General features: G+C 37.0%; 3 protein-coding genes across 4 annotated transcripts in view; 2 read left to right on the plus strand and 1 right to left on the minus strand.

The window, feature by feature from the left end:
* Window positions 1-644: 644 nt before the first annotated feature.
* On the plus strand, window positions 645-59,396 carry LOC134647991 (uncharacterized). 2 transcript variants are annotated; one of them, XM_063502423.1, is made up of 8 exons: window positions 650-1,339; window positions 1,622-1,679; window positions 35,156-35,206; window positions 45,127-45,230; window positions 50,157-50,315; window positions 51,463-51,645; window positions 58,084-58,186; window positions 58,586-59,396. In XM_063502423.1, the coding sequence occupies exons 1-7, from the start codon at window positions 1,274-1,276 to the stop codon at window positions 58,174-58,176; spliced, it is 714 nt and encodes a 237-aa protein (XP_063358493.1). In that variant the 5' UTR covers window positions 650-1,273; the 3' UTR covers window positions 58,177-58,186; window positions 58,586-59,396. The 2 variants fall into 2 exon arrangements, with proteins under 2 accessions (XP_063358500.1, XP_063358493.1); XM_063502430.1 differs by lacking the exon at window positions 35,156-35,206 and having other exon boundaries at window positions 645-1,339.
* A 5,046-nt stretch (window positions 59,397-64,442) lies between these two features.
* LOC134648281 (protein lethal(2)denticleless) lies at window positions 64,443-70,446 on the minus strand. The gene is made up of 4 exons (XM_063502775.1): window positions 70,317-70,446; window positions 70,036-70,241; window positions 66,742-66,853; window positions 64,443-66,183 (listed from the first exon to the last, which is right to left on the minus strand). Exons 1-4 carry the CDS (start codon window positions 70,357-70,359, stop codon window positions 64,505-64,507), a joined length of 2,040 nt encoding a protein of 679 aa, XP_063358845.1. The 5' UTR covers window positions 70,360-70,446; the 3' UTR covers window positions 64,443-64,504.
* A 1,438-nt stretch (window positions 70,447-71,884) lies between these two features.
* LOC134648005 (uncharacterized) overlaps window positions 71,885-72,089 on the plus strand; it is a 2,336-nt gene continuing 2,131 nt past the window's right edge. The window contains exon 1 of the mRNA XM_063502442.1: window positions 71,885-72,089. This exon is cut by the window's right edge and continues 98 nt beyond it. The gene's annotated coding sequence lies outside the window, so the exon portion shown is untranslated.

A 72,089-nucleotide genomic window follows, 5' to 3' on the forward strand; every position in this document is an offset into this window, starting at 1 on the left:
AGTAACAGTGACAGCTCGCTTAGATTCCATCTTTAAGTATATTATATCTATGGCTGAAAGTGAGATCAATCATTGGTTATAAATCTTCTGCAAATTTTGAAAATGACAGAGGTCCCTGTACATAATATAGGTGAACCAGGATCTATTGAGGGTGCGCCATGTTGCGGAATTTCACTGGAACTAATTTTTTCATACTACACTGAATTGTCACCCTATACATGAGAATAACAGCGCCCTCTTGACAATTATCATATATTACTGGTCAGGCTATACATACACATTTTACTAACATTGCAGGTTAAATAAAAGCTTGTATGGCACTGTAATAGACTAATAGTAGTGGTTTTTTTTTTTCGCAACTATAGCGCAAGCACACCAGGGTGCCTAGCCAAGATGCCATTCGTTCGCTCCGTACTCCGTAGCGAACGAAACGGTAATCTCTATCACTCTTTCATATTAGTGCCACAGAGAGACCAGCTTGCCATTAGATGTTGATTTTTTCAATTCTTTGATAGGTAAGCAAGTACCTACATAATTAATAGTGATCACAATCACGAAAAGGGCACAAAAGTCTCTAGGTGTCTGGCATATCCATATCAGTTAAACATGCGCAACTTTTTATCAGCAAATTATTATCAGAAGCGGTTATATAACCGACCGGTACTCCTTCTCCCTCACACGCGCGTATTGCGAGCGAGATGCGTTCGGGCTCGAGTGAGACGCAGCATGTTGCATTAAATTTCGATCCTATTCTGTAATATGTTTTGTCCAATCGCGTCGGATCTTCGCGTGTTCCGGTTCTTTGTCATCAATGGGTCGCCGGGCGAGTCCATTTCGAGTGCCTCTTATAGTTCTTTTACGAGATATCCTAGTCAAATGTGGAAAGAGGAAAAGCTCCGGCGGCCTCCGTATGTAATAAACCGACCGCTCGATAACGCTTTCGCGTCGGAAGCGAAGTATTTAGCGCGATAGTCTTTAGGCCCTTTCGGTATTAATGAGTCGTGCCCACTTCAGCTGACTGCGTCGTACGCGAAGCTACTCTACCTACTCCAGTAGTAGTTCGGCGTTCGAGCCAGGCGGTCGGGTTGCGCGCGTACCCGAGCAAAGCGGATATGTCGTTGATGGTTAAAATGTTTATAGAACGTTTCCCATAGGCGTGACGGTATTTCGTTGGCTACAAAGACGTGAAGTCGTGAAGTGCTCTGCAGAGGCAGCGACGCGCCAAGCCGGCGAGCGACTGTAGCGAGTGCGGGACAAGGCCCGAGGCTCAATAATGCTCAAATTTCTGACCCACAAGTTGCGAACGCATTCGTTGAATGAGGAGAACGTTTCAGAGAAGGTGGGTGTCGCCGCGATGGCTCTGCCGGCTCGCGTGAAGGTCACGCCGCCACCAGAAAATGGCCGCCCGACCGAGAACAAAGAAGCGGAACGTTCGCCGGCTCCCGGCCCGCTTTACTCGCACACAATTCTCTTAAAATCGTCGTGTAGACGTAGTCTGGTTATTCTTCAGCGGTTTTAGATGCTGTATAGCGTTAGAAAGCGGGCAGGAAGTGCGGTTTGTGGGCTTCGAAGGCGGCGTTCGGATTGATCGTGTTGTTGAGCCGTCGTGTTGTTGTTACAGGTCGAGGAGCGGGACTCCGGCACCGAATCGGACGACGAGGCCGACCGCGGCGACACCGGTGAGTTTCGCCGGCCGGCTACCGGTCTGATCTGTACTTTACCTACCTCAGATCACACGTTTAAGGTTCAAATCTAAGTCAAAACACGAAGAATTCCTCAATCCTATTAGAATCTTATGAGAAGTTAATATTTTTTTCTCAATCGTACCTATCAACTCCCACGCTAATTGGTTTTCTTATCAGTATGGTGACCTTGGGGTGCGACCTTGAGATTGATAACGGAGGTGTGTCGTGACGTGGCAGAGATGCGGGAACACACCTCGCGGAAGTGAGATCAGAACTTTACTAACCTAGGCCATGCCATGGTCTAGTTAGGTAGGTAATTCCTTTCAATCCGCACTTTGAAAAAAAAAATCTAGCGCCGTTAAAGATTAATATGTAATATCTTTCCTAGATTTGAGGATCTTGATTAAATTAAATCTTGGTAGCTACATACTCCATGGTACCTGACGTGGTTTGCAGCTCGGTAATTACTGAATTCATTCTATTAAACCTAGATCATAATTAAAGAACGACTTTGAATTACATGTCTAATTCAGGACCCGGGAATTATTACTTTTACCTTGACAATGATAAATTAGGTAGGTATCGGATGCGAGACTGAAAGCCAGTGTTGTAAGTACCTAACTCGGATAGAGAAGCGATGCCAATTCATTCACCTTTAGTTTTAAATCTGGCATTCATTTGTTTTGTTAAACAGATCTATAGACAGATGCCTACTTAATTTTATTAGAGGGACCATTGGCGGCGATAAACGGGAAGAGATATAATAAAAGACTTGATACCTAAATAGCTACGCACTGAGTATGTAAAAACGTAAGTAGGTACTGGGTACCTACATGAGAGTACAGCATTTATAAGATTTAAACAGGTACTTGCTGCTTGTAGATTTTTTTCAGCCCTTTTCGGTAAAATCACGGTTAGTTTTTGTACGACCTCTACAGTCCACGTTTCGCAGACGTATTAGGGCGTTTTCTAAAATAAATATTGAAAACCCGATTCTCCCAGATCCTGGTGTTTTTGGGTTCTTTCAACTCAGAATCAATAGCATATTCAATTCAACCCTGGTGATAAAAAAAGTTGTCCCAAAATTTTGTATAAAAATTGTACATTCCACTACGTCACGTTACATACAAGTGAAATTTTTTCTCATACTAAAAACGTGACGTAATGGAATGGACATTTTGGGACATCTTTTTTAGGGTTCCGTAGCCAAATGGCAAAAAACGGAACCCTTATAGATTCGTCATGTCTGTCTGTCCGTCTGTCCGTCCGTATGTCACAGCCACTTTTCTCCGAAACTATAAGAACTATACTGTTGAAACTTGGTAAGTAGATGTATTCTGTGAACCGCATTAAGATTTTCACACAAAAATAGAAAAAAAAACAATAAATTTTTGGGGTTCCCCATACTTCGAACTGAAACTCAAAATTTTTTTTTTCATTAAACCCATACGTGTGGGGTATCTATGGATAGGTCTTCAAAAATGATATTGAGGTTTCTAATATCATTTTTTTCTAAACTGAATAGTTTGCGCGAGAGACACTTCCAATGTGGTAAAATGTGTGTCCCCCCCCCTGTAACTTCTAAAATAAGAGAATGATAAAACTAAAAAAAATATATGATGTACATTACCATGTAAACTTCCACCGAAAATTGGTTTGAACGAGATCTAGTAAGTAGTTTTTTTTTATACGTCATAAATCCCCTAAATACGGAACCCTTCATGGGCGAGTCCGACTCGTACTTGGCCGCTTTTTTTTAATAGACAGTGATTTAAGAGGAAGGTTTATGGATAATTTGTTAACCCGTGCGAAGCCGGGGCGGGTCGCTAGTAGTTTATAAATATCTACATACATACGATTATTAACGGTTTGTTAGATTTGACAGACGTTTATGAATAACTCCATTAAGCGTCGCCGTCGCCATCGAGCGTCGGTGTCGAATGCCAGCATGCTTCTAGCGATTAAATATGAAATTCTAAGTGTATATCGTACGATAACTAGGCTTCTTTGTAAAAATATAATAACTGAAGCATACGAGGGGCGTTCAAAATATTCTCGGTATTGATATCTTACGACCTCTTCTAAAATTTCTTTCGTTACTGGCCGCTAAGGTTTATTCATTGACATTAAAAAAAAGTATAATTCGAACCGAGATAGTCTTTTGTTTTTCTGCAATTGCTGAACAAACATGAACATCCTGTGCGAATTGACAATGTTAACTAAATTAGAACATCGATGCGTGATAAAATTCTTGACAAAACAGGGTAAAAATCAAAAAACCATAAAAGAGGAAATGGATTGTGTTTACCGTGAGTCTGCTCCTTCTTTATCTACCATTCAAAAGTGGTCAAGCGAGTTTAAACGCGGAAGGGAGAGTATTGAAGATGACCCTAGACCTGGCCGGCCTGTAGTAGCTACTTCACAAGAAAATATTGATAAAGTGGAAAAACTTATATTGGAAGATGGTCGAGTGAAGGTAAAATCTATAGCACAAGTAACCAATCTCTCTATTGGTACCGTACATGATATTATACATGACCATCTTAATATGTCAAAAGTAAGTGCAAGATGGGTTCCGCGAATGCTGACTCGGCTTCAAAAAGACATGCGTGTAGCTTGTTGTTCCGATTTTATTGACCTGTGCGGTGAAAATCCTGATGAGGTGCTGCAAAGAATAGTTACTGGAGATGAAACCTGGGTTCATCATTATGACCCAGAGAGTAAACAAGAGTCCATGCAGTGGCACATTAAGGGTTCAGCTCATCCCAAGAAGTTGAAGGTCATCCCTTCAGCTGGCAAGGTCATGGCCACGATATTTTGGGATTGTGAAGGAGTATTACTAATCGATTATAAAGAAAAAGGTGTAAATATCACAGGACAGTACTACGCTAACATTCTACGTCAATTAAAGGATGTAATTAAAGAAAAGAGGCGAGGAAAGTTAACCAAAGGTATTCTGCTTCTGTATGACAACGCCCCCGTCCATACTGCTCATATTGCCAAGGCAGCTATTGTTGAACGTGGGTTTAAAACTGTTACTCACCCACCGTATAGTCCGGACTTAGCCCCCAGCGACTTCTTTTTGCTCCCCAATCTTAAAAAGGATCTGCGTGGAAATAAATTTTCTGACGATGAAGCATTGAAGGCGGCAGTGGAGGAGCATTTTTACACGAAAGATAAAAAATATTTTTACGAGGGATTAAAAAAAATAATTGATCGATCTTTTAAGTGTATGAACATAGGGGGGGAGTATATTGAAAAATAAAAATATCAAACTTTTCGTACTTGTTTGTTTTCATTCTCATACCGAGAATATTTTGAATACCCCTCGTATTGCAACATTTGTAAGTCATTTGTTGAATTGTTACTCATAGAAAAAGCTTACTAATACTCAATTGACGAATTCATAGAGTCTATGTGAAATGATCATTGATTTGTAACATTATAGGTATATTAATTTATTAATAAAATGTACCTATTTTACCAATAAAGATCTGTACTGTATCTCTATCTCAATGATATCTTGCAACGAAAATCGTATAAAAAATACACGAAGAGTTTCTCAGGTCTAAATTCGATTAATGCTCCCAGCAATTTTGAAATACAATGACAAGGACCTCAAATAAATTATAAAGTTATATATTCACAAATTATTATGTCTCTTTCCATTTTATGGTTTCTACATAAGTCGCATTGTATGGTTTCTTTCGGTCATATTTTAAATGTTTTATACTTACGTGTTCTATACTATTTTTTTATTTTTTTATTTTAATTTTACGGAGTATATCTTCTATCTCTATATAAATAGTTAATTATGTTATACAATTCAACATGTTGTCATCATACAGACTCTACTGAACTTTTCCGTTACTATGCTGTCTTCGATTTATCAAAATACTAGCGACCCGCCCCGGCTTCGCACGGGTTAACAAATTATACATAAACCTTCCTCTTGAATCACTATCTATTAAAACCGCATCAAAATCCGTTGCGTAGTTTTAAAGATCTAAGTATATATAGGGACAAACAGAAAGCGGGAAGCGTCTTTGTTTTATACTATGTAGTGATTTTGAATATAATCGAACGAGCGAGCGAAGCGAAGTGAAGTTCTTACATTCAACTTGGAACACACGGCTGGCTAGGGGCACGTCCCGGCATTTCGATGTTTTTAAGCTGAACTATCAGAGGATAGTTTGATACACAATAACTTAAGTAAATTTGTTCTAATTTTAATGAAGTTGGGTGAACGTAAAGTTGAGGGCATTATATTTTAGTCATTAAATTTTGAGCAGGCTCGATCAAGAGGTTATTGAGCTAGAAGAGCTTAAAATGCTAAAAAGCTATTTGTGAGGGGTCTTGCTATTCTGGTCAATTTAATTAAGAAAGTATGGTCGAGCTTGGTATGAAATGAAAGTGCTCGGTTTACACATTTATAATATTGTTTTTTAATTTAAGATTTTAAAATAATTAGCAAGATAAAAACGAAATAAAATAAACATAATATTATAGTGTGTCAAAGGTCTGTTTGATTTCAAACATAGACAGAGAGAATCATACTATCTTTGTCTAACACTAGTACTAGCACCCAAAAGAAAAGGATGGGTATAGTTTTTTTTGTTCCTATTTACTGACAAGATTTGGTTGACCCAGTATAGTATTTGACATTTGACAAGAAAGATTACGGCTTACCACAGATACAGTTTATTTTAATTTCTATGTCAGTTTAGGGCTCCACAGATCTTGCAATAAATCACACGCGGTTTTGGATCCTTTGACGACTGCATTCAATTCAATTCAATTGATCTTTTTGGCGAACCGCGAGTTCTCGGTTCGGGGCGAACTACTAGTATTTTAAAATTAATAGGCAAAGTATTTTGTGATTTCTTAAACCTTCTTAAACTCGGTGAATAAGTCTCAAATTTCTTATCAGAATTTTATCGATTCGTTACGTACTGTACTGACAACCCTGATAGCAGCTGTTCCATTATTTATTTAAATCAACCGATACTAATAATATGCACGTGACAATGTAAACAACGTTATCAAAACGAATATGGAAGATTAGTTGTACGTATAAGTACTTAACAATATCGCATATACATATTTTAAAATCACGTCACTACAACAACCCATAGAAAAATAGATAGATATAGGCAACCACGTGGAATTAGCAGTGGTAGGGTATCTTTAACAAGTCATTGGTACAAAATATTGTGATCTCTATCCCGAAGTCAACGAAAGAACTTATTTCTCAGTGACGATCTCGTCAACGTGGCTAGTGGCTACGCTACAGGTAGTGTAGTGGGTAACTAAGCTGGCCATACACACTAGGGTATGCCTGCACAGTTTTACCTGTACAGTTAAACTGCACAGGTAAACCCTAGCTGGGTGGAGGTGGCTGCACAAACTCTCAGTTGTGTAGCCATGGCACCGTCGTCAGCTGTGCTTGATGTTGACGCAGCACTATATTAACGTTATTGTTTTTAATTATAAAGCGCAAGAAAGACATAAAATAACGAATAATAAAAGTTGTTCAATATGAGTAATATGACCTATATTATCCACACCTCAGAGTATATGGTCAGACATATGGTACCAAATCACCATGTATTATACTTCAAGTCTAAAAAAATTATACAAGAATAAAAAAAGCGGCCAAGTGCGAGTCGGACTCGCCCATGAAGGGTTCCGTATTTAGGCGATTTATGACGTATAAAAAAAACTACTTACTAGATCTCGTTCAAACCAATTTTCGGTGGAAGTTTACATGGTAATGTACATCATATATTTTTTTTAGTTTTATCATTCTCTTATTTTAGAAGTTACAGGGGGGGGACACACATTTTACCACTTTGGAAGTGTCTCTCGCGCAAACTATTCAGTTTAGAAAAAAATGATATTAGAAACCTCAATATCATTTTTGAAGACCTATCCATAGATACCCCACACGTATGGGTTTGATGAAAAAAAAATTTTTGAGTTTCAGTTCGAAGTATGGGAAACCCCAACAATTTATTGTTTTTTTTCTATTTTTGTGTGAAAATCTTAATGCGGTTCACAGAATACCAAGTTTCAACAGTATAGTTCTTATAGTTTCGGAGAAAAGTGGCTGTGACATACGGACGGACAGACAGACGGACAGACAGACAGACAGACAGACATGACGAATCTATAAGGGTTCCGTTTTTTGCCATTTGGCTACGGAACCCTAAAAACATGTTTTATCATCAGGGGAATTAGGCAGGGCTCTGATTTATAAAGTTAATTTAACTCAACTAGCGTTTCATTCCGCTTACGAGACCGCGATCAACTGAGGCCTGCGCAGGCGAACGCCACACACGCTCAGTTTTAACTGTACAGTTTAAGAGCACACAGGTAAAAAATATCTATTTTCATATTCGCGCAGGTCAACTGTGCAGTCGTAGAAAACTGCACAATCGAATGCCACACACGCTCCTTTTTACCTGCGCAGTTGAACTGTACAGGTAAAACTGCGCAGGCGTACCCTAGTGTGTATGGCCAGCTTAATCATAATCTGGGCAAGGTAAATCCTCTCCAATCCAATCCATACATCGCTTTTGTTTGCGTACTTTTATGAAAATCCTCCATATCAAGTTATGAGTTTTTGTACTTATCCAAACATTGTTAATGTAAAGAAAACAATAGCTTTCAACTTATACTAAAACTAATACGGCAGGTATACCTAACTATTATCTACAACTAGAGAATTACTCGCACCTTTCATTTCTCGCGAGTGTGTGCCTTGTCTTAGTTACATATATATTTGAAACCAAGTGTTGTTGTCACTAAACCAAACCAATAAAATGTCTACCAAATATGTGTGCTACAATCCAACCCATTTTTGTAGTGAAAATTTCTTTAGCGGCGCTGTGCACTTTTAGTGATGGGGAAAAAATGTTAAACTCGTAACAGGTGTCTCGTAAAACGGTCACGTGACCTGATCGTCGTGATTTCAATGTCATTGAGTTTTTCTTTATTGATTTAAATGCCCTCTAGTGAGTTTCGATCTAACTGGTATTAATTTAACTCGAGTACTATCAGTGATGTGCTTAGGGGTTTCAAGTAGTGCGACGAAATAACGCTAGATGGCGTTAACCTCATATAATTGAGTAAAGAGAGACATAGTGCTGCAGACAGTTTGCAATAGTGATTGAGTTTTCACTTCTGCCGGCACTCCCTGAGTGCAACCCGTTTTTTTTTATCTAATCATCCATCGCTATGTTATTATTAGACCGATAAGCTTCGAAATATTTAAGTTGAATGAACGCATAATGAACGTCGATAAAAGACAGACCGAGATACCTGTGCATCAGTTCCGAGGCGTTCCGACATGCGGAAATGTTACAACACAAATGTATGTTAAGGTAACCGACCCCAACTGTTCCAATCTGACAATGCACGTGATGGTTTTTGACAGCTCTTACCACTACCAACAAAAATCTTGAAACCTTAAATTAATAATTAAAGATCAAGAATACCTTGTTGTATTGGTTCACAAAAATAATTGAACTTATTCATGGCAGTCAAGCTTCCGCCACACAAAAGTTATATCGGTCTATCAAGTATCGGAGAAGTAAACATAATGCCGTTAAAAATGGTAATATAATAAAATTGATTCGCCATCTAATTTCCTTTATCAATGTAATGGCGGTGTTGCACAAGAGATAAGGAATGTTAAATGACTGATTTATTTAACCTTAAATATTAGCGTATTACAAAATAATCCATTAAAAAACTATCAACCATCGGTCGAATTACATTATGATTTATTGTTAAATAGTAGTTTATGCAACAGTGATATAATAAATTCTCGGGTCTTTTTTTACAAAACTCGACTACGTCTCGTTTTGTAACTTGGACCCTTGAATTTTAAGAACCAATTATGAGCTGTTGCATACATTACTTTTTCTATGACAGCTGCAGCAAAAAAAAAAAAAAAAAAAAGTTATTATTAAAAAAAAGAGTTATTATTTAAAAAAAAATTGAGTTATTATTTAAAAAAAAAAGAGTTATTATTGTAAATGAAAACATACCTCTTTCAATCAAGATGATCGGAACTTGTATCTTTAAAAAAAATAAAGCAGTTGTATTATACTCATAAGATATCTTATGAGCCTATAGACAAAGCATTCAAATGACATTGCTTTAGATATCACTGTCAGTCATTTAATTGACACATTTAAGTGCTGGAGTAGAAAAACTATTTAATTGTGCTCTAAAATAATATCTAATATTACAAGGTACCTAGGTAGGTATGTACTTATGTACAATGTATGGATAGATAGAGGTAGAATACGTAAGTGGAAAATAGGCCCGATGAAATGAAACTTTGGTGCTTTCGCATTGATATATGTAGGTATAATAGGATAAGACTGTACACAATGTTGTATTAACCTCACTGCGTAAGAGAAACCTTTAACACACCACTGGGTCTTTACTCGTACTCCCACTATACCTATATCAAGTCCGAAGGTTGCTATTTATGTACTATTGCTATGTCCGCTGGCCGCTAGCACAGGGTAAGCAATAGTTATTTGTACAACAAGTGATCAAAGTTTGATATTTCTTCGAGTGCTTATTTTGAGTCCCGTGCAAGCGAAAGATTCTATAATAGATTCACGAGCGTAGCGAGTGAATCTAATTTAGAATCTTGAGCGTAGTAAGGGACTCAAAAGCGCACGAGATGTAAATAACTTTGATCTCGTGTAGTACACAACATTTTTCACCTCAGCGCAGTAAGAACATACCTATTAGACAACTTGAAAAATGTAATCCTTCTTCATCACTTAATACCTGCACTCATGTTTTCTTAAGATATACAAACAATTAAGTTTAATTACCGCAATGGAACACAAAAATAAAACGTAATAATAAATTCCAGTAAAATAATATAGAAATAACAAACATTAACTGACACTTCAATCGCCAACTTTGACAACAAAAAAAATCTTTGTAAGATACGGTCCGAATTGCGGATACGTACTATTTGTCAACTATGGTAGAAATTCTTAAAAGTAAGATAATTAATTTTGCGTGATGATCTGTGTATTTTTTGAGTTCGTTATTTTAATTGTACAATAAAATACCTAAAATATAGTATTTTATCAGTTTTTATGAAATCTTAAACTTTATTTTTATTTATTAATTATTAAGAATTCATACTCGTACGTGGTTTGGAACGATGCGGTCTGAAGTTTTTCGGGGGTCTATTATAAACCGTGAATATACTGTTGAATGTCGTTTTAACTTTTTTTTGTCTGTTTCTTTTTGCTAACAGTGTGAAAGGGACAGAGATAATAGAATCCAAGTATTTCGAACTTTTATTAGACCCCGCATGTTGAAATGACATTTGACTATAAAGGTCACTTGAATGTCATTTTGTCTCACTCAGTGAGCAAAATCGCATTTTGCTCACTGTTTTTAAGAATCAAAGTACCCTTGTTCGAGCTGCTGAGGTGAAAAATATAAAGCAGTATAATTTTAGTATAAAATAGCTAGTGTAAGTATAGCCGAGGGAAGTCACGAGCAAAATTTTAAACTGATGTACATGTGACCAGCATGTGTGGTAGATTCCGTCGCAAATTTAGAACGACGCGCAAATCATATTTGTTTTCTTCTAATTTCCTGGCTGAACGCCCCCTCTTAAAGAAGGCAAAATGTAGAAATATATATTCCGGCTTTGACATAATAATGTGTAGAATACTGATGTCTCGGCACGCCACCACTGGAGCGCTGGCACTAGTAGACCAACACGCGAGTAGGTACAGCACACGTACTCCACATTTTATCGTCGTCACGCAGTCTGCCACGATTCATATCACTACGCCACACCATTATCATGCCTATTTACAATCACGAAAGCGTCAGTTTCGAGTGGTTTCCACTTATCTGCAGAGAATCGTAACGAAATTTTTCCACGGCTGAAGAGAGGACGGTGCGATTGGGCAGGATTGATAGTCTCTAACATTAATTGCTTTGACATTGTGTATTCGCTGATTAAAGAGCTCATTTAGATAGTATTTATTTGCCATATGGATATAAGTATCAAGTAGGTTGGTAAATGAAATAGTAAATACTACCTAGTTGTCGTTGCTAGAAATTGTATTACAAAGAAATTAGAGCGAGTAAAAAGTTTTTACATACTTACCAAACTTCTACTCGCTCTATTTTCTTTGTACAATAATTTTCAGCAAAGAAAACTAGTATCAGACATAGGTATAAATACATATGTTCTTTTATTTTAATGCCAAATTTCATGTCATGTAATTTAAGCACGTCGTTTTAAAATGAGGGTATACTTCGATTGCATGGGATCGGCTTTTTTGGCGGCTGTCGTAAGTTACAAAATTGTAGCTATAAGCCAAATCGATGTTTTGGAACAACCATTACTCTAAAGACTTTGTTTAATAGCTACTTAGCTCTATTATTCTCTTATCGTTGTTGACTGTCACACTCATTGCAGCCCGATTGCCACTATCTCTGCGACCCGTATTTATATTCATGTTATTTTCAAAGTTAAGATTTGTTTACATTTGTCTATATCATGAACATCTATTCCTTAAAAGTGACAATAAAAAATGGTTTGTAGTTTTGTACACGATACGCAAATTGTAAAATTATTTTAGTATTACTACCGTTGGCAAGTTGGTATAGAAAGCTTTAATGCTTGATTCCACAAAAAGGGAAGAAAACTATAGTTCGTTTTTTTTAGCATTAGAAAGAAGGTAAGCGATCTTAACATGTCTTTTAATTGAAAAACGCTTTTTAAAAATCAGTAACTACTTATGAAAGCATAAGAATATAAATGATCTGTTTGTGGAGACGGGTCTGTTTAAGCTAACACGAATATATTTAGTAACTTTATTTTTTAATTTAATTGCAGTGAGACGCCTCATTCGGTTCTCGTATGTTTTTTTTTTCTCGTAATGTGTTAATCATACAGGATTGTGACTCTTGGAGACCCTATACATCTCTAAGGATAATTTGATAAACTATGTTATTTTTTAGTTCTGACACTTAGAGACATTTACACCTCTAAATAAGTTTAGATTTTTTTTCCATGTATCTGTTTTGTTTTTATTTTAATATTATTATTATAGTTTTTTTTATGTAATTCGACATTAAGAGACCTTATACATCTCTAAGAAATTGTATTACGTTAGCATGGTATAATAATATACTCCGCCTGGTACTCTATTCCGAGATTCGCGAATGACCTAACTGGCACTTGCCTACGTCATCATGCTGTTTACAGGTTCTCAAACTTTAAAATGTGGGAGAATTTTAACCAACAGTGAAAATTATTTTAACGGCATTAATTTTAAGTTATTCATGTAGAAACATAGTAAAATAAAACAAATCTATACTGCACTTTTCACTCCTACTCTTACAGTTCCGAATAGAGCAGCCAACCATTTTCGTAACAAAACATTAATTACGAAGCTTACGACGTGAAAAGTTTGGAAAACACTGCGACTGCTGACACTGAGCGAGAAGGGAATAACAATTAACACGCGTTCGACAAGGACGGTCGGTCAGGGACAAAATGGCGGATTGTCAAATGTGAAAGCGCTATCCTGTGTTGCCAGTAGTGTAAACAGAATTACCCGAACGTCTGAAATTTCTTTCGTGAATCGGAAGATATTGCTAATGAATAATTAAAAATGACGTGTTATTGTAAAATTTAAGATAAAATACATATAAATGAAAATTATTAAATTATAAAGAAATAAATTAACTTATTAACCATAGATATAATGTACCCATGTAACATGTTATGTTGAAATAAAGTGGCAATGTTATTGTGACGTAGGCAAGTGACACTCTGGGAAGAGAAGACCATGTTTTATTAGACCATGTACGTTAGTTTGATTTGGTAGTTGTAGTTGTATTTAATAATTGTTGATGTATAATTATTATTATTTTGCTTGTATGTAAATTCAATGTTGACGTGTAAAAGTGCCCTTGTGGCCTATTTGCTGAATAAATGTTGAAGTTGAAGTTGATCGTATTATATTCATAATTTTTACATATTTGCCATTACATATTTATTTTTAAAACGTGTTTTTCAACAAAAAGACACGTCAAGATTGTTTACCTTATTTCTAATGCTAAAAAAACGAACTAAGAAAAGTAAACTAAATTACAATACAATAAAATACACTTTTATACATTCTCAAATGCAAGAATTTTAATTTATTCCATGTACTAAGTTAAATACTTGAGTTACGGCCTTGGAAGGTGTTATGGTGTAAACAGAGTATTTGCTCAGGTGACGGTAGAAGCGGTAGGCGATACTTGACCGGCTGCGTACACTGTACATGAACACTTGTATGAGTTTTATGTACACTATTCGATCCTAGTATTTGAAGAATTTAAGGTATACTTACTTAGTACTTAACGGTTGCCATTTATTATAAAAATAAAACTTTTTTGAAGCATGAAGGTATGGAAGGAAGACGAAAGAGTTAACCGAAAATGATTTAATATAATCAACATGCAATCTCAGATTAGCAATAGAAGATGGACTTCTAGAAGTTCGGATCGACTTCTTCCTTCTCTTTATAAAATTTAGCATCTACTAAACGACATAGTTGGGCAAAACTATACTTACAGAAAACTCATTAGTATAAAGTCAAGGTAAAAAATATACCCTAGCAACAAGCACTTATGAAACTCAAATGATATATTCTACTAGATGTAGAGTGCAGTTATGTCAGCTTGATCGAAGCTGTATCGAGTCCAGTTTATCGAGATCTAGATTTGCTTAGCATTCAGTTCGTGCCGTGTGCTTGCGACGGTCCGATTGCGTTGAATTAAACATCTTTCCAAAACTGGATGTATTAATTGGTTGCCATTTCTCCGAAGCTTAGGTACTCAAAGGGAAAGAGCTAGGGTTCATGACAACACAGACATAATACTTATTGTAATATACTTAGTAGTAAACATGTTTAGGTCTAAGAAGCAAACTTAATGTGTAAATTGTTCGTGTCATGTAAAAGATAGATACATCAACTTTGTATTACATACTATTATATTCTTTCTTGTAGGATTTGTCCCTCTTGTATGCATTTAATTTTTAATGACTATTTGGCATTAGTATCCACACCTCAGATACATGATTACTAGCTATTTTTCTGTCATCATAATATTTATCAAAATAGGTAAAACTAGATATGATACCTCGAAATATAATAATACCTACGAGTAATATTTTATTGGACTAACAATGTTTAACAACATCCTATCAGCAGAGCGATTTCTTGGTGTGACAGCCCTATCTATGGTAGACATTTTGCACCATCAATTGGCATTTGCGCGGTGAATGGGCCCCCTGCCTGCACAAAAACCACTCCCGCGCCAACGAGCGGGAACTCCATTGTAACGAGTGGGAGCGAGGTTGCGCACTTGCGTGGCTCTTTCTTCGACTTTTTTATACCCTTTATGGGTTTGAGAAATCTTGAAAGTTTACTTTATGGTCAGCTTACTTTTTGAAGTAGAAGGGTTTTCTGTTCAGAGAAATGCAAATAAATGTTTTTTTTTTTTAAGTTTTAACTCGTTCAAGCCTTCCTTTCCTCTCTTGACTTGTATTTATTGTATGTTTCTATTACGTAATTGGTTTCTGTCTAACATCAATATTTTATTCCCAAATAAAATATAACTTATGCGTACATAAATGGAGCGTTATGACTTATTTATCGAGAAAGACCTTTGCAGTGAAATTAAAGTCGGTGCACCCGCACTACGATCGCGGTATCGATTTTCTCTGCGCCAGCGCTGCTTACGCTACAGTGTGTTTAGTTTCAAATTGGTTATACATGCCATAAGATTACCAGTTTACGAGCGCAGCATTGACTCACTGAATTTTAATCTCACCACCCGTCTATTTACGGGTGTGTTCCTTTTGATATCGTTTATTCTATTAGGTGCCTACTTTACGCTTAATATATACTCGTCATAATTTAGTTCAAACGTGGGGTGCCACTTATTGTTTCTAAATCGTAGCTACTTGATATTCGACACTAGTTTTTACCGGTAGCTAAATCGATAAGTTGAATGATGATAAATTTCCGATTATCTCATCCATTTTAGAGTCAAATTAAAACATCAAAGTCATCAAATGAAAAAGTCTCTAAGCGCCTCGAATTTCAAAGTGCACGTTACCAAGTTACCATGACTTATCCTATTAATTTGAAACCTATGGTCAGCTCGTGTCAGCTTAAGACTATTAACTCTGGCAAGAGATTACGTGACACTATCGCGTGTCATGTGCGTGCGGCGTCCAGTTATCACATGTGTGTTGTGTTCCAAATGCACCCCATTCATTGATCGTGGTTTATACATACATAATGTCTATTTGAATTGACGAGGGCTTTACTGACGGGTTTTAGTATAGAGAAGATGCATCAATAAGGCAATCAATATGTTTACTATGAATCGCACTGAAGCGCACACGCCTTTTTTCCCATGGATATTAGAATTTGCTGATATGCGTTTTTTTGTTATTATTATAGAGTTATATTTTCATAACTTAAATTTTTGTTACATGAACTCTTAGCGTTCTAAGAACGTTCAGTGTTACCTATAATGTACATACTATTTATTTCGTTTTGACCATGTACAACTCCCAACACTATTGTATAAACAACACTTTGATAGTTACTAATTAGGTATTCTTAAGTACCTATGTCAATTTGCGATCAATAATGATATTAGGTATAATGCAACATCAGCCCAAAAGATAGGTAGGTACAATATGATTTTGGTGGTGGTTCTTTTTTTGTTACAATCTTTTCATACTAAGAATTAACGGAAAACATCATGCTTGGATCTCAGGATCGGATGAAAGAAAGCCTGTTGTCATAATTTTAATTATTTACATGCACGTTTATTATTAGGTAAGTCGCGACCTCGAATGACAGGCTTTTTATAAAAGTTACCAACAGCGGGCTCAGCACGATTCCATTTTTATCGACTATCACTAAGCCCGTCACTTTCGCACTTACATACTTGTTAGAACGTGATAGGCATGGTGATAAATGATAAAAATGCGACCGTGCTACTAGGGCTGGAGTCAATTTGTCGTAAACGAGCCTTTAAGCGTTTATTGCTACCTAGTTAATTACTACTTCGACATGAGCTTGTACTTAGGTAGTACAAGTATGCTTCAGCACTTCTTTCCAACGAGGCTGCTTTGCGTATCGGGTACCACCAGTACCACATACAAACATCCAAACAGTATAAATATTTTGTAACATTTGAGAGTTACAATGGCAACGCTTACTCTGTTGGGTCACCGTTATTGTATGTTGGTCGATCTAGAATTGCAGGAGGATGAAGCAACCACTAACAATATTTACTTTTTTAAACTGTATAGTGATAGGCCAATCAAATTAGATAAAAAAAAACCGGCCAAGTGCGAGTCGGACTCGCGCACGGAGGGTTCCGCACCATCAACAAAAAATAGAGCAAAACAAGCAAAAAAACGGTCACCCACCCAAGTACTGCCCCCCGCCCGACGTTGCTTAACTTCGGTCAAAAATCACGTTTGTTGTATGGGAGCCCCACTTAAATCTTTATTTTATTATGTTTTTAGTATTTGTTGTTATAACGGCAACAGAAATACATCATCTGTGAAAATTTCAACTGTCTAGCTATCACGGTTCGTGAGATACAGGCTGGTGACAGACGGACGGACGGACGGACGGACAGCGAAGTCTTAGTAATAGGGTCCCGTTTTTACCCTTTGGATTTGGGTACGGAACCCTAAAAAGCGTTTTTAGGAATTAATTCCCAGCAAGCTGAAAATCGTTATAATACCTTTATTTGGTCCTAAATGCATCCAAGTTCGCTCCCATCAAGCAAGCATACATGGTGTGCATACATTTTGGGAGCCTTGGGATTGGGAGATACATTTTTCCTTTGATTCACAAAACCACTCGATGTAGAAGGAAGGAACCCACCATCAACTACAATGTCACTATCACTACTAGTAAGGTTTTGTGGATCAGACACTCCCTGTATAACCATGTCTCTTGCAAAATAAATTCATTCCTTCATCCATTCACTGGTGAAGAAGAGATTTCTGATTTTAACATTATTACTTATTAAAAAAAACCGGCCAAGTGCGAGTCGGACTCGCGTTCCAAGGGTTCCGTACATTACACAATTTTTAACAATATGTTTTTTTAATGAAAAGTCAGTAAAATATCTTTAAAAAACCCATCAAAAACTGCGCATTTCTAATAAGTTTTCCTGTCATCTTTAGGTAAAGAACTATTTAGTGTATTTTTTTGCTTATTTTCTTGAATAACTGCTAAACTATTTATCTTAAAATTATAAAAAAATATATTTGAGATTCTCAAAATGAGCTCTTTCATTTGATATGTAACACGATATAGTTTGAAATGCTAATGTCATAGAGAAAAAAATACATAGAGTGCTCACTCCATACATCAGTTTTAGTACCAAAAAGACTATTAGCATCTAGCATCGAGTAGCGGAATGTAGCCACCGACCGGAAAGTCTTATGCTGTTGAGTTAAGACTTTCCGGTCGGTGCTACATCTATTGTCAAGTAGCAGTACTGATAGTTCCGCTACTCGATGCTAGATGTAGACACTGAAATTAATAGTCTGAACTGATGTATGGAGTGAGCACTCTATGTATTTTTTTCTCTATGCTAATGTTAATTTGCTCTTTTACCCCCCAAAAGTGGCCTCGATATTTAAAATTCATTTTTTTACGTTACATGTATTTTTAACAATATGTTTTTCTAATTAAAAGTGAAAAACTTAAGTCCGACTCACGCTTGACTGCGTTTTTCTAACATTTCTAATAGGTGTTCCTGTCATCTATAGGTAAAGAACTATTTGAAGGGTGCACGGAAAGAACATGCTAGTCACTTCAGTTACTTACCATGGCCATGGTTTTTTTTAGGGTTCCGTAGCCAAATGGCAAAAAACGGAACCCTTATAGATTCGTCATGTCTGTCTGTCTGTCCGTCTGTCCGTCTGTCCGTCTGTCTGTCCGTCCGTATGTCACAGCCACTTTTCTCCGAAACTATAAGAACTATACTGTTGAAACTTGGTAAGTAGATGTATTCTGTGAACCGCATTAAGATTTTCACACAAAAATAGAAAAAAAACAATAAATTTTTGGGGTTCCCCATACTTCGAACTGAAACTCAAAAATTTTTTTTTCATCAAACCCATACGTGTGGGGTATCTATGGATAGGTCTTCAAAAATGATATTGAGGTTTCTAATATCATTTTTTTCTAAACTGAATAGTTTGCGCGAGAGACACTTCCAAAGTGGTAAAATGTGTGTCCCCCCCCCCTGTAACTTCTAAAATAAGAGAATGATAAAACTAAAAAAAATATATGATGTACATTACCATGTAAACTTCCACCGAAAATTGGTTTGAATGAGATCTAGTAAGTAGTTTTTTTTTATACGTCATAAATCGCCTAAATACGGAACCCTTCATGGGCGAGTCCGACTCGCACTTGGCCGCTTTTTTAATACTACGCAAGTAACAATTTGAAAGTTACGAATCAGAGCTGAAAAAAAACGTGCGCATTTTTTTTTGCTAGGCATGAGAAGATAGCAAATGACTTGACCTATCTGCAGTTTTAATTTGGCAAACGATTTACCAAACACCTTGTGTATATACCTATATATATACCTACTGCGAACCACTTCGTCCTTTTTTCTCGAACACAAGAGCTATTTAAAGAGGCAGATAATTAAATGTCTTTAGAGTGCATGTATATATTGGTTCCACTGACAGATCGATCGATTCATCTGAATCGAATTGCATCCATCGCAGAAAGCGACTCGATAAAAGGGCTCAGGAAAGGGCATAATGTGCACGACATTGTTGCGTATGCGCAGAAGGCTGGTGTTTGATCAGAATATCAGATTTCTTGAGAACGATGGTTAAACGTTTATTGTGCTTAGCTTATGCGGGTTTTATTGTGTATTTGAACGGTTTTTCTCTCAGCAGAAATCCGGTTTGGCTGCGTGTTTAATCCTTGTTGCGAAGGGAAAGGCAATGAATAAAATCGCTGCAAAGGCAACATTGAAAGAAAAAACAATGATATTGGAAAGTACGAGTCTTAAACTAAAATTAGTAAATAATTTGGCGCACAAGCCATGCAATCAATATACTAAACGTCTATAAAGTTGTTATGAATAAATGTGAATACTATTTGCCAGGACGTGGCGTGGCCGTGGTAACGTACCTATTTGTTAATTATTCGGAAATAACTAACTAGTGGCTCTGTGAGCTGTAGACCTCGCGAGCATAGCTTATTGGAACCGTGCACGATGACAGCGCCACACAGCGGTTTGATCAATCAACAATACAAATATTTTAATTTATTAAAAAAAAACGAAGTTTAAGTGAAAAAAAAATACAAAAAGTTATGTCTTACTGGGGATCGAACCCAGACTTTCTGTGTGCAAACAAAAAAAGCGATCGTTTACAAAATGCGCCATGATAGTTCTTAGCTAAGCTGACGAAATTCGGCTACTCATTCTCGAGTACAAACTAAATATCTAAATATCGCCTAAACCAGCAATACAATTTTTCTACATTTTTTGCCATTTACTATGTAAATGTGTCTCAAAAAGAAAATACTCTTATGATATCGATACGACTATTTGTTTAAGCGCGAGGTATCACAACTCCTCCATTTTTGAAAATTTCCAAAAACGGGATCGACAAAAAAAAATTATTTACTTATAGAATCTGTACGGATATGATGGTCGTTCTTGTCTACGTGACAGCGTGATAAAACGGTGTCCGTCACTTTCTTTCCCACGGTGTTAAACAGTGACAGTTATTTTATCACGTGGATAAAGATGGATAAAGCTATCCATAATAGGCTGGCGGTCACAAAATTTCACAAGAATCGGTTGAGAATTGTGACCTGTAGAGGAGAACATCCGGACATACAAAAGCAAAATGCCCGAGTCAAAACGTACACCTTCGCTTACGCTTCGGTCAATTAACCGTGAATTTCATACAGCCAAACCAAATACAAGGAACAAATAACTTGTATTATACGCGTATAAACTATGAATTATTTATAGGAATAAATTCTATAAGATATCTTGTGTCTATCCTATCTCATACATATATGAGCATGTAATATAGTATTTATATAGACAGTAAAACGTGTGTCGGTATGGCAAAATGATTAGAGTTCTTAGTACTGAGCGCTCTTTGCCAATTCATACCGGGATCTTAACATTATTATCATTTTATGCTTCTCAGAATACTTAAAGTAGGTACTCAGGACTCTCAGGAGTTGTTCCCTGATAAGTTTAGGTCCTAAAGTTGTATAAAAGAGTCAAAATGAATCAAGCTATATAAGTTGAGGTTTTTTATAAAAACGGTAAATTTGAATGGTAAGTGTCAAAATTAAAATATATATAAAGGTATATAATATGTATTCCATTTTCAATCCTGACTCTACATATACAGCGAATACACGAAATGGCGAATGGAAACTGTAATCTCTTAAACTTTATTGTTTTCTTCGCAAGTTTGATAAAGTGTATGTTATAACACGGGCGGTATAAAAATTGTAAACTCTAGTGATAAAAACCCTCTGACTCCCGGGCAACAGGTTTCTTTTCTATTGACCTGGCCGCGTAGCCAACGTGCAATCGCTTACGCTCCGTAGCGATCGAAACGCAACTGTCACTGTCACACTAATATGGAAGAGAGATAGAGAGACACAAAGCGATTCGATGGCGAAGCGATAGCGATTGTCACCTTGGCTAGGCCGCCTGACTCGTTAACAATTTCGGCAATTAATTCCCATATTGCACAATTTGGCTTTTTGTGGGGAAACTGTCATAGAAGTCTTCGGTCTGTGAGTCGTTCCGCAAAAGGTTTTTCTCTTCCCTTAAACCGTTTAAATGCAAATCTTGCTTACCTAACTGCATGAAGATGATAAATATACCTATTGCACAACTTGTGGTTTTGCATCGTTATGATTTAACACTTTCTCTTCGCTAAGATATCTAACCATTTTGCGGTAGGCATATAGTTTTAAATCATCTCCATGCTTATCTTCAGTTGGTTTAAGTATCTCAAAAGTTTAAGGGTCTTAGTTAAGATTAGTTTAGAAGGAACAGTCTGTTTTCTAATGCTAACTTAAAATACCAAAACTTTTGAATACACGCGGCCTGCACTTGGTGCCCTTGGTGGTAAAACTAAATCAAATATCGGAAAATTTAAGTGAATATTGTAATCATTGCAGTATTGTTAAGTAATTACTGTTTCTGTAATATTCTTCACCATCGCATATAGTGGTACCTACCTCTTCTCGATTTATTGACGGACATCAATAAGATCATTGACAATAACCGTTTTTGCGAATGCCCATAAGGCGTACGTGATTTCCGCGAACGCTTCTTGTAGTAGTGTAAAGTCGTGTAAGGTTAGGGTTGTCGCTAATTTTCTCGGATTTGTCCCCAAACCAAACAGACTGACCTCTCTTTATTCTGATATGGTTTTGTTTTTCTAAACCATCTGAGTAAAATTCTGTAAGCCAGTTCTTAATTTGATTAGTCGATGGTAGCTCAACAACATATCTTGCAGAAACAAGTTCTGGTAAAATAAGGATTCAGTGATGTTTTGATAAATATGTAGAAAGTTAGACACTTTGTTGCAATGGACGCAATTTTATAATTGTAAACATTGTTTTCACATTTTATGATGGATCTTTCATACGCAAGCTCGATGAACAAAACAATTGTATTCAGCATTTAACTATTTTTTTTTTCGATTCAAAGACACTCAAAGCAGCTCTTAAAGCACATGTGGTGGTAAAGCAAAGTCTTATCTACTATCTACATAGGTGGCGTTTTACCCACCGTGAGTCCAACTGGTAGTTCTTTTTTGCGATTGGTGTTAAAAGCTGTTGGTATGTACATCTCAATACCATATACATATAATTGACATTAACGAATTGCACCTACCAGAAAATGCTAAAACAGTGTCCGCTACTGGACCGCGAGCCAGGAGCATATATCGTCTAGCTTCTATACGCGATTGGCCATCCCTAGCTCGGCGACACCGGTTCAGTCCAACTGGTCCCAGGACGGGTTTTTACAAGCGAGTACTACCATGCAACATAGTAATGGGCCGCATCGGGGACGCTCAAGCACAGCTAACTAACCAGCGACTACTCTCCTAAGCAATATCGTCACGAACACGTCCCCTCTTTTACGCACTCTGCTGCTTTAGAAGTTTTACAACTTACTCTCTGCATTTATGTGAAATAAATGGTTCAAGAATCTACATTCTACATATATTATATTGTTTTTGAAAGGAAATAGAGTAAAGAGGCTTACCACGAATATTTGAGAAAATACTGCGAAGTTAAAAGTTAAGGCATTTTTCCTTAATTTGGTCAAGCACGGCACTTAATAAGTTAATACTTCTTAAACATCTTTAGTATTGATTTAATTCCGTTTTCTCTTTTATAAAAATAGGTTGTTCGTCCAGTTGCTGTTTGTAGTAACCAACTTTTAATTTTCACTGAAAACTAAAAGTTTAATCTGTTGTCTTATCTACATATCTTACTCTAATCGTGACTGCAGCCATTCGACCTTTATAACACATACAAGGGCTGCAACTAGGTAAACCACAACCAGAGACTAGTTTAATTGAAAGTAATAAGTAGCACAATTAATTAAGAATCATCTATGTAATGTATCGAGGTTATTTTAAAGTTCCATTGACTTTTAAGAGGATAGTGGCGGTCGTCCAAATGTTTTCTCACAATCTGATAAGATAAAGATAAAAGATAGTTTATTCAAGTAGGCATAATTACAATGCGCTTATGAACGTCAAATAAAGCTAGGTAGACCGGCTCTAACCCTACACCTCTGCCCCGAGAAGATTTAAATCCCCCCTCAATTGGAGGAGGGTATCCCAATATGGGACCGGCGGCAACAAACTCGGCGGGACACATCTTTTCAAAAATAATTACATCTTATAATTAACATGCATTACGAGAAAATAAGGAAAAAAAAAACAATTTAAATTACTATAGAATTCATGCAATTATACACATAAGGTGTAATAGAAATTTGATTTAGAAAATATACATATGTACATGGAATCATACAAATTCGTAGCTCTTTCAGAAAACATATCAAATTCTTACAAAAGGAAAAGAAAATAAAGTTATTAAAAGAAATGGGAAAACATAAATATTATATAAATCTGATTGATTATTATGAATTACCAACATATAATATTTGATGTGCTTTCCTGCTTACCTGATGAATATTCACCATAGCAAATGCCCTTTCGTTTGATTTTTTGAAGTGAAAACTTCTTTAGCGGCGCTGTCCACTTTTTGAGGTGGGGAAAAAATGATAAACTCGAGACAGCGTAAGACGATCACGTGACCGTAAGACGGACACGTGACCTGATCGAAAAACTGTTAGGTACATGTAATGTCATTGAGTTTTTCTTTATTGATTTAAATGCCATCTAGTGAGTTTCGCTCTAACTGGTATTAATATAACTAGAGTACTAACAGTGATGTGCTTAGGGGTTTCAAGTAATTAACGCTAATGCTAGATGGCGTTAACCTCAATTATACTTAAGTAGTGCATTTTGCTATAGTCATTGAGTTTTCACTTCTGCCGGCACTCCCTGAGTGCAACCCGTTGTTTTTTTCGATGTTTTTATTATTATAAGAGTTAGAAGCTTTTTAAAATGTGTATGAAATTTTTTTTCGCTCCTAACTCGTATACTTAAGGAGCATAGCTATTCGCTGATTATGTAGGTACCTACATCAGGTTGTGTAAAAATATTTTACAAAATGTCAATCGGTGATCCCCTTTCGTCTTAATTTTGAAACAAAATTATTATTTACAATGTTGTGCCGTAGTTTATTTACAACAAGTAGGTACCTACGTAACAGCTGTTCTTTGGCGGAGGTCACCAACCCGCGCACTATCGTGCGATAACGCCCCAATTGCCGAGATAGTGTAACGTTAACGTTACTGATAAGTTGATAACGTTTAGGCCTGATAGTAGGAAAATAAACTACACGTGAAATAAGACTTGCTGACTAATGAAAAGAGTGGGTCCTTATACATCACTCATTGTTTGTCTCTGTGCCTGCGTCGTATCACAGGCATAATACGATAAACAACGATTGCTTGCTATATCCTCCCGAGTCCCTTATTGCAGTTTGGAATTTGGAACCTTCTTATATTCCATTTTAATTCCAAATTCAATTTGAATTAAATCCTTTATAACAACCTCAGGGACTCAGAAGGTTAACAATTTATGTTATATTTTTCCCGTTAACAAAATCGTCAGATATAGGTCATAGGATCTATGTAAGTACTATGTAAAATATTACAAAAAAAAACAAGTACAGGGTCGACCAAAGAAAACTATTAAAATGTTTAAAGGCACAAGGTAGATAGTTAGATTTAAATGTCTCAAATTAAAGAACTCTCGCTTCCATTCTAAAGGCATCATACGACGAGCCTTGCTTAATCCATAGGCTTCGCTTTTCGCTGCTAGATCTACACTAGGCGATAGTATCGCATCGTAGGTGAGTGCAGCGGGCGTTGACCCCTGAACTGAATCCAGGTCGCGGAGGTTACGCAGCTCCGCCAACTGCTAGGAAAAACACGAGGCGTTGAGAAAGGGATCTCAATGCTGCCAACTGGTTGTGGCGAATAATCCAAATTTGAATTGTAGAATGCGTTTGACATCGTTGTCGTCTCGGCAGTCATTACACTGGCGTGGCGTTTCATATGGGTCCGTTATCAACATAAATCCGGAGCTATTAAACTGAAACTTGTGAATATTTCAAGGTTGCTTGTCGGCATTATTTATGCGAGAGCATTATTTTTATTGAGTACTGCGATGAGGTTTAAATACCTATGTTTGGAGGGTAATAATAATTAAAAATCTGTAGTTTATTTAGACATATACATATTTCACTAGTTTATGAAACCTAAAGGCAATATAATCAAGGTATGAATTATTGTCAGGTGGTTAGTTAAGCATCTATCTTATTTTTCTGTATTTGTATATACCTGTTTCTAGATGGATGTATTAAATACGATCCTTAAAATCAATAAAATAGTCGTAAAATAAATAACGATTAAATGAAAGGCCGAGAAAAGTTATTAAAGATTACATCAAGGAAAGGTAGAATCGGAGTCGTACTAAAGGGGTGAAAGAAGTACATTAAGAAGAACTAACTGAGAGGGAACTGCACCGACAAAAGATCTCATAAAATAAATAACGGGCGGTTGCAAGAAGTTGAAAAACATAGAAGAAACTATTACATATATAATAAGATTAGGTACGTATACATTCTTATTGTATAAAAATATCATAGCAAGGAACACTTATCCATTTAAGGAATATCTTCAAGTTAACCTTTCAATTATTTTGTTTTGAGTTGCATAGTGAATAGTGCATACCTATCCAACAAAACGAACCTTCACTTTACTTCACTAAAAAATGTCAGAAGTGCATAAAATAAATTAAAATAGATATAATATTGTAAAGACAGTTATAAAATAAGTCAAAAACATGAAAAAAAAACATAACGCACTGGCACCCGAGTTGCCAATTTAATCGAGTTTAATGAAGCCTTAAATCGTAATCAAGCCGAAAAGCATGAACCAGTTTAAACGGCGAGACTAGTTTTAAAAGCCTGGGAAAATAAATGTCCGTCACAATTTAGTGTTTCTTACCGCAATTGCATCTTAATTGCCTAATAATTATAATTATCAAGTTTCGTAATTCGTAACCCTTCGCAGTAGCATACATATGCCTTTTTTATACTGTGGAGAGTTGGAGACTCTTGATAGTCTTGATACAACCTTTCAATTAATGTATTTTTAGCTTTTAAGAAATACCTACAAAGAATGATAACATTGATAACAATATTAATAGGTGACGTAGACATTGTATAGAATTTTTCTCCTAAATATTACGTTTTCATGATGCTGAACAACAAATAATTTTAAAAATTTTATAAAAACAAAATTGGTGTAAGTATAATCCCATCAAAAACATTACATGTAAAAAGGTGCAAGTCTCGCAACGCTTTTACTACAAAAAAGTTTTGAGATGTAATGTGAAACCAAGTCGGTTATTTTAATCAGTGCCAGGGGGTGTTAAAACCGTATCAATAAGATATCTTTAATTTGTAATACATATAATGACTTGGCCATCGCACGGCTGCATAATGACAAATGGATCATCGTCACCTATTAAAAATAATTCTAATTGAACATAACGCTAGCGCTAATTGCAGTTTGAGCATTACACATATTTACGAGTACGGTACGAGTAAAGCATTATGCGATAAATGCGAAACTTTGCTTTCGCTTAACTTCGGAACTAAATGACCTACAGACTTGAAATTTTGGATTTTAAGTATGTGATTATAGCTTACTGGATTACTGGATGACGAAAATTTCTGCGTTCTGGTCTTATCCAGAGGTTCTCAAATAGGGGCATGAAAATTGACCATCTATCAACATATCAAACGTGGTATCAGACTACTTTGCCCAAGACACAGAACCGCTGCATTCCGTGGCAGCTTTCGTTATGCTGCCACGAAGTGCTGGAATAATATTCCGCCACCAATTAGACAGAGCAGTACCATTGGTTCCTTTAAATCTAAACTAAAAGCGTACCTAATGGACCAACAAAGTTTTGCTGCCTGAACCCCTATATTTAAAAAATACAGATTATTGCCTATATTGTACTTTAGTTGCTCACCAGTTAGGTTATGTATATTTATATATAATATAATTTTGATATATATTTATTTATAATAGTATTAAATATTATTTGTTCCCGTCGTCCACAACGTGTCCTGCACTGCGTGCTGTCCCGCACACTCCGCTGGCTCCACAGAAAACCAGCGCCGTTGGCCACGCTAGTCGTACCAGCTGCATTGCTGAGTGGAGACCATTTCGGCTTCACATCTCTATACTATATCCGCTGATTTGTTTATCTTTGCCTTGTATTTGCAATATGTGTTTTGTTTGTATTGATGTGTTGTCTGAATAAATGATTTCTATTCTATTCTATTCTAAAATGCGGCGAAATGGTTCCAGTAAAGGATGGTACGGCAGTGTTTGCTTCGCGCTCGACTTGGCGGGGGCACTGCCGTGCCCCCAGATGTAGGTTGTATTGGTGTAAGTAATGTAAGGTTTTTTATTAGAAAAACTACCAATTGCGGTTCATTTTTTTAATGAAAATACACATATGAAATTACATAATGGAAGCAATCGATAGTTTCATCTCGTGAACACGGAGTATTTTACTAGAATCCAAAGATTGAATTTTTCTTGCTTTATCCACAGGACAGGAACAAATCGTTTTGATGATTTAAAATTAATAGGTAGTGGAAGTTTCTTTACCATTACCTACAGTACGGTTCATTTCTTATAAACATTCTTGGTTGAGATGAGACCTTTTAATAGCAAAGAGTCAATAAAACTACGTCCACTTGATATTTACGATTCAATAAGCGCGTAGCATTATCTGATTCGGTTTGTTTAGGCTGCGGTAAGGTGTTCTCGCAGAACCGGTCTGCCAACTCCTTTTAAGGCAACTTGCTCAAGTGATTTGGTTGGAACTTGTTACTTTTTATTATAAGCTGTTTGTTAGCTTTCATAAGCATACATCGGGCCCGGGGTTTTCGGTGCGGGCATGATTTCGTGTATTTATAACTTTGTTTATTGTAAAATAGTTACCAAACTATGAATTAAACGTAGGTAGGTAGTAAGGTCCAAATGTGCTTAGAAATGTTAAATTAGTATCGTTTTTTACAATTTTTACCTGTTATTTGGCTAGTGTAAAACATTCCCGCACCGAAAACCCCGATGTATGTTCATAAGTTACATCTGCATTTCTGAGAGTGCTTTCTGCTTTAGATTGTTAATATTTGCTAATTATTACAGGCTTATTTATTCCAGTAGAAGGCCCTTGATGTCCTTAACTGACTTTGATTTTGTCTGTAGGTAGAGGTACAATTTCGTAATATAACAACAAAAGATTGATACTGTTTAATGGACCAAAAACGTACCTAGTATTTCAATAAAAAAATCGTGTCTTCTATGCACTTCACTATTTTTGTTATGGAAAATAATTAATTAACTATAACCGGCACGGTCTGGTTCTCTAAAAATACTTTATTTTTAATTTTCAACCATATGTATAGCTAAGGCTGCCAGAAATCCGACATTTGGCAACGCTGTGTGGCCAAATCATCCCGTTATATTTTATATTTGAGTAGGTAAGGCAAGATGTCTCACGACCAACAATTAGATTCGAGCTCTTTTTTCTGACAAGAGTGTTTTGTGTTAGAAAATGTTCGGCACCTGCATTCAGCAGTCTAAGATATTACATCTCTCTCAGGATATATATCTACAAGCACGTTTTCTGGGCGACTGAATATGCAATCGTTAGTTGTGTTATGCCCAGAAAAGAGAAGAGTGGCGATTACTCCACCGACAAGAGCATAGCTCTTAAATATTGATGATGAGTTGTGTTATGCCGGTATCGGGGGATACTATAAAGGTGCTCCATACGATAATTAACAATATTTGGCCCGTTGCTTTAGGTAGGTACTTAGTATGAAGAATTCTATGAAGATAGTCTGGGCGCTTTGGCGTAGGTACAAAGCATTATACGTACTTGCATTGGAATTATTGCTAAGTTTTCACAACGTGAGTATGGTCCCTAATGATAGAAATAACCAAACAAGTTTTTTACTATTACTGAAATTACTGAATACGTATTGCGAAACCAATACGCCCTTAGCAGGTAATGTAAACGTAAATTCCGCTTAGGATATAAATATAGAAAGCCTTATTATTTTTTGCCTTTATATTTTCGCTGTTCACTAAACCTGAAATAGTGATGACATGTTTCGTGTTTACTTACAAGCGACATAGTCTGCCTAGTTGGAAATCTACGAAATCTGGTTGACTATTTAAGTATACCTAGTATACCTATACCTACCTACTCGTATTTGTGGAATTATCACTATCAGCTCCTAGATATTAGTAATGTGTAACATAATATGTTTGTTTAGGACTACGTAGTCCTAAACATCTACGAGTACTCGTAGTTGTTTCGTACTAATTCAATTCACGGGTTCAAACTATGGGTTAATTGCGACCAAATTATTGAATTTGAGACGACTTAGGTTTAAGTTTACACGGGGGAAAGGTCGAATCCTATAGGTATTTATTTGTTTATTATTTATAAGACAGAAATGCCTTTCTACTTGTTAATCACTTTGTAATTTTGATTGCTTTGATGGCGTGCTAAACCCGGTTTTATTAATACATAGAAACCAATAATATATGATCGATACGAATCAATATTATATAAATATGTGTATATGTAGGCCTATACAGTACAGTCTATATATTATAGCAGTATAAGTACTAAGTCTATATATGTACACACACGGTTCTTATCGATATAATTTTGGCCTGCCGGGCTCCCTCTTTAATTAATATAGTTAGAAAAAGACGGGTAGTCTATGTCGCCAAGCGCGGCGAGATACTGTCGCGCCAATCATGTGCTAGGCCTACTGATGCTTCTTCTTTCTCGTCTGTTAGTACAATAAAAATGAAAAAAAAACCTGAATTTTTTTATGCTTTCATATCTTCCTTCGTATGCCCTAAAAATTATTTTTTTATCAAATCGAGAGTAGGGTAAAGTCCGAAGAATAAACGGTCTAGTTTTGCTCTGCAGTTCCCATCAAAAACATAGCCTAGCCGCATAGCATAGCATAGCCGAGTTCGTCATATAGCGGTGTCATGTCATGCATATTTTAGATCTCTGTTAAAATTTCAACTCCCAGTGACCTCGGGTTTTAATTTTAAACTGAATTAGCAAATGAGGGTTCGGGTTCGGTCCGGGTCGGCGACCGACGATCTGAGAGATTCAGGGAATGTAGGCCGGCTTAGCGCTGTTTGCTCTCCTAGTACTCTTATACAATTATTTTATTAGAGCTTAAAATATTAAATTTCGTTAGGGTTCAATGACATTTAGATTGTATCGTCTTCCTTAATTTTGGTGAGTGATTACTTCAGAATATTCGCGTTTAAATATAATGATATCGCTAGCCTGTTAATGTATTTTTCACCTCAGCAGCTCGAACAAGGGTACTTTGCTACTTAAAAACAGTGAGCAAAATCGCATTTTGCTCACTGAGTGAGACAAAATGAGCAAAATGCGATTTTGCTCACTGTTTTTAAGTAGCAAAGTACCCTTGTTCGAGCTGCTAAGGTGAAAATTTAATTGTTGGTATATCTTAAGAAAACATTCTGAGTGAATAGAGGTAAGTGATGAAGAAGGAATACATTTTTCGGGTTCTCTAATATGTTCTCACTGCTGAGGTGAAAAATGTTGTGTACTACACGAGATCAAAGTTATTTACATCTCGTGCGCTTTTGAGTCCCTTACTACGCTCAAGATTCTAAATTAGATTCACTCGCTACGCTCGGAATCTATTATAGAATCTTTCGCTTGCACGGGACTCAAAATAAGCACTCGAAGAAATATCAAACTTTGATCTCTTGTTGTACAAATAACTATTCCTAGGCCCGATACTGTGCATATCGCAACCGATCCTCAGTTGAAAGTCTAGGGAGTCTGTTAGCAATACCGGGACCGCGGATCGTTTATAATGTGCATATCAAATCGTTTATTGAGCGTCGACGCGCTTGCGTGCGTCACGTGCGTGCCAATAGTTAGTTTGACTAAACACCGACCGCTGCACATTGTATGCAACATGGCACTTTTTTCAGCAGATTCTCTGGCGTTCCATTGTAATTAGAGCTCCTATTGTGATGTTCGTTCTCACGCTGAACGAAATTTCATTCTATGCTAATATCGTCGTAGAAAATATATATACGCAGAAGTTTAACTACCATTTGAAACATTAACATTGCAATATCTATACTCTTATCGCCTAGCTATGCCCAAAGTACGTGGTCCTTACTCTATAAATGAAATATTTTAATGCACTTCCTGAAACGGGCCCTTGGAAATAGATAATACATTATAATCTTTACGAATTGCCTCGCTTTGCAATCAGATAATTGAAACATATTATTCTCAAATAAGTTTGAATGTTTAAGTAACTATTGTATATAAAGTCACACTACTGCACCTACATACTTTAATATTTTCTCCGTAGTGCCGTGTAATAAATTTATCTTAAGCAGATTTCAGAGTCATGCTTGGGTTATATGTATGCGATATTATCGCATTGTCTACGTGCATATTTTAAAATATCGTGCTATTCTTTTATACGTAGGTAAATATATTCCCAAGACACAAATAGCAAAGATATCTAACTAGTCTCAGTACCTACACCGTTATCGTAATTCTCTTTGGTTATCGTTAACTATTAAAACATGCAGTAAAATGCACTGACATAGCAGCTCGGTATCCTACAATCAACGTAAAAACAAACAGTCATAGTTCCTAATGTACGATTTTTTTATAATTTTAATATTTGCCGGAAACAGCGAACACCATATTTTACGGACTAACAAAAACTCGTTTTTCTTTCTGGAAGACACTATAAAATATTCGAATTACGCTACTTCTACTTACCACATTCCTTTTATTTTTAAATTTAAAATGCAATCCTAAAAGTGAATGTATATATATTATCATATTTATCATTAAGTTGTTCCATAGTAATTTTAATAACAAAACTTCCGTGAGACAAAGACATATTAAATAGTAGTTTATGCAACAGTGATATAATAAGGGTTCTTAAAATTCAAGGGTCGAAGTTACAAAACGAGACGTAGTCGAGTTTTGTAAAAAAAGACCCGAGAATTTTAAGAACCAATTATGAGCTGTTGCATACATTAGTTTTTCTATGACAGCTGCAGCAAAAAAAAAAAAAAAAAGAGTTATTATTAAAAAAAAAAGAGTTATTATTAAAAAAAAGAGTTATTATTAAAAAAAAAGAGTTATTATTTAAAAAAAATTGAGTAATTATTTAAAAAAAAAGAGTTATTATTGTAAATGAAAACATACCTCTTTCAATCAAGATGATCGGAAATTGTATCTTTAAAAAAAATAAAGCAGTTGTATTATACTCATAAGATGACTGCTAGCAGTCATCTTATGAGCCTATAGACAAAGCATTCAAATGACATTGCTTTAGATATCACTGTCAGTCATTTAATTGACACATTTAAGTGCTGGAGTAGAAAAAATATATTATACGTGAGTGACCCATTTTTAATATATTTAATATGTTCCATAGTATGTATAAGTCTCGGAATAATAAACCAACAGGAACCGCCATTAACAGGCGTTCCCCTCTGTCAAAAGTCGGCGGCCGCCGGTCAAGGAGGTTATATAAAACTAGTTGCCATACGTCATACGCCATTCAGCAAACGTCAGTCTAAGTGGAATGTTAGGAGCAGAAAATGCCGAATTGTAGCGTTTTCTCCTGTAAAAACCGATCGGAACACATCTAGCGTACTTAAAGAACACGTTTCTTTTCATATGTAAGTACCATTACATGTAAATATTATCAAATAGTGCACTAATTTAGCAAAAAACTAAAAAACATTGTCAGTCTGAAAGTGATACCACTTCATGGTACTAGATCTAATTTAGGATAATATTTAAAGAAGACTTTCTAAATATTCATTAGGTATACCTAACTTCTAATTTGCGTTGCTTATTATTATATAATTTATATAACACATTATTTTTCTATAACACCTTATTTTTCTATAACACCTTATTTTTATATCAACATAATCCATTCAAAGAAATAAATAGTATAAATCATAAGTAACGTGATATTACCGATCTGGTCATTGTGCTAGTTTCCGTCCATGCTCTAGTCTCTAGTTTTCGTCCACATGACAAAATAAATAAAAAATAGCAAATTAAATATCAAATATGTTATTTGCTAATCAGCAAATAACATATTTGATATTTAATTTGCTACTTGCCAAATACATTTTTTATGTAGATAGATACTCGTATATTGTCTCGACATTAAGGATTGCTTTAAGTCCAAATTTTTGCAGCAATGTAGATTTATATTCAATTTCTTCAAGTGGACGAAAACTAACGCACCTACCCTACTACTGTTTGAAAATTCATTTTTCTCTTAGTTTCTATCGTATATTTTTTATTTTACATGTCCAATATTTGTATTGTATTTTATTTATTTTAAGGTATTTACTGCCGTCATTTTCCATGAATAGGCACTTTTAATTTATTACTCTGGTATCACTCTACCATAGTTAGCGATGGGACACCATAAAAACCAATATCGATAAAATCTATATGAACATTATAAATATATTGTTATTTTGATTTATTTTTTATAGATTTCCAAAAGATGCAATAAATTTTAAACATAAGTAGTTTTCAGCTTTCCAAGCCATCGAAAACCTAAAAATATTGCAATATCAGTCACGTTTTAAAGTTCTAAGAACTGCATAAGTAAGTTTGTAATTCCATATAAATATATGCTATTACAAAGTTACTGTTGCAGTTCCTACAAATAGTAGGTAAAGTAAAGGTACACTACGATGATAACCGACTTGGTTTCACATTAGCATTACATCTCAAAACTTTTTTGTAGTAGAAGCGTTGCGAGACTTGCACCTTTTTAGGGTTCCGTACCAAAAGGGTAAAAACGGGACCCTATTACTAAGACTCCGCTGTCCGTCCGTCCGTCCGTCCGTCTGTCACCAGGCTGTATCTCACGAACCGTGATAGCTAGACAGTTGAAATTTTCACAGATGATGTATTTCTGTTGCCGCTATAACAACAAATACTAAAAGCAGAATAAAATAAAGATTTAAGTGGGGCTCCCATACAACAAACGTGATTTTTGACCGAAGTTAAGCAACGTCGGGCGGGGTCAGTACTTGGATGGGTGACCGTTTTTTTGCTTGTTTTGCTCTATTTTTTGTTGATGGTGCGGAACCCTCCGTGCGCGAGTCCGACTCGCACTTTGCCGGTTTTCACATATAATGTTTTTGATGGTTATAATTGACTAAAGCAGACAGTTAAAATTCAGTCAATAAAATATCGACAATATTATCGACAAGTCCCTCGCACTTTTACGTTTACTTAAAACTGACATCATCTCGTTCACGGACAGGGTTGTCTGTGTTTGTTCTTGTATTTGTGTGAATATAGTTTATGCTAGTGTTTGATAATTTTGTCGTGTGCGTGTGTAGCGACGCATGCAAAAAATGCATTAGTGTTTACATTATTTGTGTGCGTTCCTCGCCCCCCGCGCCGAAAACGGCAGAATTTTTCACATAGAAATTAGTGCGTGTCACCACTCCATATTGGATTATTCCTCCGAGGTATAAGTACATAAATGCCTTTTCTTTTGTTTCAGGTGATTTTTGTACCGACGTCATCATGAAGTGGAACGATGTAACAGATATCAGTGAGTATTATTTATTCAAACTAAGGCTTAATATTATACCTACCTGGTTCAGTCCAGAAATCTGGATAAAAAAGTTTTATTTATACTCGTCTGTAGTAAATTAATATCTATCTATAGGTACATCTTATAAAACAGAGTACAACCCCGCCACGTCTGTCTAAGCTCTGTCTGTATAATTATATGTATGTTCGCGATAAACTCAAAAACTACTGAACGGATTTTCATGCGGCTTTCACCTATCAATAGAATGATTCTTGAGGAAGGATTAGGCGTACAATTTGTAAAGGGTAAACCGTGCGAAGCCGGGGCGGGAGCTGCTGCGGAGGCTGCATACTTGACTTGATCTACCTCTAAATAGCATTCACAGATTGAGTGAAACGAACATAAACAGTATAACACTGACTCTACGACTTCCTTTACAATTAATCCCATTTTGGCGTCGACACAGTATTTATAAATAAAATGACGGGATAATATACGTAGGTATATCTGTTGGTTTTGGCAGCTCGCTCGCATACTACGTACTACAGTAGTAACTCTAGTAACTGAGCGCGACGTGGGTGCTGGGTGCCTGGTGGGCGGATGTGATTGATAGGTCATTACCAACAACTCTTTGTAACTCTGTATTTTCAAAGTGATTCCTCTAACCGGTTGCTTTGACTGCGTAAAGGTCACTTCCCGGTAGATTGATGCCCAACAAATCGGAATTCTGTCGACCAATGCTCCATCAACCAATTTATTCATTCAGGTATACTATAAATGTGGTAGGCAACAAACTAAATTATCTGCTCAATAAGAAAGCTGTGAAAATACTATAGGTTTTCTTGAATGCAGTGACATGACATAATATGCAGTGGTATGTTAGGGGCAAGTATTTAAGCAGACACAGATTTTGACCTTAGGTATTGTTTAGTGATAGTTACATCAACAATTTTATTTACCCGTATAAAATTGTCGCTTTAAATTAGTGTTGAGTCGCTCACTCGTGAGGCACCTCATTTGTACCACTCATTTTGTTAATTTGTCGCAGTACTTCGTACCGCAAAAATGTCTTACTTCACTCCTCTATTCATTTTACTTGATTCTAAAATTATCTTTCTCCTAAAAGTTCTATTCTTAACCTCCAGAATTGCACTCCAATTAAATGTTACTATTTATTTATTTATAAAGGAAGTGATGAATACATAAATATGTATATACATTAAATATTTTTGTCGTCGTTGGAATTAATGGAATAGTCGACGCTGAAAATATGCTAGTACCTCACCTCATATGAAGTAAGACATTGTAACACCTCATTTTAGAAAATGAGGTACTCATACAAACTCATTTTAAATTGATGTCCTACCCATCACTACTTTAAATTCACTCATCAAACAACCTCTCAAACCTCTGATTTATTTCCGCGCAGATCTTCACAGCATCCAATTATACGACAGATAGTTTGGCAAAGTGTCCGGGAAGGCGCGTACGGTGAAGGTATATGCACAGTATTAGGACTAAAGACAGTAACTTATCTTCACAATCAAATGACCGATCATTTATCAATTTGAGCTTGCATTTCAAATTCAGGGCTCATGAGCTTTAGTAGCGTGGTGTATCGTCACTTGTTCTTTAGCGCGCGCGGCGTCTTCTTGATGTTTGAAGATAGAGTACCTTATATAAATTAACTCTGGTATATGCACAATACGCACAGTAGTGGCCATTCATCCGGAAATAGTACAGAGGCGACGCCGGCCACAAGGTCCGATGCCTCTCTGACAAATTACTCCTACATACAGGCTGACATCATATTCATATTCATATTCATATTCATATTTATTTGCAGAAAAAGGGTTAGTTACAGGTCTTACAGTTAGGTTAGTAATGATCTACCTTGATCCGCTATCTCATGACAGCATGCAAATTATTCTTAAAACTACATTCTACAACATTCAAGTAGGTATTTACAAAGTACATTAATTAGCTATATACACTTATACACAATACATTTACATTAATTTAAGAACAATGTCAAATTAAAATTATGCCAAATAATAAGAAAACAAAAAATTAAAAATCAATAGGTACATTTTTCATGTCATCATGTTTTTATAATTCCAAAATTCTTTTAAGTTGTAAAAACAATGATCTTGGAGCCAAATTCTAAGGGTACAAATGAATTCCTTGCCTTCAAGATTCCTAATTTCTGTTGGTAGATTGTTGTAAACGAGAATACACATATAATACGCATTCCGTTTATAAATTTCAGTCCTACAGCGTGGCTGGTCTAAAAGATCTCTGTAAGGTGCCCTCAAGTTACCTGTGAATACCTCAGACCTTTTCTTAAAATAATTTGGAAATTTGTTAATAAACAAAGATATTTTGTAAATGTACATACAAGTTAATGGAAGAATGTTAAGCACTTTAAAGATAGGCTTACAGCTACATCTTGTCCAGGCATTTGCAATTGCGCGTATACAACGTTTTTGAATCTTGAATACTCTATCGACATCTACAGAATTGCCCCATAGGATGAGGCCATAATTGAGGACGGATGAAACATAGCCATGGTAGGCCGTGAGTGCTGCTTCAACGGATACACCCTGCCTTAACTTTCTCAATGCGAAGACAAACCGGTCAAGTCTACCACAAATAGAATCAATATGACTCTTCCAGTCAAGAAAGGAATCCATATGAATGCCCAGAAATTTTACTGTTTTGGTTTCCATTAGAGCAATACTATTCATGGTAATATTTAATTGAGTAGAAGTTGACCTAGATGAGTGAAATTGCATATAATGTGTTTTAGAAAGATTAAGAAGAAGATTATTATTGTTTATCCAATTATTTATGTCAGTTAAGGCCTCACCAATATCAGCTTCATATTTACATATATTGTCAGTATCACTCTTAATCATTATTGTTGTATCGTCAGCAAAAAGTATAGATTTGGGCTTCACGGCTTTGGGAAGGTCATTTATGAACAATAGGAAAAGTAATGGCCCCAAATTACTACCTTGAGGTACTCCCGAGACAACAATGCGTAATGTCGATCGATACACTTTTTTGTGAATTTGGTTATCCTCCTCTTCCAGTCTTGTGATTTCAGTACATTGATTTCGATTCGATAGATAGGATTTAAGCCAATCATTCGCTAGACCTCTAACGCCATATGCATTTAGTTTTGCTAATAGCCTTGAGTGTTCCACAAGATCAAATGCTTTGGTCATGTCCAGGAATATTGACATAACCGGTGACTTGTTATTGATTGCTTCAGTCACATATTTAATAAAGTCAAGACAAGCTAGTTCTGTATTACGATTCTCTCTAAAACCATATTGATCTGGATGTAGAATATCGTATTTTGTTAAAAAGTTACTTAATCTAACAAAAAAGGCCTTTTCAACGACTTTTGAAATGACTGGAACTATGGTAATTGGCCTGTAATTACTTGGGTCATCACGTTCACCTTTTTTGAACAACGGTTTTACTATGGACATTTTTAGCTGCTCAGGGAAATGGCCTTGACTAAAAGATAAATTTATTATATGTGCAAGTGGCTGACAGAGAAATATTCCAGCTTCCTTTATTATTCTAGTTGAAATACCATCAGTCCCACAAGTATTGCTATTTTTTAATGATTTTATAAGTTTGTGGACTTCAATATCATTAACAGGCATAAGGAACATTGTAGATTGATGGCTGTCTACATCAATTGTTGCCCCAGTGTTCCTGGTTATCTTAACATTACTTGCTTCTATAAAATGATTATTTAAAATAGTCTGATCTGATTGTTGCGTCCACAAATTTGATTTTAAATTGATCTGAATCTATTTTATCGCATCGGACTGTGATTATAAATATATATATAAATATGTACGAGAAGCATGAAACGATGTTCCCAATAAAATAATTTTCTATTCGATTGAATGGAGCAGGCCAGACTGAATTTTCATAACCTCTACTACCATTTGTTTTCATAATTATCTACAACGTCTTCTTTTGATTATTTCACTCTTTGCTGGGATACCAAGTTCGAATTAGCATTTTTTCTATTGATTTGGTTTTTACACTTTTTTTGGAGTAGCCAAATTTCTATTGTAGTATTTCTATTACCATAATTTTCATACAATACAACCTGTAAAGTAATGGAGAGATCGCTGTGTTTGTAGCTCTTATGGGTCTTGTGTTTATTAGTCGGATAATACTAATCAGATTTACTACAGACAAAGTTATTAATAGTAGAGGTGTGTAAGTATATCCTAAGTAAAACTCGTACCTATCTCGAATTTGATCAGGTAAATGAAATGAATACGGTAAACGTAAATTGTACGGTAGCTTTGGTTGTCAGGTGTTGACATTTGACAAATCAGTTAGGTACTACAAAACGCCATCTACTTCGGCCGTCAAACTCTATAAATTTAGAATCCGTCACTAAAATGAAGAATAGGTAGGTATATAAATGTCACTAGAATATTTTCTTGCAAAACGATATATTTCGGTTCTCCACACACTTCAACAGCTTATCTTGCCGGCGGAGAAGGGAGTCGACGGAGAGATTTCTCGATAGGTGTTGCATGTCTAATGGGGTGGGCGCATGCGCGTGTGTAATTGCACGTGCAATGCGCCTGCGGTCCCGATGCGGTCGCACGTTGCGTCCGTTGGCTGCGGAAACTAAGAGTATATCAGAAACAAGTTTCCCTCACGCAAGCCACGGCTTACATTCAAGCTAGCATAGACGTGTTGTCCATAGACTAATTAGGGTAAGTTCCATGAAAGCGAGAAAGAGGAAGACTAAGAATTAAGTATATAACTTGGTTTGATATATTGAGAAGAGACAGAAAACATTGCATTTGATTGATGATTATAGATAAGAATAATGACAATCGTTTGCGCTATGACAACAAAACGCTATCTGTCTCTCTATCCGCTCTATCGCACGAATATGGAAGAGAAGAATCGTTCTTCCATCTCATTACTAGGTACATCAACTGTACATGTGAAACATGAATTGCACTGCAATATAAAGTTGTCATGGTCCCCTATGGATTACCATGGACGGTGACTAATAGCGATCATCATTCTAATAGTAATAGATGAGCTGTGCCAATGGAAACCCTACCTGTTACTGCCAGACTGGCATAAAACGTTATCGCTGCTAATTATTATAAGTATTGTGTCTCAAAAACCAACATCCGCGAAAAGACTACCTAAGCAGCAGCAACAGTCAGCAGATAAAATCGTTAGGACCCGATCCTAATGTCGATTGTGAAAATGGCGGTGGCCATCTTTTTGTCAACCACCCTTAACTAAGGTAGTCATCTTCACGGGGTCTGATCTTGTAACATGGGATGACAATCAGAAAGTTACTCATCTAAAACGAAGGATTACGATATTTACGATGCGGTGCTATAAGGTCTCATAACCAAGGCTCTGGTCTGGTTTAAAGAAAGAAATAAAATTACTTATCCGAGCGCGTCGGGCGGCCATGTTGCGCTCGCGCCGAATTGCGGATTACATCACTGAGCAAAAATCGCGCGGGGAGGGGGGCGAGTGGCCTTGGCCTTGCCACTGCCAAGGCGAGGGCAATTATACATGCGCCCACTAGTCTACCGATGTTATTATATGTTACTTGTATGCTTACACCCAAAACGGGTTAACTCCATGTATAAAAGTAGCTCTACTACAGCAACAAAATGATAGTAGCCCATGAATTATATTTTTTTGTGGATCGTAGAAGTATTTCAGCTAGCGGAAAGAGAAGAGTCGCCGTGGAATATATTGGGCCCATACATTCCACGACTTTTCTTTCCGCACAAACTCTAATGGGTACCTACACTGATCTCCGTCGCTAAAATATAAGTACAAATACAACATTCATGTAAGTAAACATCTTGAAACGTAAACATTGAAGTATGCCAATGGAATTACCGCGATACGTCCCAGCTAATTCAAGGAGGATCTTGTGATGAAACGGTTATGTATATGATCTGGCCATAACAGTTTAATAAAAAAAATATAAAGTTCGAATCGCTCTCGTGCAGCAACTAAAAGGAAAATTCTGTTTTTCATGAGTAGATATCATGACAACTAGAGAGCTCTAAAGGAATCGTTAGGATTTCTGTAGCTGTCTATGTGTAACGTTGTATAGGTATGTTATAATCATTGGAATATTTTTTGGATGATTCATTTTCTCGTTTGTTGCATTTGGTTATTGGATATCGACGGCAGTTACCGGGTTTTTTAACCTCGAACCACTTCGTTCGTTAGTTCGTTCCTCTATTTGCCTCTATCGCTCAAATATGCAAGACGAATTTGAAATTTTCTGACTTTCTGAAACTTTGTAGCTGTATGTGTTCGAGTGGCCGGGCCCACGCATGCACGTCACGCCGCCACGCCATGTTTGCATTGCGGTGACCAACTAGCTTTAAGACAATTCATTTACAAAAACACAAATTTCAAAATATACATACAGTCTCACATTTTCCTTATGTAAGTGAGAAGTCTTTTACTTATATGAAAAAATTAACATGACTCTGTATAACACGTAGCGAAACCCTGATTTACCGCTTTTGGACAAATATTAGGTAAGTTTATGTGTCATAAAATAGAATTCACATAAGTACCCATCTATTGTAAGTTGTGACTTTTGTGAGCTGTTGATATGATATTATAACATTGATAACATGATAACGTTATTATTTAAAAAAACGCTAGATTTGTTAATACTGGAAGAGACGCAGAAAGAGTCGTTCCTCAGAAAAGAACTTTATAAAAGCAAAATACCACTTGAAAGTTTGTAATATATTGGTCAACTGGAGTTTTTTACAGTTTAGGTAAAATTAGAAAGATATGTTAAAAGTACGAAAAACTAGCCTCATTGAGTTTTATCATGAGAAAATCCAGCAGTGGATAGCGAAAGCCCACGAGAGGAATGAAAGAAGCAAAGAAATATATACACATTAGTTGTATGCGCGGACAATAATACACATTAATTATCAACGTAGGTATGCTAGAGGGGATTTGTGTTATGACATTGCCCATTGAACGGATTGCTTCAGCTCTCGGTAGCAGGATTAGCAGGAATACACTAGGTTCAAAAACTGGAATTATTCCTAAAACAACAATTAATAATGAAGACATTGTGTCCAATCAAATACCTATAGCTAACATGAAGCTGACCTGCCCCAATGATTCTTTATCAATGTTATTGCCTGTAGTAAGTACCTAATCTCCAGCAAATGTGACGTCACCGACTCCGCCTAGTGAAGTAGCTGAACACTTTAAATAGATACTGTTGTATTGAGAATTCTAGGAAAATTCCATAGGGAGCTACAAATATAAGTAAGACCTAATCTCAGATTAACATATTAAGGAGTTCAAAGAGTTCTGACAGAAATCAACGCCTACGAAGAGTACTCAAAAAATGCAATTTAGCATTCCTGCCTCCTGCCAATTACTTGAATGTGGCCACCATATCGATTGACGGGTCGTGACCAGTCCGTCAGCACTGAATCTTGATCACACAAAACATGTTCTCCCTAGTAATAGTTGCCACGCCATCTTCCACCATAATGTCTATTAGTTACGGCTCTGGAGGAATGTTGAGAAGGCAAGATTAATTTTGCCATGTAACCAGTGTAACCACCGTGCAAACTTGGACTTTACGCCATGGACTTTAAAAGTAATGTTGGTAGAGTTCAAGATAAGATTGATGTATCGGCAAGTTTTCAATTCACTAGATGTTTGGCCATGCGGTGGATAATTTGATGTTTATTTAAGAGGGAAACTTAGTACAGGAACGCCATTATAAGATTTATAAGACTGTCAACGAACTATGGGACAGTATGGGATAGTATACTGATAGACAACATATCACCAAAGATATTTTTGTCTGGTTTTGGGCGCGCACTTCCATACATCCTTATGTAGGTAGGTACCCTCTCATTTTTGATACATGGTTTTCTCGATGATTCTTTGTTGTCCTATGGCCATCTCGGTATTCATCATGATATTGTCGTAATAATCTTTTGACATCGGCTTCTCATAAGTCCAAATTTCAGCTTAATCGGATAGGTAAGTACTTACCCAAAAAAGGTGCAAAAACAAAAATCACAACATACCTAAATACGAACATAGTGTAGTATACAGGGCGTCCCACGGCGATGCCACATGGAGGGAAAGTACCTTAAATATCATAGATAGCATATTTTGCTGAAAGAAGACTTCATTTTATTTTTAAAACTTAGTAAAGTTGCATTCATACTTTTTTAATTTTTTTTGAAAAAAAAATGTATGGAAAAAAAATTATCGCGTCATTGGAGGAAAAGTACCTTAATTATTGTAAATGAACATCTTACTGAAAGAAGACATTATTTCGATTTAAAAAAACAAGTTGAATTGCATTTTAAATAATTTCATGGTTAAACCGGGAATCGAACCCGCTACACGAGAAAAAAAAAATACCTTGTAGCTTTGTCATACCGATCGAAAGGCTTCAATGTGAGAATTATTTTTTTGCCAAATAACATAGTGTTGGAAACAAAAGGAAGACCATTATTTTTTACCCCGTTAGATTTTTTTTTATGGGGTTATGTAAAAAATGTAGTTTACAAGAACCAGTATGAAAATGTCCACGAGCTACAAGCAGAACTTAGGCGTATTATTTTAAATATCCACCACACCATAATTAAAAAATCGACAGGGAGTGAAATAATGAAAAGAGTGAGACTTTGTATTGAACAGGATGGAAAACATTTTGAGCATTTGATAAATTGATTTAATTTTGTATTAAAAATATTAAAATGCATGGCCTTTATTTTTATTTCGTTATTTAGCAAAAAAGTAATTCTCACAATGAAGCCTTTCGATCGATATGACAAAGCTACAGGGTATTTTTTTTTTCTCGTGTAGCGGGTTCGATTCCCGGTTTAAACATGAAATTATTTAAAATGCAATTCAACTTATTTTTTTAAATTGAAATAATGTCTTCTTTCAGTAAGATGTTCATTTACAACAATTAAGGTACTTTTCCTGCAATGACGCGATATTTTTTTTCCATAAAATTTATAAAAAAAGTATGAATGCAACTTTACTAAGTTTTAAAAATAAAATGAAGTCTTCTTTCAGCAAAATATGCTATCTATGATATTTAAGGTACTTTCCCTCCATGTGGCATCGCCGTGGGACGCCCTGTATAGTATATCTACCAAATACCTACTCGATGAACACTGTATCATATCCACTGACGAATCGTTATAATTATGTCTCCATCCATCCATCTTGATCTCGTGGTCAACATGTTGGGGACATTAATTCTTACTTGTAGTTTTCGCGGTAAACTGAAGATCTGAAGAAGAAGCCAAGCCAAGTGTTGTTGTATTCCTTAATAAAAACGTAACACATCGGTATTCTAAGGAGTCTCATATTATATTCTCTCATTAGCGTCTCATATTAGCATCTGTATTCCAAGTTTCGACTGTAATAAGAATAAAATGTTTGTGCATACGGTTAATTTAAATGCATTATTAGTTCGGGCTAGCTAGAACGGTGCAGAGGTGAGCGTTTATAAATAAGATAAAATCGTTAGCCACAGATTATTTCTAATACTGGCTTGCTACATTTGAAATAGATGCAAGATACCAATGCAGCTTACTGGTCACTGTCATCAAGGCACACAGAAATACATAGAACATACTACTACACATAATATATGTACATTACTAGTGTATGTGTGTGCTTTACTTTACAAGAATGGTTAAATGTATTGTTTAAAAAAGATTACCGCTGCAATATAACTGTTATATGTCTTGGATTAGTTTTTTTCTTGTGGATCTTGAAGTGATTGCTCTTTGAGCTCCTACTGCTATGTATTATAATATTATTGTCTTGTTTGTTGTCTTGGTAATAATTACCTACACGTCATCTCTTTGCTCCAGGTATGGGCGGAGAGGCATGTGCGTGTGCGCCGACGCCTCGCGCGCTGCCAGACCCCGAGCCAGATCAGCTCTACGATCACCACTCTTCAGAAGAAGAGCTAGAGGTTTGTAGGACTTACAACGACAGTGTTTAGCAATGATCGCCGCGTGGCTTTGAAAAGTGTTCCTTCATTTTAATGGGAAATGTGTTAGACTCATCCTCGATTGCCAATGCAATACCAGGCCAGGCCAATTCGAACGTACATATTGATATCAGGGTGATTTACCTATCAAAATAATCACGTTTTGATATCATTTGCACATGCATTTCGCTCGTATCGTACGTCGTATTGTTCGTGCATGTATTGGCGCGAGCGAGAAGTACGAGCGACTGATAACAAAATGATATATCAAACTTATATCAAAATTAGTGTTCGGATTGGCTTCTCGGTCTCGCCAGTTGCCGCGGTGCGCAGAATTATTGCGGGCCAGCGACTTGGCAAAAGGCTGCTTGTACCTATGTAGTATATATCTATTACCGTTCCTTGATGTGCAACTCGATGGCAAAACCTTTTCGCAACGGCAACGAAAAAAGTTCTTGCATATAATTATATGTGTCGATGCATATCAATACGCTCATCAGCATCACAAAGTGGTAACAGATTTTGATTTTTGCCATACATGGAATAAATGTTAAATCAGTATTACACAGTACATTTGAATGACTTTAGTAATAGGTACCTATTGATATTGGTCGACGCTAACGATTTCTCATGAAAATATTATCTTGACGTGTAGAGCCTTAAATAGGTATCTGTCGTACTAGTAATATAGTTAGAATTTAACAAAATCCATGAGCTCGGAGGTTGGTTGGGGTGACAGTAAAATCTTACAGCCATGTGCTGCATTTTAATATTTTATAAAATTTAAGTACAATATTTTCTTCCCACGATCCAGTAGATTTACCGACTCAAAATCTTATACCTTTAAACGAGCAATTCTTGTATATTTATTTATTTATATATATATTTCGGGGATCTCGGAAACGGCTCTAACGATTTCGATGAAATTGGCTATAATAGGGGTTTTTGGGAGCAAAAAATCGATCTAGCTAGGTCTTATCCTTGGGAAAACGCGCGTTTTTGAGTTTTTATATGTTTTCCGAGCAAAGCTCGGTCGCCCAGATATTAAATGTACTTAAATGAAAGATTACGATTTAAATAAACAATAACATCATGCGTGGGTAAATTAGAATTTCGATTGTGAAAGTATTCGTGCCTGCGAGTCATTTGTTAGTAAAGAGGTAAACATCGCAATTTATATCTCACTCGAAGAGATGGCTGGGGTCCCATCGGAGTAAACAACTTAGCCAAATTGTCCACTCAATCTGGGCAAATTAAGTTAATTGACGTTTTTATCCATGCTCATTCCGAATCAAATAAAGTTACTTGAAATATTTAATTAAATTCCTTTAAAAAAATATGTTATCGAAATTACTAAAGCCAAAACTTTAGTATTATTTAGTACTTATTCTCTGCTGGAGGTTGATTTATCAAATAAAAGTCGGGAAAACTTTGCTGTATTTCTTAGAAACCTGCGTGCTCTCGTCATCCTACAATAGTGAGGTTTCCATTCTCAAATATTTGTACATTTTAGGTACTTGCTCATTTTTGTCAACATTGGGTCTGATTGCTAGCCTATTCCTATTCAGAATTTGCGCAATGCTCTTTAGCCCTGAGGGTTTTCCAATTATTCGGCTAACTCGTGAGACATTAATTTCTATATACCATTATCCGGAAACATTTCACCAGCCAAATGTTTTAATGATGTAACATGACATAACATAACGCTTGCAGCTGCATCTTGATTCGGGGTGAATGACCGCAGCGGGAAAATGGCGACCTCGTGGCTGCAGCAGCGAACTAAGAACTCAAGGTCGCCGAGATAAATCCCGATTTGAGATTGCAAGTTAGAAAACATTAAACTGCTTTTGAATCAAAAAAACTGTATACATTTATGAAGGTATATTCCTTAGTTAGTTTAGTTGGAACTGGATTAATTGATTGTAAAGTTTTAAACGAATTCGTGCTTCGATTTTAACAGCTAATGTAGATGGAGCTACCGTACATCATGCGGTAACTTGTTTGTCTAAAGTTCGAGTTGGACAATTCAGTTACCAGTGTTACCACAATACATATAGCGCTCTACATTGCGATCTTCTTCAGCTGTCATATTGAGGGCACAATTTTTACCATCAATTAATTTTGTTTGAACCTACTAAATCGGTCTACATATAAAGAGCGGCTAAAATACCTATATGTATAAATTCCATCATAGACTTTTAAAGGTTCTATGAAATAAATTTCTCCGAATTTTGCATTTCAGTAAAACCAAACGACCTGAATTCAAAGAATCTAATTCTTTAAAAGTCTTGAGGCCGAAATTTTATTATATTACTGGCTGTTATACAAACTCAGTGTAGCAATTTACCAATGCGTTCGAGTCTTATTTACTTGATGGTGTTGCCGACGGGCGAAAATACTTAGCAGATGGGACGTGACGGTACCTCCATCTAGCGAATTTCAACTGTCTGGAACTCTCGCAGATACGTATGTCAGATAATAGCGTTGTACTTGTCACCCCATTGTTTAAGTCAAGAACCACTATCTGCGCACCTATAACTCGCAGACAAGGCAATCAAATCCTTCTAATAATGGTTATAAGGTCGCTGTATAATTTATTCGAAATGCAGATAAATTAGGGTGCACCTCTTGAAATTTGTATAAAATATTTGCTGAGGTTTAGTAAGATATTTTTCAGAGGGTTCGGCTAGTTTCATGGTATTACTTGAAAGAATGCTCATGGCCAGTAATGTTATAAATTGATATAGGTAGGTACCTACTATGCATTAGAAAAGTTGCCATAAAGATGGTGTGTTTGGATTACTTATCGTTAGTTGTTATTCCTGAATAAGAAACAGAGTACCGACGGTACGGCATGCACTTTTTCATAAAAGTTAGTCTGCATGGGGCTATATTTCTATACAGCTCAGCTGACTGTAGGAAGTAACATATACACCGTTTTATTTTAACAAAGTACGCTCATTTATACAGACAGAGCTTAGCTTCTGTAAATTACAGTTCCATTACACGATATTTCACGCCCAGCCCAGTGTTAGATACCGAGGAACAGCATTTATCTTGTTTTATAGCCAAGAACGTAGCCATTTACAGATTATTTGGATATGTTTTTCCGGAATGTGTCGTGGTTTCTGAATAAATCGTAAATATGTACAAGTGTGTATGGAAATCTGACTCTATGACGCCATAAGCGATTGCATTGGATTAGTAATAGTAGTCTGAATAAAATCATATTACTATTATAGTATACATATACTACTTATGTAAACGCTGTAGAAGGTGGTTCAATATAAGTTATTTTCAGGTATTTTTTTTTATTGTTGTCTAAAAGGCGCTATTAGCACTGGAGGGGTATTCGACAAGCGACGTTTGATGTACTTATATCGTGTTAAACTCCCGTTGAATCGGAACAACCCTGTGTAAAAATTTGACATTAGCAATCCACAGTTAGGTGACAACCAAACCAAACCATTATAAACCTTAAAACAAAACAAAGTTGTTTTTTGTTGAATTATTGGTTGTATCAAATGATATCATCCGCAGTTGATGAACATGCGATTCAATCAACTGTTGAATTAAAGTGGACGCGAAATCTGACAGTTGTACATCTCGAATAGGGGCCTGTTGACAACGCTAATGTTTGGTCTCTCAGAGAACGTCATTATCAGAAATAAACTGAATTGTATACTAACTCCAATTCCATTGAGACGCAGACACGCAGGCAACCCTGCCGGTGCCGAAACACTTGGTCCATGCTTATTTGTTCGCTGCAGTTTGGCATCTGTCTGCGCTTGTCGTGCTGCACTCCCAATTAGAAATTCTTTTGTCTACTCCTCTCTTAATTGCAAGGCAAAGAAATGTACAGGCACGTCTGACTTGCTATACATTTGTCAGGTCTCCTTTGGCTATGGAATATGAGTATCCCGAGATACCTACAAATAGTACAAATTAGGATCGTTTAAAATTGTTAGTCAGCGTAAAGGTAGGTTTATAAGTAATGGTTCCATGCGTGTCTCATGCATTTTGTAAAAGAAATAATTTTAGAGATGAAAATGTTACGAATGTCATAGGAATAAATGAAATAAAACTGACATAATATAATGATTGAAAAACTATTTTCACCTAAAATTTAAGTATCAACAAAAGTAAAAGGAGGAAAAAAACGCTGTATAACCTTTATTCAGATAGGTATAATTATAATGCTTTGATACATGGAGTTTCTTAGACTCCATAGGTATACAAAATCAGGAAAATAGGTAAATGTCTATAGTGCAACCTCAGATAATCATAATAAAAACGTATAAAAAAAGAAGACTATTTATAATTAGGGTGCAATCACAATTGCAACTACTGCAAGGTCTTGTATAATTGGCGCAATTATGTGTGCAGGAGCTACTGTGTTAGGGCAGGTTAGTTCGCTAGCAAACTAATGCAATTCGCATAAAACATGGCAATATGTCGCGTAACTGAGAATTATGATCATTTTGCAAGCTTATAGTCCTCGAGTAAAAACTATTGGTCGACGGCGTTTTTTTTACTTTGAAAAACCTCCGAGCACATGGTTATTCATTGACATTGTTTTAATACTTAATGCATGATATGGCAGGAAGTTTTTGAATGAGATGGCAGCGATGAGGGAGGCTCTACCAGCTGTGTATAATTTATTTGCTAACACAGGTGACCCCCACTGTATTTCTATATGATTATGAATATTATGATAACGATGATGATGATGTTTTGGAGCACTTTTTACCAGCTGCATTGCGTTAGGTTTTACGGTGTCTTTTAAAGAACCTGGAATCTATATTGAAGTTGCAGATCTGACTTTTTTGAACCCTTATCGCTGTCACATCCATAGATCTCCTGCCTCGCTAACACCACCCCACGCCCATACTAGCATCGCATGCGCAGGTCATAAACGGGGCGCCGTGCGGAGCGACGACGGAGTCGCGGCGGCGCGGCGCGTCCTCGCCGCCGCCCGCGGCTCCTGAGAAGCGCAAGTGGCCCGCGCAGCCCTACGACGCGGACGAGCCCGCGCGCGCGCCCAGCTCCGACGATGACGACACTAAGGTTTGACGTTTAACAATCACCGCACTGTGTGGCTAACCTGTAAGGGTAATTACACTTGGCTATATTTCCAATATTCATGTCCAGTCACGAAACAGATACAACACGAATATTACTTACCTGTTCAAATACGGCTGTGTGTATTACCAGTACCAATTTACCAATGTCAGAATGTGTTCCCTTATAGGTATACATATTGTAACATGTGTTATTAGTAGGTACCTAGTAATTCTTATTGAAATAACTTATTAGGATCGGGAGTTCCACGGTCTTGTTTTAATTCTTGCTATTAAGATTTGTATACTTACATACTATGTAGTTGGTACATATCTACTTAATTTCTCGAAAACCTCTAACTCTATTAGTTTATGCTTCTACCTTTTTCAAAAAGGTCAGTAACGGTTATGTATACAACATGTTTATTGATCTTTCTTACTAATCGAATGATCATATACCTAATAAAAAAAATCGTGATACGTGATGTGACTTTAATGATTAATAAAATTGTGTGTGAAAATGATTACATTAAAAAGACACAACGAATAATTTTCTTTCAATGGTTTAAGATTAATCTTTTCGTTTTTGTTATTAACTGTCGTGGTCATGAAAGGCCGCTTACCTATCTCTATATGGACCTATAGGTACTATATTACTGTAGTCGGTCCTTCTGAAACGATCCTCCATTGGCTGCAGGACAGGTGAATCGAGAACATTTACATCAGAACCCTTCGGTCTTAAAACTGGTTTGCGACAGAAAATAGTATTTTATACAATCGTGATTTAATAGAGAACTTTACTGTCGAGTACCGTGATTAGGCCACGAAAAGGTTGATTATACCATTACACAAGAACGTAAATAATTAAACAAAATTAGGTATGTATCTCAGTAGGTAAAAAGGTATAGTACAAAAGACATCAACGAACTTTTTATTCATTAAATAGGAGCGCGTTGATGTCTTTTGTTCTATCCTCTGATTTATTCCTCTTGACCGCGGCGACACGTGATTGGTAGAATCTATTACAGTTGACTAAAGCGTTTCGTTAGAAGTCATTACAGTTTGGTATTCGAAGTCTTAATTCAATTATTTAAGTATACGAGTAGAAAAAGTATTAGAACATTGTTCAAAAATATTGTAACCTGGTGTTCCAGGTGGAGACGCCAGTCAGGTTCCGCACGTCGCCGCCGCTGGAGGCGCTGAAGCCGCGGCGCGCAGGCGCGGGCGCGGGATGTGCGTGTGCGGCGCGCGCGCCTGGCTCGCCGCGGCGGCGCCGGGCCGCGCTGCCGCCACCCCGCAGGCACCGCCCCGCGCTAGACTTTGATAAGATGCAGCAGGTATGGACATTTTTTACTATTTTATGGAAAGGACACCAGAACTTGCGGGGCGTCGCCTTTTTGTTTGTTTTGATTGTTTTGCTTCAGCGGCTTGGACATTTAGCCAAATAATTATGATCTCAAAAATGCAGGCATCTAGTTCGACCGCAATCCGAAAAAAAAAATCCGGAACCCGAGCAGTATTAGGTCACCATGTGAAATGTCTGCTGAATTTCATTAATTACTTGCATAAGTATTTTTTGCCCTTTTGATGAAATTTGGCAAAAATTACAAACATCGCTCACAAAGCCAATGTCTGACGTAGTGTTGAGTCGCTCACTCGTGAGGCACCTCATTTGTACCACTGATTTTGTTAATTTGTCGCAGTACTTCGTACCGCAAAAATGTCTTACTTCACTCCTTTATTCATTTTACTCATTTACTCGCGCGCATCACAAACACATCTTGCCACCATCACACAAATCATTCACACACTTCAAATTTCAAAAAACTCTTATACGTTCAAATTCACTCGCGCATATTACTATTTATTTATTTATAAAGGAAGCGATGAATACATAAATATGTATATACATAAAAAAAATTGTCGCTGTTGGAATTAATGGAATAGTCGATGCTGAAAATATGCTAATACCTCACCTCATTTGAAGTAAGACATTGTAACACCTCATTTTAGAAAATGAGGTACTCATACAAACTCATTTTAAATTGATGTCCTACCCATCACTAGTCTGACGTTGGTTGAATGTGAAACATACGCTACCTGACTTTCTATTAACCTTTTGGCCGCCGGACCTAGTCCGCAAAGACGCTCACTCACACGCCAGAGTAAATTTTAAGTAAACAACTAATAAAAAGTTTAGGGATTGCAAATAGTGATATCGATATCTACAATTTATGGTAAAAAACTTCTCAATTTGGCTTTGTTCTTAACCAACTTTAATTTATTTCGAAAATGCCAATAATTAACATGTTTTTTACACACGACAATGTTAAAAATAAAGGTCTTTATCATTAAAAACAACCACTAAACAATATCGATTCATGACGTAATATCACCGCACTAGGCTGTACGAGAAGTCTTGTATACAAGACAACGGCGCGCATGGACTGCCCGCAGTGCAGACCGACAAGGACTGTTTCCGCGCGGATTAAGTAATAATAGTCTCTAGGTCAACGGCGTAAGCGCTTGTCGATACGTAAACTTTATAAGCGTAAGGTTAGAGCCGCGCATCGTGTGTCGATAATATAAATGTATCGGAACTGCATTGGGGAAAATTACACGTGGGTTGAATTGTCCATGAGTGAAGAATATATAATAATATTGGAAAAGGGTGGGGATCGGAAATGTTCGGGAATGCATGTTTCACATTCGAAATGTTCCTTAGATGAGCTTCTCAGTTCCCGTATTACATCCTCCCTACCATGACAATTTTTCGTCAATTTCAAATATATAACATTCTCATAGTTAGGCGACACTGACTATTCAGAGCGTCCGCCTGTACCATTCTTGTGCGAAGCGGTCACTTAAGGATATCACTCCCCAGTACACTATCATCTCAAAATTAATCATTTGTTCTGCAAATAGACCACAAGGACAGATTTACTTGTCTAACTCTACTATCGACAGCTGAAAAAGCTCCCTGAACTTCAGCCAGCTATAGTTATGCCTGTCTCTCTCTCGTTTAACGTATTATAGTTACTAGTTACCACCAATTGGCATTTAAAAGGTGTTCAAATGCTTAAATAAAACTAGATTTGCGATTTGATATTTATTTTGAATATTCTCATATCGAGTTAACATTCCCATCCCTAGCTGTCTTGTATACAAGACAACGGCGACGAGGAACACGAAAAACGTTGAAATCTGGAGCAATTTTTTGATAGCCTTATTATAAAATAATGGATTTATATAGCTGCTTTAAATGCAATTATTTAAAAAATCTAAGACCTAAAACATTAACACGAGTGTAAAAGCAATACAATTGATGTTTTTTTCACATTTACCGAGCGGTTGAATTTGTGTCTTGTATACAAGACCGCGGCGCCAGTGTATCGTTCTATCGTTGTCTTGTATACATGCCAACGGCGGTCAAAGGGTTAACGTAACTAACCGAGCGCCTCGTACTAACCAGGACATAAGGACAAGTGCGATAACTTCTTACGAATAATTGTTACGGATCTCGAAGGCCAAGTTACACTGGGGGTCCCCTCTTCACCTTACCAAAGCCGCTTCGAGACGGCATGGTTTGTGAATATAGCTTGCTCGCGCAGTATGCCGGTCACGTCCACAGGCCACGTGCACGTACGAGAGACGACACAACATATGGGTGTACGCGATACAAATAAACAGGCATGGACGTCTTGGCATTCATCACAAACTAAAGCCTTTGAAAAAATATAGTATAAGAAATATTTCGAGATTCTCATCAGTAAATCATATAACGATACTAACATATCTTTCTGAACCCAGTTTGTAAATAAAATATCAGATTAGATTGGCGAGGAATCCTCACCTGCCAGTCTCCCTGAAAAATATTAAATATCCGTCGTAATTCAGTTTTACGCCTGTTCGGTAACTCGATCAAATTCATCACGCGCGTTATGTTAATCGCGCCGGTATTTAACTTCGTTTGAATAACTCGCATTACCACGAGGAAAACACCTTTATTATTATTTATACGTAAAACTGGGTCAAAAGCGACATAATTGCATTTTATGGGGTCGTAATGCACTTTGTCGACTTACCTACCATTTACCAAATTTACCTAACAACTGTTTGTCTAATTTGGGACATTTCACATGAGTACGGAAGAATAGAGTTTCGATTCAGGTAAATATAACCGGCAAGTGCAAGTCGGACTTGCGCCCCAAAGGTTAACGTACGCAGGTAGAGTCTGTGTGGAAAGAGAAGAGTCGTGGAATGTATGGGGCCCAATACATAACTCTATCTATATAACAATTTTATACAATTTTTAATTGGTTTTCTTAAAACGGACTCTCGCTGGACTCGATACAAATATCTAAATATGTATGTTTATCATGTGTATCTTGTTTGGTGTAGACTATGTGTCGGCAACAAGCGGCCCGCGGCCCGCGAACCTCTCACTTGCGGCCCGCGAGCCTCTCTGGCTATTTTGTATGTACTTAATATTGACAAACGACAAATGCCTGATAAAGTCACAATGTGCGGTCCACGTCAACTTTTTTAACTACTATGTGGCCCTTGGCTGCTAAAAGGTTGCCGACCGCTGGTGTAGACCAATGGTATTTAGAGGCCATAAGTGTGCTTGTCCGATTTGTGTAAATGTTCCGCACAGTTTTTTTAAATAATAAATTTATGCCGTGACATTCAATTCATACTATCACAGTGTACAATGGCGGTGGAAGGTGTCGGTATGTGAGTAGATTTACTAAATACATTATATATATCTGATCTGAGTGAACAATTCATAGACAATTACGAAGACAATTATATTTCATATTTCTTAGATACTTTATTTTACCGTATTGCAGTAACGAGACGTCCATATTCGGTTCCCAATATATCAAGGGTTTTAGTATTAACATTTTTGACGGCGACTGTACTAGAACGCTACCCTTGAACTCGAATTAGGTACAATTGGCCGCACGTAGATCTGGTCGTGGATCTCGGGCAATTTGTCGTGTCGTGTCTGATTGCCATCAGCGCAGCTATCTGGATTTTAATTAACTTTTATTTGCGGCTAAATTTGGTTTGCTCTCTTAATTTAAAGCGGTGGGGCTGACTCGTGTATTTCGAGTTATAGCGATTAGCCCTTTACGAAGTAGTCACGATACTCACAGTAAGTATAGTACCCAGGTAAGAATACACTAGTTAGGAACTCTTAACTTAGTAGGACTAAATCAATTAGCACAACACTTAATTACTTGTAGTTCGAGTGCTCGTCACTTTCCTAGTACATGACATCTTTAAACTTACGTAATTTAGCAACTGACCGTCATTGACATTCTCCATCGGAGTAGCCATTAACAGGCTTTCCCCTCTGTCGAAAATAGGCGGCCAACGGTCATACACAATGTATGGACTTACGTTTATCTGACATGGCTATTTTTACGTTACGCATACATTTGACGTTCCCCTCCCCCGCAAAAATCGGCAGACTGTTTTGTACAGAAAATTACAGACATGGCGTCTCCGTTTGATTATATCCTCCAAGTTCTATGGTTATCCATATCAATATGCAAAAATAGTGCAGCTGCAGATGAAAGTTTAAATATTGCATACAAATAATACAGAAATAAGAAATCTGCAATGCAGGGAGGGACCCATCCCATCCCATCATACCATCATGAACATTGTAAATATAAACTCTTAGATTTTTATCCAAATCTAAATACAATTTTATTACTTAAGTATGTCAGATGTATTATTAAGGTACTCGTAGTGCTATGCGGGAGACACGACGTTAAGTTTTTGTGCAAAGCGGTAATAGCCACGTCAGCGTGGCAATAGCCGACATGATGTTTATTTTGGTTATTTACGTGAGACGTGTCGTGTGCGATGCACATGCGCCAGCGCTTCCCACGACTGCACATGGTCTCGGCCGCTGATGTTGCTAGGTATATAGTAGCCGCAAACCCAAACCAGCTGCGAACTGGGTTCATATCACTATTTCCCCTATTCTTGATATTGCTATAGTACGCATACTTAACCGCTGACCAACCTGAGTAGCACATTTATATCACGATCTCTATCACTCTTGATACGAGTGTGACTGAGAAGTCTTACGATTACGACCCCATTCTTTAGTTTGGTTTGAGGATAGTATACTTTTTAAAATTCGTTTTATTCTCTTCTTTACTTAAACTATGCGTTACTAACGACTAAGCAGGCCGATACAAATTCGGGAACCTCTGAACTAGGCAGAGGTAGATTACAAATTGACAACAGACAAGAAACCGGTAACCAGGACGACCCCCGATTAGGTGGCGACCTCGTAAGCTTTTACGGGAAATTGCTGGATGAGGTTGCTAGGACGTTTCTTTGTGGCGATTGGGGCAGGCCTGAGGGAGGGCCTACCGCCAAAGTTGATAATCGAATTTGCAAGAGTGATAGAGAGGCAGATAACGAATATTCTTTTTTCGCGGTAGATTCTTTGACATGTTCAATTGGTCACTGTCCATGAGGGAACGCTTGTGATTGCTAGACATACATAATATACATATCTATGTATTTGAATAGGTATGACTGTATTTAGGCAACATTTATCGTTGTGTTCGATCAACATGCTAAGCTTGCAGTTATTCGTACCGTTACGTCTTAATATAAGTCGAGTATTATATATTATATGTACGGTAAGTAGGATGCGTGGGTGGATTGGTTTATGCACTAGTGTTAGCTTATCAAATTAAACCAAGGCAAACAAGTGCGCATGCCGTGGTTGAAGACTTGCGCTCCAGGTAAGGATTTAAAGTAATCCCCATCCGCGTGATAAGTTTTATCGCCGATGTCCCTGACCTGTCTTGTATTTTTTGCAGCTGGAGTTAAATAAAACTTAGGTAACATAAGTTCACTATACTTGTTATAGGTTATATGTCTTCAAACTGTAGGCATATGTGGTAAGTAGGTACATTATTAGGTACTTAAAAAATAACTTCAGGAGATAGAGATATATTCTATGGGGGCTACAGATAAAGTGAACATTTTCGTAGAAATTTGAGGCTTATGGTGTTGTTGCCAAATATATCTGCGGGCTTTAACTGTAACCTTTCCGAGACTTTTTAAATATTTAATTACCTACATCGTCAATTCTCATTGATGAACCAGGGTATTGTGGTAGATAAATACTGGCTACCTACTCTAGTTTGTTTGTACGTACGTATCATGTGGACTATATATATATATATAGTTCTATTACGCCCTTGCGAAAATCACTCGTCGAAACTTCCCACTCTAAGCACGTACCATAAAAATCCGCGCGTCTCAATGACTCTTCCGCCCCATTGAGCAGTGGTCAATGGACCGCATTCCTTGCGCGCGCAGACTGAGTCGGCCCACTCCTGCCCCTATATGGCCAGCACTGGAATGAGAACTCGATGCATTACACTTTTTGCGCTAGCCTCTTGGTATGGGGCTTGTTTTTGCTGGATTTGATCCGTGGAGATTGTTTAGGAGTGGTTAATATGCCGGTTTTTCTTATAAGGCGCCACTAATTGTAATACATGTATATCCAATGAATTAGTGGTTCAATTTAGGAATCTTTCGTTTGCTCGAGTATCAATAATAGCACAAGCGGTTAAACAACAACTTTGCCCCCTTGTAAAACAAGTAACTATTGTCAAGCGGCTGTTATTTAGTATGGATTTATTACTTACTGACTACAATAACGATAGAATTATATAATTAATTATAAATGAATAAAGGTATGATTGATAGAATTTATTTGTTTGTTACAGCTTAAAGTGGGTGGCGTGCGCTCATGGCGCGGCGTGGGCTCGCACGCGCATGCTCACGCGCATGGCGGCGAGCTTTCCGTCTTCTGCTGGTGATAGCGCGCAGGTAAAGAACTACATAATATCGAATCGAAACTATTCATCTCTATCATTCTTATACCTATTTAGATCATAATTTTTAGCCAATTAAGTATACTCGAGAATGTTGATTTACTATTTATTTGTATTGAATTACCTTTTTGTGTTTCTTGAACCCTCGAGGCACATACGTGCGATATACTTTATGCATACGTTAGGTACGTGAAACTTTCGCTGTGTTTGTTCCGTTATACCTACGTTAGTAATTTTTGTTTAGAATGATATATGTCCGAATGTTAAATTGTCGGGGCAACGTTCGACACGGTATTAGGCTGTGAAAAAACGCAGGCCCTTAAGTTCGTTCGTAACTCAAGGAACTATTTTATAACTTTCCATATAAGATATAGTGTATTTTGTCATGTTGCAGTGAGTGGTGCTCCCTGTGCGTCGCGTCCCCGGGCCGCGCAGCGCGGCGGCGGTGGCGCCGCTCCCCCGCGAGCGGGCCCTAGATATCCCAGCACCGTTCCATATCATTGATAACTGTACACGACATTTTGATCTTTTTATTGCTGACGTTCCTTTTGCACTCAATAATGATACAGTACAAAATAACGAAAGACTTTAATATTGTAACGCTTGTACTAGCCGGGCGGGGCGGATCCGACGCGACCGCGGGTGGAGCTGGGCGCTCGCCGTTTGGGTGCGAGCGAAATTCTTTTCTATTTCTTTACGTATAAGACAGGTTTCACCTATCGTTACTTCGAATCGCACGTTTTGACTAATTCGTTATTGGGGGTAGTAGAGGTGTTTAGGCACGTGTCATAACTTACAAGTTGTGCCGTTGTTTAGTCCTAAATAATCTTATTTCTCAAAGAGAAATAATACGACGCTTCCTGTGGCATGCTTTGGTCGGTGTAGATACATGATGTTAGATTATATGTGTTAGGGCATTGAAGTTTTAGTTGATGATGGGGAGAGTATTTCATCTTAACTTGGTGTATTTGTGTAGGGTCGTGCATCGCGTCGGATCCGGCGGCGCCTCTTACCGATATATCGTACGACCGTCACATTAAGTAGTATTTTTGAGATATTTACTGTTTTTGAACGTTGTGTTGACACTGTTACAATGATTTGAACGTTTGTATTAGACGCGGTGACACTATAAAATAATATGTAGGTCACATATCAGATCAATGTGTTATATATACCTACATGACTCGTATTAATTGTACCAGTAGTTACATAACGAGTACCTTTATTTAATTCGTCGGGATAAATCTGAATTTTCAGCATATCCTATACGATACACTATGTGTAGACGCGGAACATATATCAGTAGGCTTAGCACAGGAGCGCCACGACAGTATCTCCCCCGCGAGTTAAACTACTGGTCTCCTCTAACTAAGTCGCGGCGCTCCTGTGCTCAGCCTACAGATCCTACACTAGTCGCTAGTCCTGTTGTGGACAGTATCTCTTTATCAGACACACATCACACACATGACATTTGTGTGAAGGAAACTTCGAACTATAGTAAGTACATATCCATCGTGTACTCAAACAATGTACCTACAGTACGTGCATTGCACAATTAATGAATTTGTACTTTTGAATCGCGCGGCATGTAGCTTCTGAGCTTACATATAATCTTATAATGTCACCGAATAGACTGGATCTTCCGCGCGAGACTATTACAAAGATTTATTTAATTTTTAATTTAGCGATGCCATTGCTAGCTACATCCAAAAAAATATTTTTGTTACGAGTTGTGATAGAATGGTATCTCGGGACTGAAGAGTCTGGTAAGGAAACTACGGCTGTTCCTCTGATTCACAAGACAGATCATACCTGAAGTTATCTCGGTAATAAAGTACATTTTATTCTTTGAATTAGATGGACAGCCGTTTTTTTTCTTAAGGACCCTTAAATTTTTAATGATTTGATCTCGAGCCACGGCTCAAGCTTCGCTCGCAGCGGATATCCTTTTCTGCTTGACGTGGATTGACGCGCGTGGCTCCTACATAGATTTTATAATATTTTATCAAATTAAAATGTCAATTGTATGGGAGGACGAGTTTGCGCCAAATCGCATAGGGCTATTTTCAGAACCTGAATAAATAGTATATGACTATGGGCTGTTTAAAAAATGTTCATCAAATAATTATTATGTAAACGGAATTTAATCACGTACAAATACATTTATTGATTTTTTCGACAAATCATCAAGACTGTTACACATTACCTGTAGGTACATTAGTAGTGGTTCGAACAACCCGCGCAGCTAGAGCATCCTGATTAGTATGGACATCTTCTAACTGAAACTTGATACAATCCCTCGCAAGTGTGCCTGCGACCTAGGCGCAATTTCAAGCTCAAATGCCAGTAGGTACCTAGGTAAATATCTACGCGTAGGTACGCGATTATTTCCCGTTAAAATAATGTGCGAATATCGTGACAGGTTAGGTACCTATATCAATACTTATACGTTATACCTAGTTGAGGGTCAAGTCAAAAATTAGAGTACCTATAGCAACGGGGCAGTATGAGCTAGGCGCAAGCTCGTCGTACAAGTTCTGTCGGTTGTATTGTACCCTAGTTGTATGTTATAGTAGTTTTATTTAGCAGGGCTAAACTTTTTGTTACTCGTTGTGTTAAACGGGATTAAAGTGGTGCAAGTGGATTCAGTGAACTTAACGATAAAGACAATTTAACAAATTAATACCTACGATTAAAATAAAGTACTAAGACTTTTTTTAAATCGCTTGGAAGAAGATTGTATGTATACTTAGATGTAAGGTAGAATAAGCATACATAGATGTAGTAGGTATAACAAATTTTAAGGCAGAAGCCAGCTCTTGAATTTAACTTTTTGTGTTGTAAACATCGCGCATTATTGACGATATTTGTTACGATGCCTCTTCCGTTCGAAATGGTGCTTCCACGGAGGCGTGAGTCAGTGCCGCATGCGACATTTTGTTCAATACTGAATCAGTACGTATTAAGTAAGCTATAACACGCAAAGTATTTTCAGTCCATCGCAATATTATGATGACTTTAGCATCACCTACAGGTAAAATGACACGTATAACGTGCCTACCACATAGGTACCTACTTTAAAATTAACCATATGGTAACCACGTCACTATTATTAGTCGAAGTCTCCTCTCATCTAGTTACTGTCGCGGCAATGATTCATTTCGATTGTCGAGATATGTAATTATTTTTGTTATGAAACAACAAACAAAAAAAAATTACAAATCTCGAAACTGTGCTAAGTATCTCAAGCGAGTAAACTTGCTGCCAAGCTTTAATGGGAATTCTAATGCCACTGATGCTCGACGGCCGATTTTAGCTTTACCTTCTACATATACTGTCTTCATATTATATGAATACTTGAATAGACATTGTAATAACGCATGCGGAGCTGCCACCGTTGTAGCACCATGTTGTGCGCACATGAGCCTTAGCGCCGAAGCCCTACTGTGGGCCCTTTTAGTTATGCCTTATAATTAAAGAATTTAAAGGCGGCTGGTCGTGAACTTAATGTAACGTACACAAACTTATCCGTGATGACAATTTTGCTGCAAGTAGTTTGAATATTAAGCTCCATATTTGTCTTTAAAATAATTGGGAATGAAATGAAAAATGTCGAGAATACTTTGTCAACGATTTTTTTTTATTATCTGTACCTACACCCTTAACGCCTTCAATATGCAATCATGAAGATGCATAGAATAAGTACGGTACGTGGGACGAGAAAAATACAATTTGATCCCCTAAAATTATGCAATTTCTGAAAAATAGGAGAACATTTAAGCTATAGGTCTGTGGTGATGTTACATCCGGATAGCTTTGTGTCGAAAGTTCAGTTTCCAATATTAATCAGTCATGAAAAACGGACAGTATGCCTAGCACAGGAGGGGCGCGACAGTACCTATCTCGCTCGCGAGATAGACTACCCGTCTTTTTCTAACTGTATTAATTAATCAGAAACGACTAGACTATGTCGAGGGCGAGATAGTGTCGCGCAAATCATGTTCTACCCTTGCAGGTACGAGTATACTCGCACTGGAGGCCGATTCTGATTTAACAAATTGTTAAGGTTTTCATCTTGTTTCGATACGAACTTGAGTCGGCCTCCTGTTCTTTTATGATACGGTGGACGAAGTGTTAATTATTAACATTTATCGTACACATTCCGAGACTGCATTAATGTCGGAAACTTTGTAGCAAACATGTGATGAGTAAGTAAAGTAGATTTTGTATGGATATTGATGGTCTGCGTATATTTTTTGTTCATGTCTTAATCTAATCACTATTTCATTTAAATTAATTATTATTGTAATGCTCGTTGCCTGATAACTCAAAAAATACCCCAGAGTAACCACCACACCGTCTAGCATGAGATGCGCGCGACTTCAAGTATGGACTCGCGTGCGAGAAAACTACTCATGCTAGCGGGTATGTTCTAGTTTTTCAGATGTTATACTGGAAAACAAACCTACCCCTAACCCTAATTATCAATCTGCAGATAAAATACGTTACCTAATTAACTCTCTTACTGCGTAATTGTGCTACGCCGTAGACCGTAGCTGTATTGTATTTGCCGTTGTGTAGCTAAGAATGTCTGATAGAGAAGGGCTCATTTAGACGGTGCGAGAACTCGCATGCGAGTTTCATTACAATGCGTCATTTAATCGGTCGGCTGAATTGATGTTAACTCAATGGTCCGCAATGTAACTAAAACAGTATACGAGTTCTAAATGAGCCCTTACTCAATTTACGGGTGGACATATGTAGCCCAGGGGGCTTCACTCATATTTGATTGAACAGAATTTAAGAACCTCTGTAATAAAAATACTTATGCTATCACTTATCAGGTACCGGTACAAATCTACTATTGTTTTCTTAATATTGAACCTTAAATTCATAAAATAAAAGGTTTTAATAGACGAAAGGTTCATGTGTATTTCAAGCTTGGCCTACCGGGCAGTCTGCGGGGCCCGCGGAGCAATCAGTGATATTTTACAATAAATTATTTTGTTTTTATATATTGAATTAACAAGCGTAATAAAGAGTGAGCAATGGCACATCTTAATTGCTGTTTTATTCTACCCGTCATATTCGACACCTGTTTCAATTCAGTTAAAGTAACCTACTGATTGAATAAAAATTAATGTTTAATTAAAACAACTCTGTAATAAGGATATTCAGTTTAATGTATGAAACATCACAAAAAATGCACAAAGAAAGATGTGAACTGATTTTCGAAAATGTTAGATCATCTGGACTTATGTTACACTATTATCTAAACTCTTGGCATGATTATAAACTTTTCTAGTGCATAGAAATTATCATTCAATAAATGTTCATGATATACGAACGTTTTTTAAAAAAAGTAGGGGGCATTCTCTATGAAAAGGGACCTTATTGTCGCTGGCGCTTACGCCGCACAGCATTGTATTTATATCGGAGCATCGTTAATAATGGGGTAAACCGCCATTGACAATAAGGTCCCTTTTCATAGATAACGTCACATATAGTTTACTGTGTGTTTACCACATTAACAAAACACCTCCGTCATTGAACGTCGTAGCCCCCGTAGAAACGTAGCGGGCGTGCAGCATGTGCCATAGGTATTCATTATAATTATACACAAAACGATATTTAAGGGGCCCACTCATTACCAGTCCGCCAGCAGGTTGCTTTTAACTGACAGGCCGATATCGTTCGGCGGACTGGTAAATTGGTAATCAGTGGGCCCCTTTAAATAAAACATCCGATGCGGATCAAATATTTTTTTCACGTTCTTACCTACCTACTGAGAGTCCATTCTATGCACTAAAATAGTTTACGTACTACAACTCTTAAATATTTATTTACTTACGTTCCTCAATAAAATGTTTGCTTATACTTCTAAAAAGCTCTCTCACTCATCAAATAAGCATTCATTAAGCTTAAATCACAATATCAGTTCATTTCGTATAAATAAAAGGGGGCTTAGAACTTCCTTCCTATATCCAAAAACCAAAATATTTAAATTCGCCCATAAGCCCCAGTAACTCGCCCTTAATTTCTTCATTACTCAGCTGCATGCATTACGCTCATGCGACTTCGAGACCAATTCACGATGTCTAAAATAGGGCAAATATTGGCGGCCAATATATTCGTGGCCAGTTATACAGCTTGGTCCCTAATACAGTCATATTGCTTGTCTTAGATGTGGGGCCTGGCTATCGAGCGTAATCTTTTCTAATTGTCTAGATAGTAAGTAATTTTTCAGATATTCAAAGTAACATCTCTGTGATAAAATACATCACAGAATCTGTGTATGATACATGTTAAGACTTTATTTGTCTTTATTGGCAACTGAGAAGTACGTCAGCAGCGTTCTAGATTTTTTGCCAGATTTGGGTGTTTTTTCTGTTACAGAATTCCTTCTAACAGGTATATTCTCTTTAGGACTTAGCGGCGCAACCACGTCTTTTTCGATTGCTTCCAGATTGCCATTTCTTCCTTTTTTTTCTCGCACGATACGTGTGAGCCAGTTAGTGTTGTCCTGTTTCTTCTTGACAGGTGACATCAGTCTTAAATGTGGAGCCTCTCCATCAAGCACAAAATTAGGTAAATTTTTAGTGGGAGTATTGAAACTTATTATTCTAAGTTTAGTAGGAGAAACGCTTACTGGTGAACAATTAGGCATTGAAGGTGGTGTGATCGTCTTAGGTGATTTTGGAGACAGTTTCCTGCATACTCTCTTTTCATAGTTTTTGGTGGGTGTCATAAATGAAGTGCCAGCTTTCGGTGCTATATAGTTCCAATCACTTGACATTTGACATGAATCAAAAGATAAGTGGACAGGACTGGTGTTGTCTAACACATCACTGTGCCTCTTAATGCCGGCAGGAAGCAACTTCGGCTCGTCATCCTCAGGGACCATATCCAGCTTTAACCGCTTAACTAGGATTTCAGCATCATCTGCCTCTCTGGAAGCGTTCATCAGATCTGTTAAACATCTCTTAGTTTTTCTTGCTGAAGTACTGTCTGAACGCATGCGTTTAGAGCTATATGAGCCTGGAGTTGTCACCAATTTCCGCTTTAATGAGCTAGGTGTACGGTCCAGAGTGCCCCACTTTGGTAGAGTGGTTATGTCAGTCCTTGGGACGACCTCGGCGTGCCCCTTCAGTTCCATGTTTCGTTCATGATCCGATACAAACTCTTTCCCTATTCTCCAGATCTTGTGTCGTGCGTCGTCGCTGCAAGTGACGATCTTCATGTCACCCTTCTGGCACCACGCAGGGCACGTGACCTCGGCCCAGTGCCCGACCAACTTTACAACTGGCTCAGAGTATTTTACGTTCCAAATGTAAGCATTCTTATCACTACTGCCAGAAACTAAATACATACTGTCAGGGCTAAGACTAGTTTTGATGTAAAATGTGCTATTTTCATGGCCGACGTACCTTTGCTCTGGTAGCGAATTATACGTTGAAATATTAAAGCAGTAAATTACATTATCCATGCAGCTGGCGTAGAGTCTCATCCTAGCATCGTCTATGATGAGATTTGTGTAACCATTCTTTGTCGAACTTCCACAATATGGTATAGAATGTTTTGGTAGTGGTTCTTTTTTATAAATAGTATAATTCTTTCTTAAATCCCACACTTTGATGTTACCGTCGCATTCGCCGCATGATATTAGGGTTATGTCGTCTTGAAAAATTAGGCCAGTGATGCTGATGGATCTATGGTTATCAAGGCGGGGCCTTTTAGTATGTGAACCTGGTGTTTTTGGTGTGAACGAGGAGTGGCAGTTCATGAGGCAGTTGTCGGGTTTAACAACAACAGCGGGTTGCCCGCACCTCACGTCCCATACAAGGACGTGTCCATCTCGAGCCCCCGTTGCAAAAACCGAGGGCTCATTAGGGCGGAAAACTGCTGTTTTGACTGACCGTGTGTGGTTGGAGAATACGAGGACACGCTTTGGAGTGCTCTCAGCCACATCCCATAAACTGGCTGTATGATCTCCTGAAAAACAAGAATTCATTTTGTTAGCTACACGATTTTCAGTCTGAATTCATCATTGTAGTGCAGAATTCTTTCCTCTCATAATATACTAGATATAAAGCTAGCCCTCGAAAAAGGGGCCCATCTGTTTTGGTGTAATATCCATATTACTTTGGATAATACTTTGGCTATTACTTTGGGTAATATGGATTGGGGTTTGGGTTGGGTGTATTGGGGTGGGAGGTGGGAAGAGTTTAATAATGTTTGTAAATACTCAGAATCAAGCTGTACACCTACACTAATGTTGTGTTCCTAGTGGCAACTGACACTGCTTGTATTGTAATAGGTTATGAGGTACCACTAAATAATTGATAAAATCAGGCTTTACTTTGCGAAAATCCATATTAATTAAAACAAAAATAATACTTTGCTAATCTGAAAAATAATAAAGTGCTAGTCAATTAGTGCAGTAATAAGTATCACGGATTAGCACGTTATTATTTCGCGGATTAGCAGAGTAATATCTTTGGTTTAAAATAGTTTAAATTTTTGAGGTACCAATGTCAAAAAAAATCTTACCTGAGACAGTAACAAAGCTAAGGGAGCGCGGCGCCCAGGCCAAGTCAAACACGGCATTGTTGTGGCACTGGAAGCTTTCTAGAGCTCCTGTGAAGCTTATCTTTGACGTATCCTGCAACATGAGTATATAGAAATTATAATGGGATAATAGGCAAGTTGTGGATTTTTTGTCACAATATAGCATTTGTATTAAATTAACCTTGTATATAAACATAGTTTACATTCAAAGGGGTATCTAGAAATCTTATGTAAAGAGAAATCATTATCATCATGTCAGTAAAATTATGTACACTAATGGATGTACGCCTCTCCCAAGGATTTCCATAGTCCTTTGCCATCCAAAATAGAAATACTAACACATACACTTGCAACAATTTGCACAATTCAGGGCTATAACCGCGAAAATCGAAGTTCGCAAATTGTGGGCATCTGTCTCTGTCACTTTAATTATTTAATTACGCCTTCATTGGAGTACCAGAGAAAGATCTCACAATTTACGAATTCGGTTTTTGCGGTAGCCCCTCAGGCATAAAATTTTTAGGTTGCTGGTTTGTATTGTAATAGTAAGTTTTTCAGTCTCCTGAGGCTACCAGAAAGTCTGCAAACTAGCTCTGTTTTAGCTAGGCAGACATTTGCAACAAAAGTGAATGAAAGTTTGATCCAAACAAATATCAATCTTTGATACATTGAAGAAAGATTATTACCCAGGTCCACACAGAGCGATCATACCTCGCGCGTATGTTCGCTCTGTGTAACCCGGCTATTGGTTTAAAAAAAAATCATTTGTTGCTTGGGCAAACACAATTGGATTTATTTTACCTGCACTGCAGAAACTTATCAAAAGAAAAGACAGAACCAGAATAAATTTTAAAGAATAAAGAATTTTCCTATTTCGTCACAATACCAGCTTTCATATGACAATTTTTTTAGGATTGCATGAAAGTTCCAAGACACCTCGAAGACTCAAAGAGAAGATGTATAAGTGAACAGTTACCATCCATCTGAGTGCTCATCAACTGAAGCTAGAAAGCCATAGATTTCATGGTAAGACACTTTCGGAGCAACTAAGTAGTGATGGTTTGGAGCAAATTTCCGGAGGATGTTGTTGTGGCTCAGAATGTCATAATTTTTTAAAATATCATATAACATTTCACTTATTCAAATAGGTCTAGGTAGATACATCCAAAAAAATTATAGGCTGTCAGGCTATGTTAATAGTAATGCAAAATACATATTATTTAGTTGTAAATCATTGTACAGCACGCTCACTGATATGTTATATTTTTTGTTCATATAAATCTACAACACACATATAAACAATGATCGGAATAGGTAGTGCCATTTGGGGTGAACGACCTCAAACATTGTACTTAACATGGATAAGACTCGGGATTCCAAGACTCTTATTTTTAGGGTTCCGTACCTCAAAAGGAAAAAACGGAACCCTAATAGGATCACTCGTGCGTCTGTCTGTCCGTCTGTCTGTCACAACCTATTTTCTCCGAAACTACTGGACCAATTAAGTTGAAATTTGGCCACATATGTAAGTTTGTGCCCCAAAGATGGACGAGTAACGTAAATAAATGAATTTTAAATATGGAGGCCATTTTTGGGGGCTAAATGAGAAAATTGAAAAATAAAAAAAATAAAACTATATCGTGTTACATATCAAATAAAAGAGCTCATTATAAGGATTTCAAATATATTTTTTTTTAATAATTTTAGTATTAATAGTTTAGCAGTTATTCAAGAGAGTAGGCAAAAAATGACCATAACCCCCCTTATCTCCGAAACTACTGGGTCTAAAATTTTGAAAAAAAAAATACACAAAATAGTTATTTACCTATAGATGACAGGAAAACCTATTAGAAATGTGCAGTCCAGCGTGAGTCGGACTTAATGTACGGAACCCTTGGAACGCGAGTCCGACTCGCACTTGGCCGGTTTTTTCACAAAAATATTTCTTGGCATGTCTTTAATTGAAGTAGGTAATATGAAATCCCGGGGTGAAAAGGTATATCCATACTAAGCTTACGCACCGAAGTCCCGTGAAATGGCACTACCAATTCCGATCACTGCATATAAATTATATTTTCATTCATCATTGTGTAATTTGAGTTTTTGCTTGCTGCTGCTATTGTAATTTAGTCAGATCTATATCATTTTCTTTTATTGTAATCAATATATATTATAAAAGAAAGTGTACAATGTGCGTGCCGCTAAAACTCAGAAATGAGCCCCGATACGATCGATGAAGTTATATGGTGTGGTAGCCCTCTATCTCCTGTCCATGAAGAAGTTTCCCGCTTTTACGTGTGCTTTTGAAGATATAAGGGCTGAAAGTTTCGCCCACACCCAGACTTAGAAGCAGTCATATTGTTATTGAATAATGAATCTTAACTTAATAGACGAAAGTTCACAGAATCAATCGTGAAACATATACCTTCAAAAATTTGTACCTGGGGTGGTGTCTCCGGACTCGGAGGCTAGACATTTCTAGAACAGTCCAGAACATTCGGGGAAATTCGAGAGCATTCCACAGCATTTCAGAACATTCTGGAATGTTTTCAAATGTTTGATAACAGCCTAGATCATTGTGGAACATTTCAGAACACTTTCGAATGTTCTGGAATATTCTGGACCATTTGAAGGCTTTTTTATAGGGTCTGAGCGGAGCTACCTATTGGTAGGGGTATATAAAGCAAGATCCGTCGTGAGGTTCGAATGTTCGAGAACATCCCAGAATATATTTCCAGGAAGAAGGTTCCTGTTTTTACCTGAAGGGTGGTATATAAGGGTAGATAATTTCGCCCTCTAGACATTTCTAGAACACTCCAGAGCGTTCAAGAGTATTCGAGAGCATTCCACAACATATAAGAACATTCTGGAGGGTTGTCGAATGTTCCAGATCACTTGAATGTTGTGAACTCTGGAATATTGGGCGCCATTTGATTTTTGCAACTACAACACAGTCACATGTCTACTCTCTGAGCGAAGCCGGGTACCTCAGCTAGTAATATATAAACACTGATTGAAGTAAAAGTGACACACTGGTATAGTTAATCCAGAATGTTCTAGAAATACAAGCTAAAGACTTATTGACTGAAAGTTGTACATTTCTGCAATTCCTTTTAGATCAAAAATGCTAACTGAATATAAAATAAAATCATGGTAATATCATTAACTAAAAAAAAAGGAAATGGAACAGACTTGTGTCTACATATTGAAAATGTAATACACACTGACAGTATTTAGATTATGCTATTATAGTATAGGTATTGATAAAAAAAATACCTGAATAGCCACTTTCCCGTCTTCATTAGCTAAGGCTAAGATGTTTTCATAGCCGGCAGCCTCTGAGAATCGGCATGCAAAGATTGGAGGGTCCTGCTGATCGAGTGAGGCTACGGGAACCGTACTCGAAGGCTGCAGTCCGTAGAAACACTCGGCACCGTTCACCACCAATCGCTTGAGCACGTTGTCGTAGTTATAGCGGCTGCCTACAAAGTTAGCGTAAATAAGAAAACGTTGCAAAATATAGTGCCTGTTATTGTAACGATTTAAACACAACGTACTTAAGCCAAATTGTCTATCGATGAGATACTGGAGGTCGTTCATTGTATTAATCAGTTGAAAAACTACATTTAACACAAACAGATAATTATCATCTGTGTAAAGAAAATATAATACCGCGTCTTCTTTCACCTCACAGTCCTCACACTAATCCATTGATAAAAATCAACATGGCATGGCGCGAAAATGGCGTAATACTACTGTATTGTCATTTGTCATGTAATGTAAAATGTCAGTGTGACTGTCATTTGAATATTTTTTTAATTTGCGTTTTGTGGCTTCTCTACAGTCTACACGATGGGCCAACGCCGGCCACTCCAAGGGACGCAGCCATGCGGTAGAATGAGATAGCAATATCACTTGCTCCCTCTAACGCATAAATGCGTCCCTTGTAGTGGTCGGCGTTGGCCCATCGTGTAGAGGAGCCATTGTATACGGTTTTTTTGAGAATGTTATTATAGTCCGTCAACCAAATCTTGTCAGTAGCAATGTAAAGCAAACTAAAGTAGGGCAACACTCAAAGAGCAGTATTGCGCTAAGAAAAGCAGCAATGTACATCGAACCAACAGTTTTTTTTCCGCTGAGCGCGCCCTGCGTACGTCAATTCAAATTGTCACTCGCGGTTTATTGAAAAAAATTGAAACATGGACGGACAATTTAAAAGCGATGTTAAAACAATGTTAATCAAAATGATGAACAAATTTGAAGATATCAAAAACAACTCCCTATCGTAGTGCTTATATTCTCTTTGTTCCCTGTCTTCTAAGTTTACTAAAATAAAATCATATCAAAATGCAGATAATTAGATAGTGCATATATTTGTTATTTACAATATAATATGCCACTTGTTAATGTAAATTAGTGTACTGTTCTGAATGAATATGACATACCTGTGTAATTTTTTTGATTGGTATATATTGTACAATATACATATTAAAAATAAAACAACTGATATTTGGGTGTTTATTTAATTTAAAGGTAAATAAGATAAGGGGCACTTTTCGACTTGGTTGCGTTGTACACGTATATAAACCGCCATAGGTAAGTATTGTCTGAAGAGATACTTTCTACTACGAACGCCTTATATTGGGCAAGATTTAATCCTGCAACAAACATGTATGGATTAGGTAGATATTGCGAAAGAACGGCGATATAATCAAGGCTCTTAATACTGTTTAAAAGGTTTACCTTTGTAAATAGTCACAACTGATTGCTGAAAATATTAGACATGTGGGCCTATGGACGGTTTCCAGGACACAATTTATGGTCTTGTTGGATAGATTTAGGCATACGTTTTCATTTTATTTATGCCTTTTAACCCTAAAACAAAAAACTGAACATAATCTTAAAAGTTCGAAAGAGTTCTTCCAGTACTTGTCATAACCTCCATTTTTAGTAATGTTTACCATCAACGAGCATGATTGTAGAGACAAACCAAAGAAAGTCTGCAGCGCTCACTGCTTTAATATTATAAAAGCCCTAACACACTACCGCACCGCACTAAGGCCTTAAAAAATACCTTGTTAAAAAAAAAGTCAAGACGCTACGCTTGGCTGTTATTATTTACTTCTAGCCACACAAGTCACCATCGGGGCGCCATCTTTCTTCTCATTGTTGTTGCGTCAAATCGTAGTGAAAAAGCATCTAAAACTCGTAGGAATTTATAATTTCGTAAAATTACGTAGTTTTGTGTCATTTATTTCGACATTCTAATGATTTAGCTGTCGCAGAATCATACATCATCATATATTGTGACCGTCGTAGTGTAGCCTGGT

This window comes from Cydia amplana, chromosome 1, assembly GCF_948474715.1.
Source record: "Cydia amplana chromosome 1, ilCydAmpl1.1, whole genome shotgun sequence".
NCBI lineage: Eukaryota > Metazoa > Arthropoda > Insecta > Lepidoptera > Tortricidae > Cydia > Cydia amplana.

Coding starts and splice junctions, on each gene's coding strand:
- LOC134648281 (XM_063502775.1), bottom strand. CDS start 70,359: ATGAACGACCTCCAGTATCTCATCGATAGACAATTTGGCTTAA. Junction 70,242..70,316: donor CGATAGACAATTTGGCTTAA/GTACGTTGTGTT, acceptor CTAACTTTGTAG/GCAGCCGCTATAACTACGAC. Junction 66,184..66,741: donor TAGCTTTGTTACTGTCTCAG/GTAAGATTTTTT, acceptor CTTGTTTTTCAG/GAGATCATACAGCCAGTTTA.
- LOC134647991 (XM_063502423.1), top strand. CDS start 1,274: ATGCTCAAATTTCTGACCCACAAGTTGCGAACGCATTCGTTGAATGAG. Junction 1,340..1,621: donor AGGAGAACGTTTCAGAGAAG/GTGGGTGTCGCC, acceptor TTGTTGTTACAG/GTCGAGGAGCGGGACTCCGG. Junction 45,231..50,156: donor CTTCAGAAGAAGAGCTAGAG/GTTTGTAGGACT, acceptor TCGCATGCGCAG/GTCATAAACGGGGCGCCGTG.